This window comes from Haliotis cracherodii, unplaced genomic scaffold (genome assembly GCF_022045235.1).
Source record: "Haliotis cracherodii isolate W230 unplaced genomic scaffold, xgHalCrac1.p SCAF_12, whole genome shotgun sequence".
Taxonomy (NCBI): Eukaryota; Metazoa; Mollusca; class Gastropoda; order Lepetellida; family Haliotidae; genus Haliotis; species Haliotis cracherodii.
Window position 1 is genome coordinate 42,767,723 of NW_027266267.1, and position 60,948 is coordinate 42,828,670.

Genomic DNA, 60,948 nt, shown 5'->3' on the forward strand with positions numbered 1-60,948 from the left:
ACATATAGCAGTACATATAGAGGTACGTAAAGTGGTACATATAGAGGAACGTAAAGTGGTTCATATAGAGGTACGTATAGTGGTTCATATAGAGGTACGTAAAGTGGTTCATATAGTAGTACATATAGAGGTACGTATAGTGCTACATATAGAGGTACGTAAAGTGGTACACATAGATGTACGTAAAAAGGTTCATATAGAGGTACGTATAGTGGTTCATATAGAGGTATGTAAAGTGGTTCATATAGAGGTACATATAGAGGTACGTATAGTGGTTCATAAAGTGGTACATATAGTAGAACATATAGAGGTACATATAGTGGTACATATAGAGGTACGTATAGTGGTTCATAAAGTGGTACATATAGTAGAACATATAGAGGTACATATAGTGGTACATATAGAGGTACATATAGTGGTACATTTAGTGGTACATATAGTAGAACATATAGAGGTACATATACTGGTACATATAGAGGTACGTATAGTGGTACATATAGAGATACATATACTGGTACATATAGAGGTACATATAGTGGTACATATAGAGGTACGTATAGTGGTTCATTTAGTGGTACATATAGTAGTACATATAGAGGTACATATACTGGTACATATAGAGGTACGTATAGTGGTACATATAGAGATAAGTATAGTGGTACATATAGAGGTACGTATAGTGGTACATAGAGAGGTACATGTACGTATAGTGGTACATTTAGAGGTACGTAAAGGGGTTCATATAGTGGTACATACAGTAGTACATATAGAGGTACGTATAGTGGTACATATAGAGGTACGTAAAGTGGTTCATATAGTGGTACATATGGAGGTACGTATAGTGGTTCATATAGAGGTACGTATAGTGGTTCACATAGTGGTACATATAGAGGTACCTATAGTGGTACATAAAGAGGTATGTATAGTTGTACATACAGAGGTATGTATAGTGGTACATACAGAGGTACGTAAAGTGGTTCATATAGAGGTACATACAGAGGTACGTAGAGTGTTTCATATAGAGGTACATATAGAGGTACGTAGAGTGGTTCATATAGTGGTACATATAGTAGTACATATAGAGGTACATATAGTGGTACATATAGAGGTACGTATAGTGGTATATATAGAGGTACGTATAGTGGTAATTATAGAGGTACGTAAAGTGGTTCATATAGTGGTACACATAGCAGTAAATATAGAGGTACGTATAGTGGTTCATATAGTGGTACACATAGCAGTACATATAGAGGTACGTATAGTGGTACATATAGAGATACGTATAGTGGTACATATAGATGTACGTATAGTGGTAATTATAGAGGTACGTATAGTCGTACATATAGAGGTACGTATAGTGGTACATATAGAGGTACGTAAAGTTGTTCATATAGTGGCACATATAGAGGTACGTAAAGTGGTTCATATAGTGGTACATAAAGTCGTTCATATAGAGGTACGTATAGTGGCACATATAGAGGTACGTAAAGTGGTTCATATACTGGTACATAAAGTTGTTCATATAGAGGTACGTATAGTGGTACATATAGAGGGTACGTATAGTGGTTCATAGAGAGGTATGTATAGCGGTACATATAGAGGTACGTATAGTGGTATATATAGAGGTACGTATAATGGTATATATAGAGGTACGTAAAGTCGTACATATAGAGGAACGTAAAGTGGTTCATATACAGGTAGGTATAGTGGTTCATATAGAGGTACGTAAAGTGGTTCATATAGTGGTACATATAGAGGTACGTATAGTGGTTCATATAGAGGTACGTAAAGTGGTTCATATAGTGGTACATATAGAGGTACGTATAGTGGTTCATAGAGAGGTATGTATAGCGGTACATATAGAGGTACGTATAGTGGTTCATAAAGAGGTATGTAAAGTTGTTCATATAGAGGTACGTATAGTGGTTCATAGAGAGGTATGTATAGCGGTACATATAGAGGTACGTATAGTGGTATACATAGGGGTTCGTATAATGGTATATATAGAGGTACGTAAAGTGGTGAATATAGAGGAACGTAAAGTGGTTCATATAGAGGTACGTATAGTGGTTCATATAGAGGTACGTAAAGTGGTTCATATAGTAGTACATATAGAGGTACGTATAGTGGTACATATAGAGGTACGTAAAGTGGTTCATAAAGTGGTACATATTGAGGTACGTATAGTGGTACATATAGATGTACGTAAAAAGGTTCATATTGAGGTACGTATAGTGGCTCATATAGAGGTATGTAAAGTGGTACATATAGAGGTACGTAAAGTGGTTCATATAGTGGTACATATAGAGGTACGTATAGTGGTTCATATAGAGGTACGTAAAGTTGTTCATATAGAGGTATGTAAAGTTGTTCATATAGTGGTTCATATAGTGGTACATATAGCAGTATATATAGAGGTACGTATAGTGGTACATATAGAGATACGTATAGTGGTACATATAGAGGAACGTAAAGTGGTTCATATAGAGGTACGTATAGTGGTTCATATAGAGGTACGTAAAGTGGTTCATATAGTACTACATATAGAGGTACGTATAGTGCTACATATAGAGGTACGTAAAGTTGTCCATATAGAGGTAGGTAAAGTTGTTCATATAGTGGTTCATATAGTGGTACATATAGCAGTACATATAGAGGTACGTATAGTGGTACATATAGAGGTACGTACAGTGGTACATATAGAGATAAGTATAGTGGTACATATAGAGGTACGTATAGTAGTACATATAGAGGTACGTATAGTAGTACATATAGAGATACGTATAGTGGTACATATAGAGGTACGTATAGTGGTACATAAAGAGGTACGTATAGTGGTTCATATAGTGGTACATATAGTAGTACATATAGAGGTACGTATAGTAGTACACATAGAGATACGTATAGTGGTACATATAGAGGTACGTATAGTGGTACATATAGAGGTACGTATAGTGGTTCATATAGTGGTACATATAGTAGTACATATAGAGGTACGTATAGTGGTACATATAGAGGTACGTATAGTGGTACATACAGAGGTACGTAAAGTGGTTCATATAGAGGTACATATAGAGGTACGTATAGTGGTTCATATAGTGGTACATATAGTAGAACATAAAGAGGTACATATAGTGGTACATATGGAGGTACGTATAGTGGTTCATATAGAGGTACGTATAGTGGTGCACATAGTGGTACATATAGAGGTACCTATAGTGGTTCATATAGTGGTACATATAGTAGTACATATAGAGTTACGTATAGTGGTACATAAAGAGGTATGTATAGTTGTACATACAGAGGTATGTATAGTGGTACATACAGAGGTACGTAAAGTGGTTCATATAGAGGTACATATAGAGGTACGTAGAGTGTGTTTTATATAGAGGTACATATAGAGGTACGTAGAGTGGTTCATATAGTGGTACATATAGTAGTACATATAGAGGTACATATAGTGGTACATAAAGTAGTACATATAGAGGTACGTATTGTGGTACATATAGAAGTACGTAAAGTGGTTCATATAGTGGTACATATGGAGGTACGTATAGTGGTTCATATAGAGGTACATATAGTGGTTCACATAGTGGTACATATAGAGGTTCCTATAGTGGTACATATAGTGGTACATATAGTAGTACATATAGAGTTACGTATGGTGGTACATAAAGAGGTATGTATAGTTGTACATACAGAGGTATGTATAGTGGTACATACAGAGGTACGTAAAGTGGTTCATATAGAGGTACATATAGAGGTACGTAGAATGTGTTTTATATAGAGGTACATATAGAGGTACGTAGAGTGGTTCATATAGTGGTACATATAGTAGTACATATAGAGGTACGTATAGTGGTACATATAGAGGTACGTATAGTGGTTCATATAGTGGTACATATAGTAGTACATATAGAGGTACGTATAGTGGTTCATATAGAGGTACGTATAGTGGTACATACAGAGGTACGTAAAGTGGTTCATATAGAGGTACATATAGAGGTACGTATAGTGGTTCATAAAGTGGTACATATCGTAGAACATATAGAGGGACATATAGTGGTACATATAGAGGTACGTATAGTGGTACATATAGAGATAAGTATAGTGGTACATATAGAGGTACGTATAGTGGTACATATAGAGATAAGTATAGTAGAACATATAGAGGTACATATAGTGGTACATATAGAGGTACGTATAGTGGTTCATAAAGTGGTACATATAGTAGTAAATATAGAGGTACGTATACTGGTACATATTGAGGTACGTATAGTGGTACATATAGAGATAAGTATAGTGGTACATATAGAGGTACGTATAGTGGTACATATAGAGGTACATGTACGTATAGTGGTACATATAGAGGTACGTAAAGTGGTTCATATAGTTGTACATATGGAGGTACGTATAGTGGTTCATATAGAGGTACGTATAGTGGTTCACATAGTGGTACATATAGAGGTACATATAGTGGTTCATATAGTGGTACATATAGTAGTACATATAGAGGTACGTATTGTGGTACATAAAGAGGTATGTATAGTGGTACATACAGAGGTATGTATAGTGGTACATACAGAGGTACGTAAAGTGGTTCATATAGAGGTACATATAGAGGTACGTAGAGTGGTTCATATAGTGGTACATATAGTAGTACATATAGAGGTACATATAGTGGTAATTATAGAGGTACGTATAGTGCTATATATAGAGGTACGTATAGTGGTTCATATAGTGGTACACATAGCAGTAAATATAGAGGTACGTATAGTGGTTCATATAGTGGTACACATAGCAGTACATATAGAGGTACGTATAGTGGTACATATAGAGATACGTATAGTCGTACATATAGAGGTACGTATAGTGGTACATATAGAGGTACGTAAAGTGGTTCATATAGTGGCACATATAGAGGTACGTAAAGTGGTTCATATAGTGGTACATAAAGTCGTTCATATAGAGGTACGTATAGTGGTACATATAGAGGTACGTAAAGTGGTTCATATAGTGGTTCATGTAGTGGTACATATAGTGGTTCACATAGTGGTACATTTAGAGGTACATATAGTGTACATATACTAGTACATATCATGCTACATACAGTGGTACATATCGTGGTACATATCGTGCTACAATTAGAGGTACATACAGTGGTAAATTATTATATGACCGTATTATTTACCGAAATAGATTACACGGTGAGTAAAATCGACATAAAGACGAAAATTATATGAATGAATCACTGAAAATCAGTGAGATACCGGGTGTCTGCCGAAAGGGTAGCGAGTTCTCGGCCCACTTGCACAAAGCGATCTTAGCGCTAAGATGATCGTAATTCCCATACTTTAACATAGGCTTACAATAGTCTTAGCACTAAGATCGCTTTGTGCAAGTGGGACCTGCTCTACCGGAAGCCACTCACGCACACAACGTCATTAAAACGATAGATTTCAGTGAATATGGACGTGTAGAAACGGCATGAAAAGGTCATAGTATGGTATAGCATCACACATCATGTCGACAAGCGACGTGTCATATTTCGTAAATTTCTCTGAAAGTCCACCATGCATATTTTACAATTTTTATATTTCTGCAAGTGCAGTCTTTCGGGGATCTGATGAGACAACCGTTTCAAATCATCGTATTGGTTTGGTACAAAACGCAGGTTGGGTAGGATATGGCTGTTCTCTTTCAACGAGTAGACACTTATCAAAATAATAATATATGTAGTAACAAAATGTGTCAATTTCTTATAAAAACATATATCACTATATTGCCTATATCAGTTATCAAAGTAGATAAGACGTCGACTCTATTATTTATAGAATCTTTTTCAAAAAACTATTTTTATTCAAGGTGTCAGGGGCGGCCATGTCGAGAGTGCTGGATTTGCACTGCAGAGTTGCCTCCCTTTGTCGTGTCCTTCTGGTCCCAGATTTGTACTGATCCTTGATTTGCCATGTGTCATGTATGGTATGTCGTGGCTTCCAACTTCTAGTGACCAGTAGTTTAATTAGTAACTGTTAAACTAGTAACCAGTAGTTTAGTAACTGTTAAACTTGTAACCAGTAGTTTAGTAACTGTTAAACAAGTAAACAGTAGTTTAGTAACTGTCAAACTAGTAAACCAGTAGTTTAGTAACTGCTAAACTAGTAAACAGTAGTTTAGTAACTATCAAACTAGTAACCAGTGGTTTATTTACTGTTAAACTAGTAACCAGTAGTTTAGTAACTATCAAACTAGTAACCAGTAGCTTATTTACTGTTAAACAAGTAAACAGTAGTTTAGTAACTATCAAACTAGTAACCAGCAGTTTATTTACTGTTAAACTAGTAAACAGTAGTTTAGTAACTATCAAACTAGTAACCAGCAGTTTATTTACTGTTAAACTAGTAAACAGTAGTTTAGTAACTGTTAGGCGAGTAGCCAGTACCTTAGTAACTGGTGAACTTGTAATCAGTAGTTAAGTAACTCTCAAACTAGTGATTAGTGATTAGCACTAAATAATGTGAAAAAAATATATGATATTAAATATGTACATAAGACAATAACACACTTACTACTATAGCCAAGGTTAAAGACATGTAGAAAATTGGACAATATCACAGTGACGACAAGAATTGGTATTGAACAGAAATAAGCAAAGGCTTTTGCGATCTAGATATAGAGTGTTTATTTCCGCAATAATTAGAGTATGATCAAGCATCAAATTTCATGAAGAAACAACTTGACCCAGAAAACACATTTTCATTTTAATCTATATTTTAATAACACATACCGTTTTGTAAGCCAAATTTACCTACAACGACTCTCTTGTTGAGAGTTTATACATTGCTCTTTGACACAAGAATGTCAAACACGGCCTTATGTTTTTCGTTTGCTGCTATCATAGCTGCTGTATACCCAAATTTGTTCTTGCCGTTTAGGTCCACATACTCATGTGATATGAGATACGTCACCATCTGTACACGTCCGGCAAGAGAGGCCAGATGAAGGATGTTGTAGCCATTATCATCAACTAGGGACACATCAGCTCCTTGCTTTACAAGTAAATCAAACGTTTTCCTGTGTCCTTTTTCTGCTGCTACCATCACTGGAGTTCTTCCGTAGTTTCCTTTACAGTTTATGTCCACAGTGATCTTTGAGAGAAGGTATTGTACCATCTCTACATGTCCTCCAAAACAGGCCACGTGAAGGATGGTGTCATTGCTATCATCAACAAGGAATACGTCAGCTCCTTTGCGTACAAGCAGATCAAACGCTTCCCTGTGTCCGTACTCTGCTGCTATCATCACTGGCGTCCGACCGAAGTGCCCTCTTGTGTTTATGGCTGCAGTATTCTGTGAGAGAAGGTATTCAACCATCTCTACATGTCCTCCAAAACAGGCAACGTGAAGGTTCTTGTCACTGTTGTTATCAACTAGAGACATATCAGCTCCTATGCTAACAAGTAGATCAAACGCTTCCCGGTGTCCGTACTCTGCTGCTATCATCACTGGCGTACGTCCGTAGTGACCTCTAGTGTTTATGGCTGCAGTGTTCTGTGAGATGACATAATTCATCATTCTTACATGTCCTGTAATACAAGCAATATGGACGGTTTTGTCATAATAATTATCAAATAGCGACGCATTAGCACCTTTACTCAACAGGAGGTCATAAACATCTCTATGTCCATAAAATATTGCCATCATCAGTGGTGTCCTCCCATACCGATCTCTGCTGTTGATGTCAACGATGCTCAGTGGAAGAACATACTTGATGATATCCAAACTACCTCCATGACAGGCCGCTTGAAGGATGTTTTCCCCATTATTGTCAACTAATGACAGATCACCTCCATTACTCACAAGAAGGTCAAACACATGCTTATACCCTAAGAAGGCTGCCAACATTGACGGTGTCATTCCGTCCTTTGCATCTCTATTGTTAACGTCGACTCGACCGTCAGACAAGATGCGTTTTATTCGGTTCAGGCATCCCTGTCTGCAGGCATCATAAAGAATTCTCTCCCGTGACTTGTGAAGTCTGTGCGTCTGTGTTCCTCCTGCAGGTAGGTTTATTATTAACAGTGAATTACAATAATTGACTTTTAATTTAGCATATCTATATCGCAATTTCTTTAAAAGCTCGATTAATAGTGATTTGTAGCAATGCATCGGTTTGCATGTGTAATTGCATTTGACTATTGAGACCGAAATACCCTCTAAACCCGAAATTGCAAAATATCCAAATATGGACAATTATTTTTTGTATCCGTGAAACAATGAGAGAATTTATGTATTTCAAATAGGTATTAATACGTTTTCTGATTGATGTTCTAAAAAAGATCAGTAAGAATTATCACAAAGAAAAATGCCATATTGCACTGAAGGAAAACTAAATTGTTTGATGACAGCTTTATGGCTTTCACCAAATGTGAACATGGTAAAGTCACAATTCAGTTGAGGAAAAGCTTCCCGAATACCTGTGTTTCAGTGTACATCAGCAAAAGAAGTAGTATATATGATGGGAGTACGGGGCCCCTGGCAATGTTTCCATGGGGTCTTAAGTTTTATTAATTATGGGATGGCGGTCAATCGATCTTTGGTATGGAGGGATTTTTAGTTAATGTAAGTATACATGCTAATCATTCTTTTGGTTTTATGAAATATTTGGCTAAATATACACCCATACCAAATATATAATTCTTTACACTATTTGACTTAGAATTGTGGACAATATATAATACTGGAGATATACTGTAAAATATGGAGACTGGATATTGTACATTAAAGTTGAACGTTTATCAGCCTATAAACGATTCTTAGGACTCTCAGTAATATTCCAGCTATCGAATATTTCAGATAGAAACGAGGTACTTACTCTTTACACAGACAACCTTTCCAACTCGAGTCTCAAGACATCGGGACATGAGATTGCAAGACTTGGCTACACAGGAGCCAGACCAGACCTTCAGACAGGGAATGTATAGAAAGAATTAGAGAGTGATGTATGATGCTTTTAGGGAGCATCTATTTGATTTGCATGATGGAATATTTTATTGAGAACAAACTTTTTAACCTAGCTGTATCCAACAAACTATTTATTTACTAAGCACCATCAAACAATCTCTTAATTTCCACTACTAACACAAACCTTTGACGTTTGGGTATTTTCTATATAACCAACTGTTAACTTTGTTCACCACTGCCATCAAACTATTCATTCTTGGCATATTTCTGAACAAACTACGTGTAATCATTTAACCCCCACTCCCATCTCTCCAGAAATCTTGAAAATGGATGCTCCTTTAGTGCTTTGGTGTTTTTCGATGATCGTTTAAATGATATTATAACTTTCGGGCATAGTCTTTTCTGATTTGTTAAAGAATCGGAAATTTCATAACCCAGAATCAGAGATTTTTCACCCAAGATAAGTGGTGTTATCACTCAGAATCAGATGTGTTATCACTCAGAATCAGAGGTGTTATCACTCAGAATCAGAAGTGTTATCACTCAGAATCAGAGGTGTTATCATTCAGAATCAGAGGTGTTATCACTCAGAATCAGAAGTGTTATCGCTCAGAATCAGAAGTGTTATCACTCAGAATCAGAGGTGTTATCACTCAGAATCAGAGGTGTAATCACTCAGGTGAGGTGAGGTGAGGTGAGGTGTTATCATTCAGAATCAGAGGTGTTATCACTCAGAATCAGAGGTGTAATCACTCAGGTGAGGTGAGGTGAGGTGAGGTGTTATCATTCAGAATCAGAGGTGTTATCATTCAGAATCAGAGGTGTTATCACTCAGAATCAGAGGTGTTATCATTCAGAATCAGAGGTGTTATCACTCAGAATCAGAAGTGTTATCGCTCAGAATCAGAAGTGTTATCACTCAGAATCAGAGGTGTTATGACTCAGAATCAGAGGTGTAATCACTCAGGTGAGGTGAGGTGAGGTGTTATCATTCAGAATCAGAGGTGTTATCACTCAGAATCAGAGGTGTAATCACTCAGGTGAGGTGAGGTGAGGTGTTATCACTCAGAATCAGAGGTGTTATCACTCAGAATCAGAGGTGTTATCACTCAGAATCAGAAGTGTTATCGCTCAGAATCAGAAGTGTTATCACTCAGAATCAGAGGTGTTATCACTCAGAATCAGAAGTGTTATCACTCAGGTGAGGTGAGGTGTTTTCATTCAGAATCAGAGGTGTTATCACTCAGAATCAGAAGTGTTATCACTCAGGATCAGATGTGTTAATACACAGAATCAGAGGTGTTATGACTCAGAATCATAAGAGTTATCACTCAGAATCAGATGTGTTATCACTCAGAATCAGAGATTTTAGTCACTTCAACCTGACTCTGATCAAAAGGGCCAAAATGCCACACCCTACAGAGTTTAAAAATAGTCAGTAATAGTTTGTGGGCGTTTTCAAATATGAGTTCTTGACTTAATGTATATTTGTTGAAATATACAATATACTGATTGTGCATCAATACATCGCAAACACACACACAAAAAAAGAGAGAGTTTCAAGATGTATATACAGATAGGAGACAATGGATAGTTACGTGAATTTATTCTGTTCGAATTTTGACGATAATTCATGTATTTACTTATATCATTCATAGATTAGAATAATGCTGTTACACCACTTGTAAAATTAACATATCAGCCAGATCGCAAGGGGACACGAGGCACCAGAATTACACATTGTACCCTCGTGGTAAATTGTCCCGGGAGGGCCAATGCATTAACAACTACGGTGTCCCATCTTTCTACCAGATTTAGATGATCTCAACATAAGATATACATACATGCTTACATGGGAATGATTCTTTGGAAGAACAATGTATCCCTCTCTCTCCTTTATCTTCTTAGATCCAGATAGACGACAGATTAGTTGTTCGTTGCTGTATTCGATATTGAAACATATGCCGTTCTCAATACATTTTACTTGACACAACGTGATGCCAATGTTCCTGATGATGACAAAGTATTTGTTTTGAAGTGCACATGGCTTTTGCGTGTATGCACACTCATCAAATACGCACATGAAATAAACTGTTAATGCTGGGAGGAGAAGCCACGAGTCATATGAACACAGGGGCAACATCTTACAGTGTCCCCAAAGATCACAGGATACAAAACCTCACAGTCCTGAGACTAACACTCTGTAAGCTTTGCCTACAAGACAGGGTGTTTAGGGAGCACATGATACAAGATTACACAGTCCATGGGTTTCACATCCCTTGTCTTGATTACTGATAAGAAATATGTGAACTAAAGTACATTCTTAAAACATGGTTGACAGTGAAATATAGACACTGAAAAGCTTGGTGCGATAAATATTTCATGCTGTGAAAGCAGAATAAACTCTTATCCGTAAGAGTGTCACTGTGCAATCACTTTGTCAAAGACAGCAAAGGTGAAGGAGGCAATTACATGTATATCCTGTGGATACACAGATGATTAATGAAGTAGTTGATAGTATCTGAGTATCAAGCTCTCAGACAGCGCAGATATAGCACTGGGTGAGTGAGTGAGTATGGTTTTACGACGCGTTTAGCAATATTCCAGCAATATCAGGGCGGGGACACCAGAAATGGGTTTCACACATTGTACCCATGTCGGGAATCGAACCCGGGTCTTCGGCGTGACGAGCGAACGCTTTAACCACTAGGCTACCCGACCGCCCTAGACATAGCACTGACTATACAAACGGCTGTAATGCAGTAATGCAATCTGGGTAGTCCAATGATCATCCTGCTATGACATTCAAGGATAGCAATGACCAGACTTTTTTCAGCGTGCATGGATCTTTCATTCTGAGTATTGTAAGTGCCCTTTGCATTACACATCAAGTCGGCAGACTCAGATATACATAACGATAATCTTCAAAGAATCCCACGTCCTTCACATCCTTACCAAAGGCTCAGAATGTTAGGAATGTAATTCATTTTCTGAGATTATAACAAACCATTATCATAAAAGCTAAGATGGATTCATACGTTGGACAAATCGCTCTTATCGTTACATTGATAAATCACATGAGCAGTTGTATAAGGTAAGAAGCATTACCTATTCCCAAGTACCGCAAGTTTTTAATACAAAAGATAAATTAATACCATAAGAGCGATTGAAAAATGACATCTTTAGTGAAATTTGATTGGCTTACATGAATGTATGAATTATGCTTTTGTGCATTTACAATTATCCTTTCTATTAATCACCCTCTATCCTGCAGGAAACGTTCTCGATAATCACATGCACACATCAAGGCATAATACATACATACATGGATACATACATACATATAGGCAGATAGACAGACAGACACTACTTACAATACATGAATGAAAGTTAAGGAAATATACCGTCAAATGGCCTTAAAATCAGTCGATGTTATGAGATGTCCATAGAAACCAATTGGATTCAGCTGTGTACAGCAGTGCCATGTGGATGTAATGACAAAATGACGTATGCAGCCTTTCCTTTCCAACTCACGCAATGTATTGAGTCTATTTCGGGCATCCCAAAGGAGGCATCACAGACGTTCGCAGCTGATGAGATATATATACCGTATTCGCCGCAATAAGCGTCCAGGGCGCTCTCAAAATTAGAAATAAGGGGCTTCTATTAGAATATTATTTTGGTGAAAAATAAGTTCAAAGATCGTAAATTTCGTGATTTATATACAACAGATATATCTTTCCAAAAAATTAATTGCCCATAATTAAGGGTGCATTTAACACACGAGTGCGTATTATACACGAATAAGTAAGTCATGTGTGCATTGATCAATCGGAAGGGGTGCTAATTGGGATTGTTCACTAGCCAAAATATTAGCAAATATCGCTGTGGGCGCTTATTAGAGCGGGGCGCTTATTACGTTGAATACGGTTTATTTTATGAAAACTTACGTTTTGCTACAAGGTATAAAACTTCGGAAAACATTCATTTGTGCAACAATTTGGTCTCATGCGGACATTTGGTATTTTAGCTCACCTGACGAAAACAAAATAATGTACACTGGTCAGTGTTGAAGGAGTGGTTTCAAATCCCGGTTTGCTCCGATTATGTTTCAAGGTTTGTCAGCACCTTACCCGTCCTCATGGGTTTCACCGAAGTGGTAAACGTGTGAGGCCTGCATCACTTCAGGATTTCCTCCTACATTAACCGACACGCCGTGATGTAACTGAATCTGACCCTTGAAGGATCATATAATGCGAATTAAAACTGCACTTCGTGTCCTTTGTGTAGCTGACCATAAGAAAACATTTGTAAGACTATCAGATGTCATCATAACCAGTGAAGATTTATTGGGAAAACGCAAGCAAAGAAAACATCTTTTGGGACATGACGATCATTAGTCTGACTACTTGGCCAATCATGAATTAGGGGATCGACTACCATTCATAAAGGAGGGCCAGATCTAACTACTGAAGATGTCTGGGAACACGTTTCGTTAGGGCATATCTGTTCTGTTGGGAAGAGGTCAGCGAACGTCCCATATCAAAGTCTGCAGTCACAGTCTTTATAGGTGAGCCTTAGTCAGCAACCAATGATTGTCTTAAGAAGCGACTGTGCTTATCTAAACAGGCAATTAACGGGATCGAGTGGTCAGGATCGCTGACTTCGTTGATGCATGTCATTGTATCCCAATTGCCTAGATCGATGCTCATGATGTCAATCACTGGATTGTCTGGTCCAGATTCGATTATTTACAGGCCGCTTTCATATAGCTAGAATTTGCTGAGTGAGGCGTTAAACAACAAACAAACAAACATTATGGGTGGTCTGGGACGATGCGCCAACTGACGTTGTCATCCTGGGACACGTTGCCATGGCACTGAGCAACTACAAGGGGGTGATGATGTTATTCGCGGTAGTAGGCATCAGTACCTCATCGGAGATGTGGAGATCAGTTTTGCCGGTTATGGTGATTCCTCCCTGATTAATGGCCACGACGATTATAAGACATCATATGGAGGCTGAAACTCCAGACTCTCGTTCGACCATCATTGAAGTCCAACAGGAGGAAAAGCAGGAAATACCTATATATTCTATAAAGAATGGTTTGTGAAATTCATGTCATTCGAAACCTTTAAAACCGTTTTCAATTTGAAAACCATTTTTTAGCCTACACAGGTGTTCTTCTCGCTGTAAAAACAACACTATCGAACCAAAAGATTATCAAAATTTGCCATTACCTTACAGTCTCCCTTCTTACCATGTCATATATATCATCTGAACAAGCAAAAAACAAAGTTTACAATATTTCTCAGTATCATCAATATTATATAATTTTGTCTCGTCAAGATATGGCTGAAATATTGCCGACGTGATGTTAAATATTAACTCACTCAGATCATCACTATTCATCGCAGGGTATTACTTCTGGCGACCTGCATTGCGATTCCCGAGGATTCTCTGGTGTCCACTACAGGGTGTATTCTGGGTACTGCTTGTCCCCTTGTATCACTATCATAGTGGCTGATTTAGACAGATGCTCTTGCCATGACGTGTAGTTCTGAGCTCTTGAATGTTTTTTACATTCACCGCATTATTGAATCTGTGCTGACTTAGCTTAACATCCCTACTTTCATATCCAATTAGGCACATGTGGCACGTGCATCAGGTGTGACGCACATGCGTTTTTAGTTGTGAAAAATTAAAGTTTTAGTGCAACAAGCACCGTTTCTTGGGAGAATCGGTTTTTCGACAATGCATACATTCGAGTTTTAATAGTTTGTTTACGTGGTATGCCTGTCACTTTTGACTGATGTTGGTAAGCATAAAACGATCATTTAAACTTTCAGATTCCAGTTTGTTATAAGCAGCATAGTTTACATACAGTGTTACACACCAGTGTAAGAAAAAGGTCAAATGTCTTGTATGGCCACCATTGGCTGCGCACATTCGTGAAGTTCACACAGGCGGGTGTCTATTCCTCTTGCATTGCCAGGTTAAACGTCGCGACGTCATGATGTCGTGGTTGACGTTGACGCACACGTCACCCTGCCTTGACCCAAATGAGCTCGATTGTGTTAAGATCGGACGATGCCGCGGATCAGTCCATTACATTTAAAAAAATTACATGGTTATTTTTCTGGAGCATTTACACGGTTTTGCATGACAATTAACAGAAATAAAGCAGGACCAAAGCTTATTAAAGTAATCTCGGAAGTATACTTTGTTTACTTTAGGAATTAAGCTTCTGTATAAATTAGAATGTTGGTGGATATTTATTATTTCCAAAGCTGAAATTAATTCGTTTAGACAAAATAATGATAAGGTTGAAAGGATTGTTATTTTTCCATAAATAACCAAAATGATATAAAAAAGAATATTAAAGAAATACTGTGAACTTTGTTTTTTGCTTGTTCAGATGATATATATGAAATGGTAAGAAGGGAGACTGTAAGGTAATGGCAAATTTTGATAATCGTTGGGTTCGACATGCAGTGTTGTTTAACAGCGAGAAGAACACCTGTGTAGGCTAAAAAATGGTTTTCAAATTGAAAACGGTTTTAAAGGTTTCGAATGACATGAATTGTCCGTTATTACCTAGAAGATCATTAATGAAACGTATCCCTTTCACAAACACTTCTTTATAGAATATACAGGTATTTCCTGTTTTTCCTGTTCTCGTTATTGTGCTAGGATAACTGTGTCATTTATACGCTCGATGTGGGTGTTATCTATGGATTTCCTCCAGGCCTTAATAATGTCATTATAGTATATATTATTTATCATGGTAACCCTTTGTAATCTTAATGTCTTGCAGGTAATTTCGAATGCATTAAAGGGTCCAGAAAGAGGTATATTTAAGAGTATTATCCACACCACTTTGATTTCGATTTTGATGCTCTACATACCAATGATATTTCTTGCGCATGTATCAATTGTAGTACTTGGGGACATTTTATACCTCCATCTGATGTTTCACATATAATTTGACTTCTCATTCCTTTGTCGGGTTTACCTCAATGAATAAGAAACACCTTTAAGAAAACGTGTATCTTAGTATCTGGTGGATCTGGTAGAGATTAAAATAAATGGTTACATTTTGGTAGAATTAGTGATTTTAGCACGGTATTCCTCCCTAAGGGAGTAAGGTTTCTTGAATGCATTATCATAATTCAAGCAACAAGGCTGCTGGGGTCATTGGGTATGCAAAAGCTCCTTTCTGTGATCTATCACTGTCCAAACGCAATGTCGTTGAATAAACCATGAGATGCTGAGAGCTTTCAATGGTCGTAAGTGGAACTTGTTCCCGCAGTACATAAGCACGCGCTTTGGTATTACACAATGTGTAATGCAGCTGTATGTTAATTAAACAGGGGATGTTTTCACGGGCAAGTATTAAACACATTTGGTATACTGCCTATAACATGAGGCACGCTGGCGAATCTGATTACACATGCACTGGGTATATAGCGGGCCTATTTTCAATACAATGTTTGTCATCTTTCTTCTCCAGCTGCTTCTAGCCGTTTTTCAGCTTGTATTTGACAAGTGGCTAGTCGTTCCTTATGCAAGTACATTCATCTGTAACATATTTTTTTTTGCGACAAATAATACATTCCTTTGACTAAACATGTACTGACTTCCTTGAACTAGTATCTAGTAGGTGCACTAATTTGGGATCCTTACTGGGGTCATTGGGTATGCAAAAGCTCCTTTCTGTGATCTATCACCGTCCAAACGCAATGTCGTTGAATAAACCATGAGATGCTGAGAGCTTTCAATGGTCGTAAGTGGAACTTGTTCCCGCAGTACATAAGCACGCGCTTTGGTATTACACAATGTGTAATGCAGCTGTATGTTAATTAAACAGGGGATGTTTTCACGGGCAAGTATTAAACACATTTGGTATACTGCCTATAACATGAGGCACGCTGGCGAATCTGATTACACATGCACTGGGTATATAGCGGGCCTATTTTCAATACAATGTTTGTCATCTTTCTTCTCCAGCTGCTTCTAGCCGTTTTTCAGCTTGTATTTGACAAGTGGCTAGTCGTTCCTTATGCAAGTACATTCATCTGTAACATATTTTTTTTTGCGACAAATAATACATTCCTTTGACTAAACATGTACTGACTTCCTTGAACTAGTATCTAGTAGGTGCACTAATTTGGGATCCTTACATTCCTGGCCTCGGCCCATTGCCTACCTGTGTCCCCTCACCCCGAGTTACAGAAAGACTTCTAAATCGTACTTGACTATCGATTACGATTACACACACACACAGGACGGACTCAGTTCGCATGACTGTCGTAGGTTGTTTTGTCAATGGGACTATTAAAAGTATGTTCACAACGCATGCGTGGCTCTGGGGGGCCGTTTCGGTGTAGGTTCTAACACCGTTATCAAGCAGGTGATACACTTGCTTTATAACGGTTGCTCACCTATATATCTTATCCTTACTTCGTACTTCATCTTCTAAATGCCTCTCAAAGAGTGAGTGAGTGAGTTGGGTTTAACGACGCTTTTAACAGTATTCAAGTTATATTGCGGCGTGTCAGCTTAATGTGGGAGGAAAGTCGATCCGAAGTGATGAAGGCCGTCTCGGACGTTTACCACTTCGGTGAAACCCACGAGCACGGGTATGGTACATAATCGGGGAGAACCGGGATTCGAACCCACAATCATAGGTTTCTGGCGTGCCCAAGGGACGCAACTCTGCACAGCGAATCGCGGCGAGGTAGATGAGTGGACCACCAGTACAAACTGGAAAAAAGGGAACATTCTGGAATGGCTAATAGATGGTCTAGATTGTATGAATACAGACATAAAGCCCATAACTGTCGTTTGGAATACCCTGTGTGTTTCTTTTCCGACGTTGCACGATAAAAAATCACATTCCAACTGTCACTTTCATGATCTGCTTAGCGATGCTCTGATTGGTCAGATGAAAGGTCGTTCTGACATGACCCGCAATGGGATGTCCTCAGATCTTTGTTTAGAGGTAGCAAAAACTAAGATATGATTTTAATGAAATTTATACAAGGGAAGATTGAGGATTGATCCATATAACACCATCGGAGCTGCTTAATATATGCGCTTCTAACCATATATGGACCATGAATAGGGAGAATTTATAGATGCGTATCTCTGGTGATTGGCACTGACACTATTGAATCTTACATATGATTTGATTTTTTTTATCATAACATAAACAAATTATTTGTTGATTACAATTATGTGACACATATTAATTTACGAATAGATCTACTTTATTTTTAATTTTGAAAAGAAATAGATCTAGATCTACCACATTCAGAAGAAACACATCATACAGTTGATTCAGAAAATTACAATATATTGGCAAAAGTTGGAAATATCGCGATCGGTTTCGTTACGTTGGTCCAACGTTGTCACAACATGCTTCAAGGGAAGCTACTCTTGTGGTAGAGGGCGCTGTTATTAACGCAGGTCGTTCGAAGCAGACGACGCGAAAGAATAATACTGGAAGGTTGAGGGAAAACCTATTTTGCAGTAAGTGTTCACTTCATTAATGTGTTAATTCATTTTTAAACCTTTAAATTGAAAATAGAAACAATGTTCATTCAAAAGTATCTACGTGAGTAGAAAAATCTGTGTCATGCAAAACATGACAAGATAGATTTTATTGTCAATATTTTGTAAGATGTGCGCCCCACGAGTCGGACTCTCGGCGTGAGAGCAGCAGACAAGTGAAGAGCCACACAATTTCTTACATTGGTATTTTTGCATGAACAGTGTTTCATTTGACATTTTCGCAGTCGTATTTGATGTGGGGACGGGTAATGTTGGGAAATTAATGACATACTCGATTTAACAAGTCAATTTTGTGATTGCTGTCAACAGTGAACATGAAATTCATAATGAGGCTTTCGGAAACGTTCGGCATTGCGTGTGCATGTCATACGGTCTAGCTAATATTCCTACTGATCGATGAACGGAGGAAGTTGTTTTACGAGTTCGGTTTTCGATCACCACACAGTGGAAATGAAACAAATGTTTTTGGATTGGGGCTTGATGTTATTTAAATGTCGTATTTACTTGCGAACTTTGAACATTTTCTTGATAAAGGGCGAAACAAAAGGACTCTATTTTGTAAACGATCACTGTATTATATCAAAATCTACCTGGATACATAAGGGTTATAGCTAAATGGGCACCACAGCAAAACGTCACCTGGCGAAAACGGCACCTCGCCTCAAGCGAAAACGGCTATTATTGCCTGGCGAAAACGGCACCTTATTTTTTTATCCCCCGCCCAACGAAGTTGGCGGGGGATATAGAAACGGGCTCCGTCCGTCACGTTTCGTTTCCGGAGCATAACTCATAAACAGTTCAATGTGTTTTCATCAAACTTTGCAGGTCTGTCAGGTACATGCTGAACTGGTGCCTTTTGCTATTCAGAAATTTTAGTAATATTTATTTTTTACGTTTCCATGAACACAAGATGGAGTTAGGTTCTGTGAGGGTAGGGTTCGTTTCCAGAGCATAACTCATAAACCGTTCAATATTTTTCATCAAACTTTGCAGGTCTGTCAGGTACATGCTGAACTGGTGCCTTTTGCTATTCAGAAATTTTAGAATTTTTTATTTTTTACGTTTCCATGGCAACAAGATGGAGTTAGGTTCTGTGAGGGTAGGGTTCGTTTCCAGAGCATAACTCATAAACCGTTCAATATTTTTTCATCAAACTTTGCAGGTCTGTTAGGTACATGCTGAACTGGTGCCTTTTGCTACTAGAAATTTTAGAAATATTTATTTTTTACATTTCCATGGCAACAAGATGGACTTAGGTTCCAAACTCAACTTTATTTTACAATTTCCATGACAAGTTCCACCTCGGTTAAAAAAGGTTAGGGTTTGTTTAGATTTAATTATGTCATAAATTCTGCAACAGGGGCAGGGGATATAGCCACGTTAGTGGCAAACTCTTGTTTTTTTTCCTTTGGTAAAATAAATGAAATTAAACTTAGATCTACCTTGTCACTTGCAAACACCAATAATTGTGAAATGTTAAAACAAGTTTACATTAGAAATTAGCCTCTACTCCAACTAGATCTACATGTATATTCTGACTTAGCCTATACGCAACTCAACTTATTGTGAAAACATAACATGCTTCGAAGTAAAATAATGAAATGACGTATGTCAGCGATACAAGGATGGAGACATCTCCCTGAGTCAGCTACTTCCACAATGCTCAGTGGTACATGTTAGGACTGGGACGAGTCCAAATTTATTACCCGGGTACCCTTTCCCCTATTACCCGACCCTACCCGGGTACCCACTGTAGGTCTCAGGAGATGTCTCAAAATGTCCGATTGGGAACATTTTTACAATAGCCCTAGCAAAACGTATTTAGATACATGCATTAAATAACCGGGTCATTCATACACTGAAGTTGAATTGAGTTATATCTTTATTCACCCATATGAAAGAAGGAATGGGTGCATAGTCAGAAAGAAATGCGAACATTAGTGACTTGTAGTGTAACCATAGAGTTCTAGATAATTTTTGTCAATAAACATTATATCACGTGACTAACCACGGGTCCGGGTTGTCCTGTGGGTACCCGGGTCCTACTCTGTACCCACCTGACCCAGGTACCCGAGTTACCCGTCCCAGCCCTAGTACATGGGCTGATATTGTGATGAAGATGACAACTATGAAGAACTGTGAAGAACTTTATGATTGTGAATATCTGTAGTTATCTGTGAAGAACTGGTAGAACACAGGAAATGACAATGTAAATAATCAAATACATCAAATAACATGTAAAATAAATCATAAATACTACTTCATAAATAGTTCTTATCGTTATAAAAAACAGCTGCCGTTTTCACCAAATGCGATGCTGTTTTGCTGAGGTGCCGTTTTCACCAAATGCTATGCCGTTTTGCTGAGGTGCCGTTTTAACCTGCACCCCATAATAGGGCCCATAGACTGATATCGATCAGAGATCTTATACCGATGTATTGTATCTGTATTGATTGATTAAGGTGTGATCATGCATTTTTATTTCGATATATGCAGCGTTAGAAATTGGCACTAGTCCCGTAGACCTTGCCAAACTGGCCAATATAGTTAACGTATCCTAAGGACAAGCAGAAATTTGCCCTTCTTTAAGGACTAGTGGACTAAATGTTACTTTCTACCCCTGGATATGGCTATTTCACGATCAACTATTAGTTAATATTTGGAAGTTATTAACTACCAGAGAATTAAAGTAAAACAAAAACATAATTTATAATATGGTTTTTACGGGAAAGGCATTTACCATACAGTTTTTTCCTGAATCATGGGAGACGTACGGTAGTATGAGGTTAAGAGATGTATGTACATTTGTGATGAAATACTGGTTAAAATATTAAACATATATATCCAGAGTACTATTTCAAAGGTGAGATGTTAAATTAATGTTACAAGACCCAGTGAAGACGTATGGTAGTCTTATCAGGTTAAGAAATGTATGTACATTTGTGATGTAATACTGGATAACATGTTAAAAAATATATTTCAAAGGTGAGATGCTCAAGTAAATAAATATTACAAGACCCAGTGAAGACGTTAAGAAATGTATGTACATTTGTGATGAAATACTGGATAAGATATTAAAAAATATATTTCCAGAGCATTATTTCAAAGGTGATTGATGCCAGTTATATATTACAACACAACATGCCATGTATTAAATCAAAATTCAAAATAATGGTAAAAATTTGATGAGGAAATATGGATGCTGCAGTACAGATTTTTCAGGTCATTATCCATTTGTAGAAAAACACTTTCCAGAGCCCCGTTTCAAAGTTGATTTATTCTAACTAAAGATATATCATTTCAGCTTTAGAAATTGGCACTAGTCCTATAGTCCTTACCAAACTGCCCAATAGTAAAGGTATCCTTAGGATTAGTAGAAATTGGCCCATTTTAAGTGTTTTGCTATATGTTATCATTATAAGGACTAGTGGACAAAAACTGTTAGTTTCTAACCCTGCATTTCAGTTTATTATGGGCCCTTTTCCTGTGTATACCAGCAATGTAATTCTGTGCACTGAAAACCTATGCACTGTAGTACATTTATTCTGCACCACAGAATTCACATACCACAATGTAATGAAATGTATATAGGAGAAGGCCTCGTAAGTGTGTCACTCGTGCCTAATACATTTGGTTTTCCGCAATAAAATATGTTTATATCAATGTAATTCTGTATGAAATTCCTTGTGCCTGCTACTTTGCTGCTGTTTTTTGCATACACGTGTTTGTAATATGTACATACATTTGTGGCAGATCTTCTAATGATAAACATTTATTTGTACTTTAGGTTTACAGTGATATAGTCTACATACATAGTGAATTTATCATATAGTAAATGAAATGAGTTTTGTGGTAACCAGGCTTCACTGTCATTTGCCCAATATAATGTCAATATGGGAATAGTCTCACTGCTTTTCAATGGATGGCTATGGCTATTTTTTGAAAGTATAACGTATTCGACGTTATAAGCGCCCCGCTCTAATAAGCGCCAACGACGATATTTCCTAATACATTGGCTAGTGAACAATCCCAATTAGCACCCCTTCGATTGATCAATGTACACAAGACCCATTTATTTGTGTATAATACACACTCGTGTGTAATATGCACCATAAATTATGGGCAATTAAACTCTGAAAAAATATATTTGTCGTATAAACATTTCAGGCTGTCAGCATAAACCATGAAATTTATCTTTCAACTCTATTTTTTTCAGTAAAATAATATTCTAATAAGAGCCCCCTATTTCTAATTTTGAGAGCGCCCTGGGTGCTTATTAGGTCGAATATGGTAACATCTTTTCCCTAGAAAATTATTTCTGCTACAAGGCTCCATATAAGGGTCGTTTGTACAAATGCAAATACATGAGACAAGATGTATGAATAAAGGAAAGTCTCTAATTTAAAAGTTACATTATTATTTTGAGCAATATTCCCCTCAACCTCATTAACATCATCATGATCATAGCTGAGTGCTAGCTGTTGCTACACAAACTTCATAGCCTCTTTTAAAAAGTAACCAATAATATTCTTATATTTCTATTTAAGAAAACCCTGACATTCAGCCATTGTCTTTTGGCAAAAATGGATGTGCTGAATGAACTCCTAGCAGCTTTTCCAAAATGGAGCAACTGAGAGAGCACTGGTGAGTGGATTAAATTTCTATGGATGTATTAAGTATGGACAATTTACTCAAAGTCTGATACATGTTTCTGATTGAAATATTTATAAACAAATGTTTAATATCAGGTTTGCCCTATAAAGGGCCCCTGGCACTAATTGAGGTCATCTTATGAAGAAAATTTCATGTTAACTTATTTTTTATGTACATGTACCGGTATACAAGATTGATTGCACACCTAAAAACTGTTCTCCAGCAAGATTAGGGGAGGGGGTTGGGATTATCATGTGGTTATAGGGGATGTTTATTGGGATGAATATATTTATTGGAGACTAATAAGGGACCTACCATTCTATATTTTATTTGGGGGTGGTGTTTTTTTTAATATTTAATTTGCATATCGTTATACATAATTCAAGTTACTTATTTACATATACTGAGTACATATAAACTTATCAATTTACTCATTAACAGGTGTCACAAAATAATATATACACACATATATGTATAGAGGTGCATGTGAACAGGGTATAAGTTATTCTTTTATTTCATTATGCTGTCAATAACTTGTTTTGACACACTTGTGAAGTTCATTACTTGTAATTGTCAGAGTACATGGAACAGTTTGAGAAAGAGTTTGCCAAAGAAATTTCTATAATATGCACACTGACATGTTTTGGCTATCATTTGTAAACAGAAGCTGAGGAGGATGTCTGCAGCTGGGGTCTCAAAAGCCACAGACAAGGACCTGAATAAAAGAATGGCTTCAAGTTCCAGGAGCAAGGCTTAGAAATGGCGTAAGGAAAACACAAAATGAAAAACAGAGATGCAGTTAGGGAACATGCAAACAAAAATCCTGAATTGCAAAGGAACAAGAAAATCCAAAGTCGATTCAGCACTTTATGTGACAAAAAGTAGGTGTTGACAACTTATTTTTCACAGTGTTATGACCCTTCCTTCATGTTTGTGAACTTGGTACATACTGCCAGGTTTTCTTGGACACTACTGAAGTTAAATGAAACTTTCCATGCTTATCTGGACATTTGTCAGACAAAATTCAAAAGTTGGTTTTGAGAATCTATTTTGTATGGGATTATGGACTTTGCTTCATGCTTTTTTAACTTGATGTATATTCAGCCTGTGATGGGAAAAAATGTTTTTTCTCGCAAACTATTGAAGCCACACAAATTAAATTTTCAGGCTAATATGAGGGATACAGTGTTAGAAATTGGCACTAGTCCTCAAGCCCGTACTTAACTTTTCTTGGCAGGGGGGCAAATATTTGTACAAGTATCACTTGTCTTCAACTTGATTCAAATAAAACTGTTTTCTATACAAAATCTAGGGGGGCAACTGCCCCCCCTGCCCCCCGACTAGCTACAGCACCGGTCCTGTAGTCCTTGCCAAACTGTCCAATGGTTAAGGTATCATAAGGACCAGTGAAAATTTGTCATTTTTAAGAGTTTTGCTATATGTTTTTCATTATAAGGACTAGTGGACAAAAAGTGTTAGTTTCTACTGCTGGGGATATATGTTTAGACTATGTAATAAAAAAAACTGGTTTTGAATGTATGTTTCTTGCGCGCCTTGTGGCAGGTCGTAACACTGTTTTCTTGTAAATAATAATAATAAAGTTTATTATTCTATTCTGCTTTCTGTGTTTAATTATGAGTATTAGCTTCACATGTATTAGGGTACATAAAAATAGTACTGTGAATAGTTTAAGCATTTCGGCTGTTTTGTACAGCTAGAAGTATTCATATTACTTACGGTTGTTTTTCAAACTCTTGTGTAAGTATGAACCATGATAAAAAATGATTATCTTTTAAAAATGCAGTATTATTTAATTGTTCCTTTACTCTTCATAAAAACTTCGACCCCTGAAGATTCCGGGGTAGAATAAGTCTTCAGCAACCCATACTTGTTATGAAAGGCGACTGACTGTATCGGGTGGTCTCGCTGACTTGGTTGATACATGTCATCGATCCCAATTGCATGGATCGATGCTCATGTTGTCAATCAGTGGATTGTCTGGTCCAGACTTGATTATTTTCTAGACCGCCATCATATAGCTGGAACATTGCTGAGTGGGGCGTTAAATAACAAACAAACAAACATAACTGTAATTTCAGAGCTGTAGCTTTGGAAATGTTTAGTTTTATGTGCCCTAGTTCTACTCTTGGAAAAGTTCTCTTGTGGCATCATTTCCATGAAATATTAAGATGAGATGTTGTCAGTAATGACTACTGCAGGCAGCTACTCTACAGAACATCAGCCTAGTTAAGACAATGACAGTTGTGGTAAATATACAGTAGGCTCTAGTGAGGGGATTCCTCCAGCATGTGAGACCCGTGAAGATCAGGGGTAGAATAGGTCTTCAGCAAACCATGCTTGCAGTAAAATGCGACTATGCTTGTCGTAAAAGGCGACTAACGGGATCTGTTGGTCAGGCTCGCTGACTTGGTTGATGCATGGCATCGATCCCAATTGCGTGGATCAATGCTCATGATGTCAATCGCTGGATTGTCTGGTCCAGACTCGATTATTTACAGACCGCCGTCATATATCTGGAATATTGTTGAGTGTGGCGTAAAACAACAAACCAACCAACCAAAAACCAACCCACATATCTCAAACAGGACTATGCATTCCATACTCGTTCAGCCATCAGTGTCCAGAGTTCTCACCATGCCTCCATGATACAGTACTGGTGTGTGTGCCGTGTGGCTGGTTGAGGCTGACTCTCCAGGTCTTTTTCCTCCACCTCCACATAAGACAGTCCTCCCCCAATAATATGTTCTGTATTCCAGGACGTGGATCTGTTGTTGAACAACACGTGGCCCGAGTTCTCACCATGCTTCCATCACACAGTGCTGGTGTGGGTGCCGTGTGGCTGGGTGTGGCTGACTCTCCCGGCCTTCCTCAGGCACATCCTGTCACTATAACAACACCTGCAGCTTACAAAACTTACAGTAGCAAAACTAGTGAGTAGACTTTAAAAGATTAGGCTCTGGTCATTTATTATAGAGGGGGGTAGGGTGGACATTTAGAGATTTGGGTTGGGTGTAATGACAAAATGTTACATGTATTTGTGGGGCATGAAGAAAAGAGGGTGGGTGGGCCAGGGTGGGGTGGCACTATATTACAATAAAAACCAAAGTCCAATCTCCACACACCACACACACACTAAACTAAGTGACCATTCCCTTCGAGAACGAGAAAAGACACTTACCAGTAATCAGTAATTCCCTTCGAGAACGAGAAAAGACACTTACCATTAATCATATGCAACCATCGATGTCGGATTAACGGGACCTGACTGTATTATCAAAGTCGTGTATACTATGTTTCTTGCATAAACCTTGCTGGATAACTTTTGTTTCTTTGTTTGTTGTTAACGCCGCACTCGGCAAAATATTCCAGCTATATGAAGGCGATCTGTAAATAATCGAGTCCAGTCCAGACAAGCCAGTGATTGACATCATGAGCATCGACCTACACAATTAGGATACGATGACAAGCATCAACCAAGCCGACCCTGAAGATTCCGGGGTCGAATAGGTCTTCAGCAACCCATTTTTGCCGTAAAAGGTGACTATGCTGGTCATAAAAGGTGACTAACGGGATCAGGTGGTCAGGCTCGCAGACTCGGTTGATGAATGTCATCGATCCCAATTGCGTGGATCGATGCTCCTGATATTAATCACTGGATTGTCGCTTATTTACAGACCGCCGTCAGACCGAATGCAGCGTTAAACAACAAACCAACCAACCATCAACCAAGTCAGCGGCAAGGCCACCCTATCCCGTTAGTTGCCTCTTACGACAAGCATAGTCGCCTCTAAGAGAAGCATGGGTTGCTGAAGATCTATCGGAAACCGGGACTTTACGGGTCCACAGTCAATGACATGTCGCTTCATGTTTGTAGTGCTATTTCAAACAACAATGAGATATTGTGGTTTGGAGAAAATATACCAAACACACGAACCAATATGCAATCGCTTTTAACCCATGCATCAACGATGGGGCTCATCCTGATTATCCTCGTCACTCTTGTCAGTCACAGGTTGGCGTTCACTTGTACTTCTTCCGAAATCACCAATACATCTTCCGAGAAACATTGACATTCCATGATAACACAAACTACCGTATTGTCACCATCAGAGTCGGACATATCGGGAAGTTGTGATTGGGAAACTGCAAAAGGGAACAAAGTAAGTACAGCAGACACTTCATCATCTTATACACAGATCAGTGAATACAGGAAATTCTCACAAAAATAAAAATGAGAGCACCAAAACACGAACAAAAAATGCAATTGAAGAAATAGTATGTTTCGGACATTTTCTATCTTAATAGTGAACTCAATTTGTGATGCAATCTCATTAAAATCAGATCTTAGTTCCCGCTATCGCTGAACAAAGCTTTGTTTACCGGCAGCGAGAACTTAGATCTGATTTTAATGAGATTGTTTGTGATGTAAATGGTCTTTGTCACATTTCCGTTGTTGAAAGGAAGAGGAGTATATTTCAATCCTTTAATCCCACTCCTACGAAGGAAAGTACAGTGTACAAATGGTCATTGTTTACATATGGACAGGAGAATGCCTGAGAGTTATAAAGGGTGAAGAAATTATTTGCTTTAATTTGCCAAGAAAGTGAGCAGCGGACCATAACCGTGAAGGGAGGCTTGAGTGCGAAAATAGGACGGGCTAGTGTGATCAAGCATGTAGTTTTTTAGGTAATTTCCTCCAACAAGACCATATATGGAGCCTCTGTGTATAAAGGCTCCGCCTTATGGGCGGATACAGCTTTTTGAAAAGGGGGTGTTGCACAATTAAGATCTATTTATTGTCTTTGGTGGTAATTTATACAGAAATAAAAAAAAAAAATCGAAATAAAAAGGGTGGGAGGGTGGGGGTGCGTACCCCCGCTCTGTATCCGCCCATGCGCCTCCTCTGTATATTGGTTTTAGCCTTTGAGATTGATACACAGGACAAAAGTGCAAAGGAACCTTATATATGCGCCGTGTTCGATGTTTTGAATACGATATTTGCATTAACAACGATGTCACCATCCATCCAAAACTGCTAAGTTGCAGCGCTTAGACTCCACCAAGTCACTTCTTGGAAATCAACATGACATCTTCCACTATAGGGGTGACAGACTATAGAAATCATGACAAAATATGCAAACTAATTATTTTTCTCCTGTACCTTATTAAAAATCACAGTGTTTTAATTATTACTTAGTACTTATGTACTTAGTAGTTGGTTTGACATAACTCCAGAAACAGTTACACATTCTAACGGCCATTTCTCCACCCAGGACTTGGACATGGCTGAACTTGACACCCTGTCCATGTTTGCCAAAGTAGTTGAACAGAGTGACAGTGCTATTTACAAAATATTTGAATCCAGAGGACAACCTCGAACTGTATTTAGGTTCACCATTAACCTGATGATTTACCATTGACCAGTCGTCTTAGGTGCCGCGATTTGCAGAGCAGAGTTGCGTCCCTTGCGCACGCCAGAAACCTATGATTGTGGGTTCGCCCCGATTGTTTCTAGGTTTGTCAGCACCATACCTGTGCTCGTGGGTTTCACCGAAGTGGCTTTCCTCCCACATTAAGCTGACACGCTGTGATATAACTGGAATACTGTTAAAAACGGCGTTTTACCCAACTCACTCACTCACGCCATTGACTTGCTCGCACAGCCTCATTGCCAAAAGCACCACCTTGAAGAATGGCTGAAATCTTTTTAGCTGAAGATAAGTTCTCATTGTAAGTTTGAGAGACTGCTCATTCTTGTCACCGATGATTGTGTGGCCCTGACACAGAAGTTAGCAGCAGCCAGTGTATTATGCAGCCGTGTGACGGCTATCGGTAGACATGTTTTTGTATGAAAAGGCATGTTAATTGTGAGGTTTCCAATGGGATTTGATATCTGTTGTTAATCTAATTTTGACCAATCAGAATCAAGAATTCTTCAATCTCCTGGTGGAGTAATTGAGAGTAATCAAAATGTTTCAGAGTTGTCCACAACAATTTTTTGGAATAATCTGTCCGTAAATAAACAAACATTTCATAGACAAACACTTTTATTAATGAATATGTTCACAGCCTAGGACATTGTTAATCTTGGTCTTCATCCAATGAGTTTGTCCATCATGCCTTGAATACACATGGTACATGAACACCTAGCACTGCCGGTGTATCATTCCTGTGGACCTTTGCGGCATCCAAGACAAGTACATCCACACTACACACACTCACACACAGGATCATCATACAGGCACAGTTCACGTCATGATTTGTCATGTTTTGAGTCAGACTGTGTGGAGCTCTCCACAGTTATCTCCCCTTTGCTGAACTTGTCTACAATGTCGTTGGCGTAGCAAGAATGGAAGAGGTCCTTGGCCGTGAACCTGGTCTGTGTGATGTTGGACACCTTGTAGGACACATAGGGCTTCAACTGGAAGGACAAACATGCCTAATATTATATAATATTGAATATGTATCTTTTGGTTAACACACACTCAGCAATATTTCAGCCATATGATGGCAATCTGTAAATAAGTCTGGAGCAGACAATCCAGTGATTGACATCATGACCATCGATTCACGCAATTAGGATATGATGACATGTATGTATCAACCAAGTCAACGAGCCTGACCACCCCATCCCGTTAGTCGCCTCTTACGACAAGCAGAGTCGACTTTTACGGCAAACATGGGTTGCTGAAAACCCATACTCTAACTTCACTGGTCTGATTTGTATCTGACAACATGACTAAATGTGAGTCCGCTTTATGCTCCAGTAACAGTCTATCATCATGTGGTTGTATCTCACTTGTGACACAGAACAATGGGCACTGGTTGCCAAGTGGTTTAAGGCGCCACATTTTGCAATGCAGAATAGAAACCTGATCGATGGTTCCAATCCTGGTTCGCCTCGATTATGTTTCTGGGCTTATCATACCCGTGCTGGTGGGTATTGCCAAAGCACTAAAACCTCTGAGACCTGCATCACTTCGGGCTTTCCTCTCACACTAAGCTGACACACCGTGATATAACTGGAATAGTGTTAAAAGCAGCTTTAAACCCAACTCACTCACTGTTACACTGGGGGGGAAGGACATCCTATGACAACACTTACTTGCCCAAAAGGAACATTCATGATAGAAAAGCTTGGGTCCTGTATACACATGATACACAAGCACACTGATGTTTATATTTCTATCTTAACAAGAACAATCCAGAAACAATCTCACTAAAATCATGTCTTTTGCAGTCGTCTTGTTAATCCGACAATTGGCTTTTTAGGATATCTTTTGCATCACAATAAGTGATATGACGTCATAATAGTAACGTGCAGTATAAAACGAAATCTTTGCAAGGCTTGCCTGTTTTTCTTAAGGGATGGCCACATCATGTTAGCTAACGAAGTTGCCATGCTTTCAGTGTCTGTCGTAAATTCAAGTGAAGTATTACAGTGTTAACAAACTGCTTGAGCATATAGAGCTCCACATTTTGTTTAAAGGCTGTGGTCAGTGATTCCATAAATTTTTATCGACATCCCACTAAAAACACTGGACTTAACTTAACCCATGCCACTTCATCCCATGTATTTGCTGACACCAAATATTTCACGTTTTATTCTGTCATGGTAGAAATAATGAAGATAAACATACTGTTTCAATGTCATCTTCCTGAGGCAAGAGAGTTAACTGTCTATCAAAGTCCAGTTTCCACCCTTGCCAAACTAGGCTGGTATTATGGGGTTACATTTTGGCTGGACTAACGAGTTTAATGCATAATCCAATCAAAATTGTGCAACGAAATGGAAATCCGATTCGTAAAATGTCATGCAGATTTCGGTCAGTTGCAGGATTTGGAAAGCATGTGTACCGCCAACTTGACGTCAACAGATATTATTCCATATCTTTTCATGTTTTTAATCAATGTGCTGACGTGATTAGATGCACTTAGCGATGTAAGACCCGTTTTATCACAATATAGATCTTGATTATCGATCAGATCTTCTTGACTGGGCGCCGCAGTTTTGTTTGAAGCAAATGCAAGTGATACGAGAGGTGGAATCTGATTGGTCCATAGAAGAGACATAGAAGGGACATAATAGCCACTGGTCGATCTAGCCCAGGAATTCCAGCCTAGTTTTGCAAGGGTGGAAACCTGACTTTTAAAGTCAGTTAACTCCCTTGCCTCAGGAAGATGTTTCAATGTAGACCTAGCTTACCTGTAGATTTAACCTTGTTATATTTCACATTTGAAACCTCATGCTTCACGTTCAGTTCCAATCTAAATTCAGTTATATCACAATGTGTCTGTTTGATGTGGGAGATAAGCCCAAAATTATTCAGGTCTTTGATGTTTATAGCTTTGTTGAAACCCATAAGCACAGGTATAGTGGTGACAAACCAAGAAACACTTTCAGCGCAAACTGGGAATGGAATCATACATTTCTGGGACACAAGGGACACAACTCTGAGCAGCATATTACAACACTTTAGATACAATCTCATTAAAATCAGACCTTAGTTCTCACTACAGCTAAAAAAGATCTGAGGACATCCCATTACGGGTCACGTCAGACAGACCTTGCGCGAACTTTGGCCGACCAACAGAATGACCAATCAGAAGGCAGCTTTCTCTTGCTTTACGTCACTTATTTCAAATTGGCGACAACGCTTCGAAAAATATTTTGACAAATTCTCGATTACAAATTAGAAACCTAAACAAAAGTACATTCTGGAATGGCTAATGTCATGGGGGTCTAGATTATATGGATTCAGTCGTTAAACCTGTAACTATCATTTGGAATACCCTGATTTAAAGTTTTTGAGGTTGTATGATTAGAAATCACATTCCGACTGTCACTTTCATGATCTGGTAAGCGATGCTCTCATTGGTCGGATGAAAGGTCATCTGACGTGACCCCATATGGGATGTCTTCAGATCTTTGTTTAGCGGTAGCGAGAACTAAGGTCTGATTTTAATGAGATTGCTTTAGATGCCACTTTAGAGCCCCTGATCAATCTGTAAACGAACAAAGTCTGGTGTAAATGTATGTCACCTTGAAGTCTGTCAGGTCTGGTACCACAAACTCCGGGATCATCTCGGGCACATTCCTGTATCTCCCTATCTGAGGGTCCTGAAATCCTGTGGGTGGCACAACTGCAAACAGAAAGGAGATATTATTTTTATCTGAAGGTTGAAAATGTTTCAAACGAAAATGACATGTGAGTGGATAAAGCTTTGGTTTGGTTTGGTTTGTTGTTTTACGCCACACTCAGCAATATTCCAGCTATATGACCACGGTCTGTAAATAATCGAGTCTGGACCAGACAATCCAGTGATTTACATCATGAACATCGATCCACACAATTGGGATCGATGACATGCATCAACCAAGTCAGCGAGTCTGACCACCCTGTCGCCTTTTACGACAAGCATAGTCGCCTTTTACGGCAAGCATGGGTTGCTGAAGACCTATTCTACCCCGGATCTTCACGGGTCGAGTGGATAAAGCAGGGTTTGACAAATGTCATATTTTTACACACTAGTCCACTGGTCCAGTAAGAAATAAAAACTACTGGCCCAGATAATAAGTTACAAGTCCAACAGAAATTTAAGAGAGCAAACACTTGTCAATATAGTTAAAGTCATTTTATTCATGACTATACTGACTTTATTTCATGCACTTCTAACCATGGAAATTTGAGTTTCCACGACTGTTGCAATGTCCTTCCCCTCTTTCTTGCACTTTGTGTTGGTTCACATGGCTTTTCAATTTGCCGTAGTGAATTCCATGAAACGGTTCCGGCCATGACGGCCAATACAGAATACTGGTATGCGAAGCGTAGAAAGTAGCATTAATTTGATAAGTCACATTAATCACTTCCTTGTTTGTCACGATGGATTTTATTGGTTATTAAAAACTTCTCTCTCACTTTCCTCTGTAGAGTTGTTATCATAGCATGTGCCTGCCACACGGACATAAATGGCCAGTTCACAGATCTTTTATACATCGTGTTACGGTCTCTGTAAGGGAGGTAACTAAGATTGGAAGTTGGGAGAGACAAGTTGATGTACGGCTTTTGTTGACTGAATAAAAGATCAAGTGAGTTTTAACCTAACTTAAAGCAACTGGTTCACCATATGATTTCAATAGCCAGCTGGTCCAGTTTCAATATAAAATTACTTGCCCAGATCAAGTTCACTAGCATTTGTCTAGTTGGCCGGTGTATTTGTCAAACCCTGGGATAAAGCTGCTAACCAACAGTGATACAGTAAATATTGTTTCACACCGCAGCCAAAAACATCAGAAATAAAAAAATGGATGGAGTGAATGGATGAATTAATGATCACGATGACAGCGGTCATGAATGAAAGGTATAATTAATATTATCATGATTATTGTGCGTCCTCTCGGGACACAGTTTATTTTTTCTCAGTATTCATTCTTTACACTTGTGCATCGTGTAAACCCTGTCAACCTGGGACTGCCATTTGTCCATTTTTGTACATATATGTTACCTACAGAGCTCACATGATTTTATGGCCTGGAACACTGTTACTACTTTTAGACAAAGCAGCCAAGGCATTAAACATATCTGCTTTCATGTCTGCTGACCAATAAGTCTCACAGCGTAACCACACTTCCAAAGGTATGGCTCTATTCAAAGATACATATAATGACTTTGTGGATGATACTTTCAGGTCACTGGTCTGCCTGATCAAGACTAAATTAATTCTCAGGTCTTTGGCTGCGGTGCGAAACAATATTTACTGCAAAAGGTCCACATTTTCAAATACAATGGACAATTCCTAGAGTGAACCCTGCCTATATGTATATGCGGCCAGTAGATGTCAAATAGTAGATGCGTGATTGCAGGATCACTCAATTTGTATACCGTGTTTTGCGACGACCTCCTCCATCTCCACACTCCCGCCCTTCACATGGCGGTTCACGTGCTTAGCAGTGACTGGGAAACGTCTGTCAAACGGAACTCGTGTCTTCTTCCCTTGGCGACAAGATGAGGAGCCAAAGTAGCGCCGCGAGTGGGCAAAAACGACTGATCGAACACTGGATCTACAGACATTCATCTTGAGGAGGAACACGACCGGAAGTCAGCGAAACAGGAGCCACCTAGTGGGTAACATCTAAATGTAGGAATATCAGAATCTGAATATCGCCGGTATACTAAACTAAAACGAATAGAAACTATTTGATATTTTTAGCGACCGAGTGAACGAGTTGGGTTTGACGTCACTCTGAAGTCTGGTGAGTGTTTCAGATATATAAATGATATAAGGTACAAATCGAGAAAACAGATAGCAACTTCAAAAGATGGAAAACATTTGTCATTTATGTCGTCTTTTGTTACTGATATATCGAATACTAAACGAGCTCCCATGTGATACCACGTTTTATGAAACGAGTGAATAGTTCTGGTATCTGACGAGCGAAAGTAAAATTGGTTTTACACGGGAGCGAGTTTAGTATTTTATTTATTACTTGCCATTTATAATGTTTTTAGAATTGTACTGTTGAGTGTGAATAGGCTGACACCTACACGATCCACGATCCAATTGAGTGCAACAGAATAATACTTCAAACACGTCAAAAGTTGAAACGTATGAATTTAATACCATACAACTGTCCATCTTTAGAATTCAGGCGTACTTTCCACATAATTATCGCAGCTCACATACTTGAACATAGACTTACGACTGTCGTTGCTCTACAGTACCATCGCCTTTACTTGTGACCCGTGAAGATTCCAGGGTAGAATAGGTCTTCAGCAACCCGGCCATGCTTGCCGTAAAAGGTGACTATATATGCTTGTCGTAAAAGGCGACTAACGGGATTGGGTGATCAGGCTCGCTGACTTGGTTGATTCATGTCATCGATCCCAATTGCGTGGATCGATACTCATGATATGAATCACTGGATTGTCTGGTCCAGACTAGATTATTTACAGACCGCCGTCATATAGCTGGAATATTGCTGAGTGCGGCGTTAAACTACAAACCAACCAACCAACAACCATCGCCTTGTGGAACGTGGCCCTACACCACAAGGTTTACAATCACGTCACAATACCCGATGACGTAATTTGTGGAATTTTGTTGCAAGATCCATCACCGAAACAATGCCATGTGACGTCAGCCAAGCAACAAAGTTGCTTGAGGTCATCGAGTGTGCATAAGCTCCTCTCAGTGCTTTCAATATTTGTTCGTGAAACTTATTCCGAGAGTACATATAGCACGCGTTTTGGTATTACCCAATGTGTAATACAGCTGTATGTTTATTAAACGGGTGATCTCTTCACGGGCAAGTAGTAAACATCGTTATCCTGTTCTGTGGATAACATTATTCCACAGGTGGTTTTGCAGAAAAAATGTTTAGGTAGTCAGATTTATTTATCGTTATTAATTGTAAACATAACGTTGCTATCAAACCTAGGAGGGCGACAAGGGTGGAGCTGGCATTCGAGCCTACGTCTACAGTAAGCTGTTGTCTAGCAAGCCACCAAAACTCAGTACTTTACTTCTAAGATTAACTTCCCAGTCAACTCACAAATTGATAATGCTAACAAAAATCCCAGTAAGGCACTTCAGTTGGAGCAGATTAAAGTTTACAAACAAAACTTTGTGCTTTACTCTGATACCCAATTATTATGTACACTGTTAAAAAAATGAAACGCACTGGTAGATTTTTAGTAAGTTTATTGTACCTAATTATAATAAAGTCGATATATTTAATTTAATATCATAGATACAAATATGAAATTTTGGAGCTCGGTAGTCACATGTTGTCGTTGTACAAAGACATTGAAAACTGTTCATTGTCACGTCACATAAGGCCACAAGGTTGCGCTGAACTCAGTATCTCGTGTGACCGCCCGACCGCCCCGGGCAGCAATCTCGGCTCTGCATCTCCTCGGCAAAACATTTTGATTTACTATATTATACCCAATTATTATGTATTTACATCAATTATTAACTTCCCAGTTATTTGTTTGTTTGTTGTTTAACGCTGCACTCAGCAATATTCCAGCTATATGACGGCGATCTGTAAATAATCGACAATCCAGTGATTGACAACATGAGCATCGATCCACGCAATTGGGATCGATGACATGTATCAACCAAGTCAGCGAGCCTGACCACCCGATTCCGCTAGTCGCCTCTTACTACAAGCATAGTTGCTTTTTAGGACAAGCATGGGTTGCTGAAGACCTTTCCTACCCCGGACCTTCACGGGCCAACTTCTCAGTTAACTCACAAAGACAGTGTAAACTTTCAAAATATATCGAAAACAATAATACAATTTTAGCTCTTTGCTCACATACAGTAAACTACGGTAATAACAAATTAACTAAAAGGAACCACTAATTTTAGTTCGTTATAACCGTAGTTCGATATATGCATATATACAGCATATACACAGCAAATGAACAAGACCCCAAAACAGTTAGTTGTAAGTGTGTTCGTTATAAACGTAGTTTACTGTATTTTAGCCAACAACAGGTACTCGTGTCCACTATTCCTAGAGTCTCCTGTCAAAATGTCTTACTAGCTTCAGTGATTCTAACCATTCGATGTCCCGGTCCCTAACCGTTATTCAATGTCGCGGTTCTACTGCATGGTTTGTTTGCGATTGGATGTCAGGGTCCGACACTAACTCAGACGACCTCTAATGTTTGTTTGTTTGTTTGTTTAACGGGATATTGCTGTGATCATTCTACTGTTCATTACGGTTGGTTGGTTGGTTGTTTAACGCCGCACTCAGCAATATTCCAGCTATATGACGGCGGTCTGTAAATAATCGAGTCTGGACCAGATAATCCAGTTATTAATATCATGAGCATCGATCCACGCAATTGGGATCGATGACATGAATCTTCACGGGTTGACTTGGTTGATGCTTGTTATCGTATCGTAATTGTGTAGATCGATGCTCATGATGTCAATCGCTGGACCGGCGATGAATTTGTACGAAAATATATTATCTTTAAATTGTTGAAATACACAGAATAACCATACTTTAACTCGCTTTAACCATACTTTAACTCGCATATACGTATCTATGCGTATCCTACACAGTATCATAAACGTAATATTTTACATTTACTATGATGACTACATACAATATACAATATAAGAATATATAGAAAACATAGTAAGCCCACCGGGGAATTGAGTTGATTGATGCTCGTTATGTCAATCACTGTATTGTTTGGTCCAGACATGATTATTTACAGACCGCCGTCAAATAGCTGGAATATTGCCGAGTATATATACATATACAAGACAGCATCTAGATGTCGTTACCCCGGTTTGACGTGACTGTGCTTGTCGTAAGAGGCGACTAACGGGATCGGGTGGTCAGGCTCGCTGACTTGGTTGATGCATGTCATCGATCCCAATTGCGTGGATCGATGCTCATGATATTAATTACTGGATTGTCTGGTCCAGACTCGATTATTTACAGACCGCCGTCATATAGCTGGAATATTGCTGTGTGCGGCGTTAAACAATAAACAAACAAACGGTCTGACGCTCGGCATGAAGGGATAAATTATAATATTGGCATCAGTACGGGCTAGTAAAAGCAGCTAATACACACACAGAGAGAGAGAGAGAGAGAGAGAGAGAGAGAGAGAGAGAGAGAGAGAGAGAGAGAGAGAGAGAGAGAGAGAGAGAGAGCCCATGTTCACCTCTGTATGACGCTGTTATTATTTTACCTTCAATACTAATTTCTAAATGCCGCTCAATAATCCTATCAAATGTTCATTTAAATATTTCCTAACATCTCACATGAAGATCATCGTGTTATAACGAGACCCGACAGAGTAGTTACAACACGTGACCTCGACCAGCTGCACGTGCGCTCTGTACAGATTCTCCCATCCACAGCGTCTCACAACGGATTTGGAAGCGGCATAACTTCCATACAAGCTTTTTATCAAGTGACACGGTGAGTTTATTACTTAAAGACACTACACACACCTATACATGACCACGTGCAGACTGACACCTTTTTTCGCCGGCATTTCAACTCAAAACACGAGACATCGTTCTATTTACGGACATTAACAAGTTGGAGTTGCCTCCCTTGGAAGGCAGCGCGTTCTCTCGGACAAGGCTGCAAGGTGCGGGCATGACATGCATGTGGAAACAGATGACGTTTGTGAATAACAACGAAGTATCAAGCAGTTTCAATCAGGTATTTAAGTTGATTTTACGCTCTGAAATATAGATATTAAAATGTATTCATCAGTCAGAAGAGCGATCGTTAGTTGGACGCTACTTTCTGCTAGTCGGGTGCTGCACGAACATAACAACAAATGATTTGTGTTGCCCCGGAAAGTAGGTCCAACTTCACACGGCGACAGATTGTTACAAACAACCCATGCAAATTATTGACAGGCAGATGTGCAAATTTGTAATGTTTCTGAATTAGGAAATGTCATGCTTTTAGGTTCAACCTTAAGTTTGGAGTATGTTAAAGCTCCCCTGACCTATTTATTGCCAAGTCGCTGCGCCACGTGATCACGTGCCATGACCTGAGCACTGTGATTGTCGCAGTCAGACGAGATGTCAGTGTGACATTTCTGGGTTTGGCTTTGTTGGTTTCATTGAGTTTTAAAGACAAAAGTGACATTATTTAGACTAGTGATTTTGAATTTATTTTCATTTTGTTTTGAAACATCATTGTAGTTTCAGGGTTAACTCTAAAGACAAATTACTCTCATCGACTTTTCAGAAAATATATGTTTTAGGTAAGATTTATCTGCTCTATATTAAGGTTAAGTTTGACAATTCTTTTTATATTATTTTTGTTGAACATGCATTGAAAGAATTGTATTTATTTGTCAAGTGTGCCACGGTGCAGTCATAAAGATTATGTAGGTATGACCTTTGGAATTATGGGACCCATGAAAATTCAGGGGAAGAATAGGTCTTCAGCAACCCATGCTTGCTGTAAAAGGCGGGATTGGGTGGTCAGACTTGCAGACTTGGTTGATGCATGTCATCGATCCTAATCGCATTTATCGATGCTCATGATATTAATCACTGGATTGTCTGGTCCAGACTCAATTATTTACAGACCCTCGTCATATAGCTGGAATATTGCTGAATGCGACTTTAAACAACAAACCAACCAACCAATTATGGTGTGCCAACTAAGAAAATAATTTTGATCTTTGTTGATCATTAACATTTGTTGAATGTCAATTCATACAGCTAGATAGTATTTCCATTTCTGAATACCCAAATTTATTTGGCCAACCATTCTGTGCAGTAAAAGGCCAGACATCGACTGTTCTGAAGCATTGTTGGCAAACAATAACTGATAACCCTCAAGCCTGCTCAACTTTGCCCGCCTTGTTCCGTGTGAGAAGCTTCTGCTCCAGTGACCACACAGCATGTGTAGGCTTATCACGTGACCAGACTTTCCTCTTGTTTGTAAACAAATGCACATATTCTGAAATAAGAACAATGCACACCTTTCAGTGCACTTTACATATTGTTGTCCATGATTATCAGTGATCGAAATGACCCGTGAAGTTCTGGGGTAGAATAGGTCTTCAGCAACCCATGCTTGCCATAAAAGGCGACTATGCTTGTCATAAGAAGCGACTAACAGGATCAGGTGGTCAGGCTCGCTGACTTGGTATGTCATCGTATCTCAATTGCGTGGATCGATGCTCGTGATGTCAATCACTGGATTGTCTGGTCCAGACTTGATTATTTACAGACAGCTGTCGTATAGCTAGAATATTGCTGATTGCAGTGTTAAACAACAAACAAACAAACAGTGTTCGATATAGACACTGGCCCACTAGCTGGGGCCGACAGATTTGATCCCGGGTTGATAGTTATAAATTTCAGCAGGCCCTCATGGACTGCAGTTTATTTTAAGCTGTAAGAATGGAAAATGAATCATAACACTGAGACTGCTTGGTGAAAAAATGTGATAACCATAATGATATGATGGCAGTAAAGCTTCTGACTTGTGTGTTGTAATTTATATTGCAAGAGCATGTCTCCCAGCTTCAGCTAATCTCATTAAGATCAGATCTTAGATTTCGCTACCTCTAAACAGAGATCTGAGGACATCCCATTGCCGGTCATGTCAGAACGACCTTTCATCTGACCAATCAGAGCATCGCTTAGCAGATCATGAAAGTGACAGTTGGAATGTGATTTTTTATCCTGCAACCTCAAAAAAAAACACACTCAGGGTATTCCTAACGACAGTTATGGGCTTTATGTCTGTATTCCTACAATCTAGACCAGCTATTAGCCATTCCAGAATGTACTTTTGTTCAGTATTTAATTTTTTAATCAATGCCAAAATATTTTTTTCAAAGCGTAGTCGCCAGTTTGAAACTCATGCTGTAAAGCTCGATTAAGCTGCCTTCTGATTGGCTATTGCCGACTTCTTGTTAGTTATTCCATTGGTCGGTCAAAGTTCACTAAAGGTTGATCTGTTTAGCGGTAGCGAGAACTAAGATCTGATTTTAAAGAGATTGAGCTTCAGCTAAAATGTTTGGGCCAACAGTTTTTACACTGGGCTGACAGGTTTTACACTGGGCCAACAGTTTTTCCACTAGACCTACAGTTTTTACTTTGGGCCTAATTTTTACACTGGGCCTACAGGTTTTACACTGGGCCTACAGGTTTTGCACTGGGCCTACAGTTTTTACACTGGGCCTACAGTTTTCACACTGCCTACAGTTTTCACATTGGGCCTATAGGTTTTACACTGGGCCTACAGTTTTCACACTGGGCCTACAGTTTTCACACTGGGCCTACAGGTTTTACACTGGGCCTACAGTTTTCACACTGGGCCTACAGGTTTTACACTGGGCCTACAGTTTTCACACTGGGCCTACATGTTTTTTAATGTGCTGGCCATTCTGCCATCAGTTTACTCTGCTGAGTTTCAGGCACTGAACTCTGGGTAGTTGAGTGATTCCATGTCTTTATATGGCCAAGGCATTTATGTTGTAATCTTGGCCTTGAAAAACACTGGCTTCTTATCCAATAGAGCTGGCAATTAGTATTTTGCCACTCTTCCATATAATAAAAATGACGACTTTCTCTTCAGTTTGCGTCTAATAAAAACATGACCAATGCGAGATATTCTGTGCAGTGCTTGGGTTGTTGGCTTCGATGTGAATCAGGCATGAACTAAAGGTGAGACGTCACACTGGGAAATTATTTAATACATGATTTAAAATCACACAGAACCGTCAATGTCCTGTCTCCTTTAGGACCTTCCCTCTATATTAGTCCTGTCATCAGTGAAACACAAGTTTCCTGAAAATGCCATAGCATTAGCTATAAATAGAACAGTATGACTGGAGACGGTCCTGTGTTTTTAAATCATGCATGAAAAAATTTCCGAGTGTGACTTCACATGCCTGATTCAATTCTCAATCCAAAACAATAGAGCTCTGCACAGTGAAGCAGACAACACAAGAGCTGCGCAGAGTCTGGCTTCAGTCTTGTTATTTATTAGAGGCAATTGAAGAGAAATCTTGTGTATTTATCTTATGGCTAAATTAAAAAATACTAACTGCCACTGGATTGTCTGGTCCAGACTCAATTATTTACAGACCGCCGTCATATAGCTGGAATACTGCTGAGTGCGGCGTTGAACAACAAACCAACCAACCAACATGCCAGTAAATACTCAGGGGCTCCCAAAGTTTTCTGGGGGCCTGTTATTCTTTCCCATCAACAAGTATTAGCCAAAACATCCACACACAGCAAGTAGAAAAAGTTTGGCACTAGAATACAACCATGTAAGAATGATTGACTAGAGCATTTTTCTCTGCAGGGTCCTCTCCACAAGCTGTCACATCTTTACCCTGCACACCGGCAACAGGTACTTGGATGGTGCGTCAACATTCACGGCCAGGGTTGAGACTAACAGTTGATATCCAAGTTAGTAGCTATTGGTATTTTATCATCCCAAACTGGCATCCACAGGAAATATGAACCACATATCGCTTGGGTGAAAATGCATCACGATGTTTTGGAGACCATTGTGAGGTCATCAGTTGCCATGACAACACAATCAAATGACGTCACTAATCTCTCTGTCACAGATTTAGAATTGTGAGGATGAGGGGCAGGCAGGGTTCCGGTAGAAAGACGCGCAGAGAAGGGCATGTCAGTCCGTCCAGGCGTGAAGGGAAGGTGGTACTTCCTGCTCGTCGAGAAAGTGTCAGAATCAAGAAAAAAATGTCCAGTAATTCATCTGAACCGAAAAAGGTTGAGAAATTTATGGCTAAAAGTGTCAACCCAAAGTCAGCAAAGAAAATGGTGACTGCTTCAACTTCTGGCATCAGGGGAGGTTCAGATGATGGACAAGGAGATGATCATACTATACATGCGAAACAAGATTCTGCCTCCAAGAAGGGAAGTAGGGTTGTATGCCCTGAAAAAGAAAAGACCAAGACAGAAAGTATTGATAAAACCCCTGATAAAGAGACCACGATAAAGACAGAAAGTATGAATGAATCTCCTGATATTAACGAGACCAACGCAGGAATTATGGATAAATCGTCTGACAAAGAGATCACGATAAAGACAGAGAGTATGGATGAATCTCCTGATATTAACGAGACCAACACAGGAATTATGGATAAATCGTCTGACCAAGAGATCACGATAAAGGCAGAAAGTATGGATGAAACTCTTGATATTAACGAGACCAACACAGGAATTATGGATAAATCGTCTGACAAAGAGATCACGATAAAGACAGAGAGTATGGATGAATCGCCTGATATTAACGAGACCAACACGGGAATTATGGATAAATCGTGTGATAATGAAGATACCAAGACCAGAACGGAAAGTTTGGACGAATCCCCTAAAAATGAAGTGACCAAGAAGGGCAGTAGAGTTGAATCCTCTGATAAACAGGAGGTGACAACGATGGCAGATGTGATGAAAGAGTCAGCTTCTCCACGGATGAACCCCTTGGACAAATGTGTGCATGGGAACCTGGTCTATCGGTGCGGCATTTGCTTCCGACTCATTGATGGACTGGATATGAAGGTTTCGAGTCTGAGACGGGGCTGGCACATGTGTACCATGTGTCACATGGGCTTCCGCGATCCAGTCATGCATCGGAGCCACTTTGTAAACTTCCACAAGATAGTTGCCCCGCCCTCGTACCAATGTCCGACCTGCGGTGCTCGTGTTGAGGATAACAGGATCAAGGAACACATGAAACTGCATGAGGACAGAAGTGTTTCTCCCTGTCATCCGCATGTCCCTGGAATACGTCACAAATACTCTAGTAAAAATTCAGCAATGTCGTCTACTTCTGTTGAGTCGTCAAAACTCAGGAACCAGATGCACACAGGGACTGCAACAATATCAGCAAAAGAAAAGCCGACTGGAGTGACTTCGGATTGCATCAAGGAACATTTGGCACAGGGAGAGGAGTATGGTTCAAGTTCACAGGATCCCTGCCAGGGTGCTTCCTCGGAATGTAAGGAAGTGATGCCTGGAGCCATACTGTGCCACATATGTGGAGATGACATTGAAAATATAGGTTTTGAAGAGCACATTAGAATGCACAATAAAGAGAAGACACAAGTTCAAATTACACAACTTTGCCACTTATGCGGAACTGATGTTGCTCGTGATGCTCTGGAGAAGCATATGAACCTTCACGAGAATCCACCACCAACGAAAAGCGATGATATTTCTCGTAAACCCACACATAAAAGAAAATGTGATGATGACGAGGTACCTGTTGCAATTCCAAAAGTCATTCCACGCAATGTGCTTGAGATGGAGCACCATGAGTTGCCAAAATATGTCCCGAAGCCTGTGCCGGACAACGTGGCTGGTGAGGGATGCTGCTACACAAAGAAAGACCCGGCTGAGAATGCAGACCACCGGCTCTTCAATAAAATGTGTGCTTGGCACATGTGCGATGTGTGCAACATGGGTTTTCGTGGACACTGGTGGTACAAGGAGCACCTGCTGAAAGTCCACGACATTTCGAAGCCGACCACAAGCTTCTGTCCAACGTGTGGGAGGAATGTTGGAAGCGAGGACATGGAGATGCACGTGAAAGCTCATGAACGGGATGAGACCTATGTTGAGAATGATTCAGGTTTAGTGGATGATATGAGGTTCCCTTGTTCGAACTGCTCGGAATCCTTCTCAACGTTTTCTGTGTTCAGGAATCACATCAAAGAACATAACCAGGTTGTGTTGGTGAAAGAGGTGGCCCTGGACTTCCACCTGTGTAACGTGTGTGGCTCCCATGTGTTGGGGGAGGACAGTCTCACTGCTCATGCTAGTTTCCACCAAGCTGTTGAATCGCCCAATGATTGCTGTATATCCTTGTTCCGCTGTAAGATCTGTAGCATCACGTTTGACAGCAATGGACGGTTCATAAAACACATGGAAACATGGCATCTGAAGCAGTTTAATTTCAACATAACTAACAAACTGCATTTTGACAAATATGCTGTCACAGTTTACAAGTGTGTATGCTCTTCTATATTCCTTGACTTTCTGGATTACAAGAGGCATGTTAAGAAGAAACACCCTGATGTTCTGGAAGAACAGACCCCAATGGAGCACACAGACATCAAGGAAGAAGGTATGATACTTGGTGAGGCTTCTGGTCAGAAAAGCAAGCTAATGCATACCACCACACAGACCAACCACCCTGATATTGATTTGAGAACACCTGCAAATAAGGTATTTATCCTGAATAAGCAAACAACAGAAATGACTCGGAGCAAGAAACAAACATGTAGAAACAGACGTTCAGTACCTGGACAGGTCAGCTCAGATGGTGTGGTCAGTTCAAGAGAGAGCCACCCTGAACATCAAGATAAGGGGGCCAGTGAAGGTCCATGCCACTCACAACATGAACTGGAGGGGGGCTGTTCTAGTGAGAGACGCTCAAACTATGAACAAGGGAGGGTTGGTTCAATTGAGAGCCAAACTGAAGATGGAGACAGGGCCAGCTATCTGGTGCTGGTGCAGCTGCCTGAGGCTGGTGGCAGCTTTGGAGGAAAGATTCAGGAAGAAAGTAAGAGCGATTGCAAGTCTGTGGGGGATGATGATGATGGAATGAATGACAAGGAGTCCACCTCATCTTCTCCTGTAGAGATGAACTGTACAATAAATGGCATGACGCAAATGTGTTTAAAGTCAGAAACCAATGCTGCTGGAAAAGATAATGCCATGAATCTCGTCCTCAGCATCCCCAATAGGTCTGAGTTCTGCTCTGCTACGGAGGCAAGCAACATACAATACGTAGTGGGGCGTGATTCTTCCTTCAGAGTTGTTAGGAAACAATCGGGAAGATCAGAGACTAATCACGGTATTTATAAACAAATTATGAACCATGGCACCAAAGGACATGACCTTGAAGTCAAGATTGGCAAGGAGCAGGTTGGGAATAGACATTCCACTCCTGACAGTAGCATTGTTGGAGTCGAGCCTAAAGAGCGTGGCGGTATGCAGAATGTTGTGATCTCAACAAGTGGAGTGAATGTGTCCGGGGCAACAAGTAGCATCGATCCTTCCAGCATGAAGGTCACACGATGTGACAAGGAGGGAGCCATGATAAAGATATCTGTCAAGGGACTTGAAGGTTACTGCTTTTGCACACAGTGTGGAAGAATATTTGGAAATGAAAAGGATTTTGTCAGTCACTGTAAGGCTACAATGACCCATCAAATAAAAACAGTGTATCGCAAGAATGTTAGCAAGCAGAATCAGTTTCACCATCACCGTGATGTCTCCTTGAATCTCTGCTCCTGTGGAAAGCTATTGGTTGGGCAGGTGGATCTGAACAGACATCTGCAGACATACAACGGACCGGTAGTAGTAGCGAGTTCTTACAGTTCAAGGCACTTGATGTGTGACTGTGGCACTCAGACCGGAGATGATGCCAGGTCATGTCAAGTTCACATACCCTCAGACAGGCATATGCCCTGGAGGAATATCAGACAGTTTGACAAGGGTGTCATGGTTGACCAACGGGACATAAAGGTCACTTTAGCTCTCAATTTTGATCCAAAGACTATGGAGAAGGACCAGGCACTATGCACACATTTTGATGTAAATATGGCCAACAATGTACAATATGTGGTAGAGCAAGATTCTTCCTTCAGAGTTGCTCAAAAACAATCTAGAAAATCGGAGGGTAAACATGGTCAAAATGAACAATTATTCAACCATGGCATGAAAGGAAACGTATGTGACCTTGACATGGAGGATGCTTACTTTAGAGCAATGATTGACAAGGAGCTGGTTGAAGACAGACATTCCACTCCAGACAGTGTTGGTGTCGAGCCTGTAGTGCGTGGCGGTGGGCAGGATGTTGTGATGTCCACGAGTGGAGTGAATATGTCCGGGGCAACAAGTAACATCGATCCTTCCAGTATGAAGATCACGCGATGTGACAAGGAGGGAGCCATGATTAAGATATCTGTGCAGGGACTTGAAGGCCACTGCTCCTGCACACTATGTGGAAGAATATTTGGAAATGAAAGCGATTTTGTCAGCCACTGTAAGGTTACAATGACTCATAAGATATTAAAAACAGTGCATCGCAAAAATCTTTCCAAAGAAAATCTGTTTCACCGTTATTTATCAGAAGTGGACAAAGTTAACATGGGGAAAAAACAGAGCACCTGTAGCAGTAACACTGATGTATTGAAGAGTATAGGTGGCGCTGATGTCTCCCTGAATCTCTGCTCATGTGGGAAGTTATTGGTTGGACAGGAGGACCTGGACAGACATCTGAGGACATACAAGGGACCGGATGTCGTAGCGAGTTCACACAGTTCAAGGCACTTGATGTGTGACTGTGGAACACAGTCTGGAGATGATGCTAGGTCGTGTCAAGGTCACATACCTTCAGACAGGCTTCGGGACTGGAGGAATATCAGACAGACTGACAAGTGTGTTATGGCCGACGAACAGGACATCGATGTTTCTTTAGCTCTCAATTTTGATCAATTGACCGTGATGAAGGAATGGGCACTATGTAAGACTTTTGATGAAAATATGGCCGACAATGTACAATATGTTGTGGAACTTGATTCTTCCTTCAGAATTGTTCGAAAACAATCGGGAAAATTAGAGGCTAAGTATGGTAGTTATGAACAACTCATAACCTGTGGCACAAAAGAAGGCAGATGTGACCTTAACATGCAAGATGCTATTTGTAGAGCAAAGCTTAGCAAGGAGCAGATTGGTGATAGACATTCCACTCCAGACAGTGTTGGAGTCGATCCTGTAGAGCGTGGCGGTGGGCAGGATGTTGTGATGTCCACGAGTGGAGTGAATATGTCCGGGGCAACAAGTAGCATCGATCCTTCCAGCATGAAGGTCACACGATGTGACAAGGAGGAAGCCATGATCAAGATAGCTGTGCAGGGACTTGAAGGCTACTTTTCCTGCGCACAGTGTGGAAGAATATTTAGAAATGAAACTGAATTTGTCAGTCACTGTAAGGTTACGATGGTCCACAAAATATTAAAATCAGTGCATCGCAAGAATCTTTCCAAGGAAAGTCTGTTTCACCAATACTTATCCGAAGAGGAGGACATCGGACAGAGAATTGTTAACATGGAGAACATAGAGTCAGGTGAAATCAAGGAGGGTACCTGCAGCAGTGATTCTGAAATGGTGGATAGCACAGGTGGAACTGATGTCTCCCTGAATCTCTGCTCCTGTGGGAAGTTGTTGGTTGGGCAGGAGGACCTGGACAGACATCTGAGGACATATCGCGGGCCGGATGTAGTTGGGAGTTCACACAAGTTGAGGCGCATGATGTGTGACTGTGGCACTCAGACCGGTGATGATGCCAGGGCTTGTCAAAATCACATGTCATCAAGCAGGTGTCAGGATTGGAGGAATATCAGACAGTTTGATAAGGGTGTTATGGTTGGCGAACAGGACATTAATGTCACTTCGCCTCCTGTCGTTAATGCAAATATAGACATTTTTGTTTCTGTGGTTGGAAATGGTGAAAGTGACCCTACAAAAATCATGATTTATAAGACAAACAGCACTGGAGAAAATGGACCAACTGTTTCAAATTGCACTAAAGAAAAAGGTCTCAATGTTTCAAACAGCAGTGGGGAAAAAAGAAGTGTTTCAAACAGCAGTGGGAAAAAAAGAAGGGTTTCAAACAGCTGTGGGGAAAATGGCCTAACTGTTTCAAACAGCAGTGGGGAAAATGGTCCTGGTGTTTTAAACAGCAGTGGGGAAAATGGACCTGGTGTTATAAACAGCAGTGGGGAAAATGGACCTGGTATTTCTAACAGCAGTTTGGAAAATGGACCTGGTATTTCAAACAGCAGTGGGGAAAATGGACCTGGTGTTATAAACAGCAGTGGGGAAATAGGGCCTGGTGTTTCAAACAGCAGTGGGGAAAATGGACCTGGTGTTATAAACAGCAGTGGGGAAAATGGACCTGGTGTTTCAAACAGCAGTGGGGAAAATGGACCTGGTGTTTCAAACAGCAGTGGGGAAAATGGACCCGGTGTTTCAAACAGCAGTGGGGAAAATGGACCTGGTGTTTCAAACAGCAGTGGGGAAAATGGACCTGGTGTTTCAAACAGCAGTGGAGAAAATGGAAGCCTGTTTGACAGTAGTAGAGGTGAAGAAGTGAAGCAGGAAGGCCCAGCCAGTGTTATAAGTGGTGTAAGTTTAAGTCAATCTCTCCTGACCACGGGTGACAAGACACAGCAGAAGTGTTGGAGTGCTGGAGCCAGCACAACGTCCTCCTCCACCTCCTCCAGCACGCCTGGCATGGTGGAGGTCCACGTGTGTTCCCTGTGCCGCAGTGTCTTCCTGCGGAAGGAGGATATGCTTCAACACCTCAGCCATCACAAGTCCTACATCTGTCAGTGCTCGGTCCTCTTCCTGGACTTCGCGTCCTACATGTGCCACGCCCAGGCCAAACACAAGATGGCTGTTTCGGACAAAAGCCCTGTGTTGGTCAACCTTCTCGGACACATGCCTCAGATCTCTCCCACAACAAAAGAGGAGGATAAAATGATTGTTGATAATTTTATAAGCAAGAATTTCATGTCAACTCAGTCCCACTCCGAGGAAACGCTTGTTCAGGGTGTGGAAGCCAAGGGTTATTTCACATGTGAATGTTATGAGATATTTGCATCAGAATCTGAGTACCATCAGCACTTGAAGCAAGTTGTTTCGAAAGGGAAACATGGCAGGCAGAAGGTGGAAAAGTGGCACCATTGTTCCATTTGTCCGATGGCTTTTGCCACCAAGTTTGATTTGGTCCTACATCAGAAAACAGAACATAGGAAAAAAATGCCGATGCGGTTAAGTTCTCAGTCCAATGATGCGAAGATGAAGGTTGAGAAAACGTCAGCCAAGGCCAGGTGTGGGGACTGTGGGATCAACTTCGACAGCGTGGCGGGACTGCAGGTGCACAAGCTGCTGTATCAGGGGACCTTCAAATGTACACATCGGCAAGACCAAGTCCGCGCGGAAATGTTGAGGGTAAGACGAGTGTTGTCGGCCATGTATTGGATGTTAGCATGGAAGTTTGCTGTCAACCGCTAGACTCAGTTTCATGAATAAGGTGGGTGGGTGGTATTGGTGGTTTTGCTAATTCTTTTGACATCTATTTGAAGGGGATTTTGTAACTGGGAGTTCTCTGTCAACCGCTAGACTTAGTTTCATGAATCAGGTTAGTGGTTTTGCTTATTGTTTTGGCATCTACTGTATTTGCCGTAATAAGCGCCCTGCTCTAATAAGTCTATGAAGTGTATAATATACATATACTTTTTTTTTGTATTTTTTCAGACTGTCAGCATAAACCACAAAATTTACGATCTTTCAACTCTGTTTTTTTTCCCACCAAAATGTTATTCTAATAAGAGCCCCCTATTTGTAATTTTGAGAGTGCCCTGGGTGTTTATTACATCGAATACGGTGTTTGAAAAAGATTTTGCAACTGGGAGTTTTCTGTCAACCGCTAGACTTAGTTTCATGAATAAGGTTGGTGGTTTTGATAATTGTTTGGGCATCTATTTGAAAAGGATTTTGTAACTGGGAGTTTTTCAATTTGTCTTGGGTGCTTATTATGGCTTTATGTTTTCACTGTGTTAATTTAGGTAAGCTTGTAAAATCTGGATTATTTTAATTTTGACTGAACCTTTGATGGAGTCCAATCTGAAAATTTAATAGTTTTGCCGTTTTTGAGTCTTCGACAGACGTGTTTCAATAAAAATAAGTGTACAGGAATGTATTTTAGAAACGGTTGGCAGATTGATGGCATTATCTCCCTTGTCTGCCTGCATGGGTGGCCCAGAGGTCTAAGGCGCCTCATTTGGCTGTGCAGAGTTGGGTCCAGATATATGGAAAGCTCTTGGAAATTTGCCTTCATCAGTACCCCCTAAAATAAATCAAAACCACCAAAATATTGACTTTATGCGTTAGAAAAAATCGTAATTTTTGTTGATTTTTAACTACCACTATCCCCTTATGCTTCAAGACCAATGTCGAAAACACTTTCAATATGGTATCTGTTGAAAGGACAGACCCTGGGCAGTAATCTTAATGCAGACAAGGAAAGGCCAGGGGATGAAAATGGGACAAAGTGTGAGCAAATAGAAGAAAACTCACGAAAGTCCATTTAAACTAGACAAAGTGTGCGCGGAACATTTCCCCAAGTTATTAGTACATTTTGTAGATCCATAGGGTATATCCTCTGTTATTGTGTACTAGAAATTGGTATTTTGACCTATTTCGAGGCATTCATCTGGTACCTTCGAAGTGACCCCAATGGAAGGTAGATTTCGTCTCAGGCCCGTAGTTTCAAATTTGTATGGGTCCTTAAATGACCTGAATTGGCAGGTAGATTTCGCCTCAGACCCGTAGTTTCAAATTGTATGGGTCCTTAAATGACCCGAATTGGCAAGTAGAGTTCGCCTGGGGCCCGTAGTTTTCAAATTTGTATGGGTCCTTAAATGGCCCGAATTGGTAGGTAGATTTCTTCTAGGGCCCGAGTGGGTGTTCATATGAGAAACATGGACATGTTTTTCGTGGCTACTTTCTGGAGCACATGCAAATTCATTATTGATGTTATTTGTTGATGTTTTAATAGACATATATGTTGTGATATTTGTTTCATTTGCAAACTGAAATATTGTAGACATAAGTCAACAGTTATTTGCTTTTGACTTCTCTCGTTTTCTGAAAGTTTCTTTGTTGTATCATCCCTGGTTATTTAGACTTTGTTACCATGGTTACCTTAGCTACCTTGACAACATAGGGACGACATTCTGAATAAACTCTTGTTATGTCATGTCATGTGGATTTTGTCATCATTTTAAATCGGGACACAATACAAATTTTCATACTATTCTAGTGATTAGTTGATGTAGCCATGCTCTTGTGTCAAGTGCTATACTGGAGTGATTGTGTCAAGAAAGATGCAGTTATTTTGACCAAGATTAAATACATTTTTGAAGATGGTAAACTTTTTTGAAAATGGTAAACTTAAGGATCTTTTCAGAGTTATGATTTATGTGAACAGTCTCGGTGACTCGTCTACAGTATTTCAGTTTGAATAAACTACGTGACAACGATGGTACATCTTCCTGTTAATGACGATAGTCATCTTTGTATTCAGGGAAAGCTTTTGGACCGAGGAATCACCTTCAGCGCCAAAGTGGACAAGGCTGGGGCATGGGTAGGTACACAGGCATTTACCTTGCGCTGTCTGTGTTCAAGTCTCGCAGCCTCAGTTATCAGTTTGGGGCTTGAACATGGATGCTCAAGGCTGTAATAGGTGTCAACTTCCAGAGCCCAAGGGCGGTCGGGGAGCCTAGTGGTTAAAGCGTTTGCTCGTCACGCAGAAGAACCGGGTTCGATTCCCGACATGGGTACAATGTGTGAAGCCCATTTCTGGTGTCCCCCGCCATGATATTGCTGGAATATTGCTAAAAGCGGTGTAAAACCATACTCACTCACTCACTCACTCACTCACTCACTCCAGAGCTCCAGAGCTCCAGATAACATTTTGAACCATTGAGATTTTACTGCAGGGTTTCTATTTTAATTGGGTCATTACATTTTTCATTGGGTAACCAATATTTTTTCACTCATCTTTTCATCAACATGATCAATCTATTGGGTATTTCCCAAAATTAGTGAACGTTTTAAGATTTAAAAAAAATATGAAATAATGGTTTAGATGTATATATTAGATGTTCTAAATAGATAGGCTTGACCCGGAAAGTAAATTAGCCCGTAAATGTGTTTTGGAAAACAGCTCCTTTGTACGCATGCTGAAAAAGCTTCATTGGGAATTTATGAGTGCTGTTTTTATACATTTGAGTTTTTCATTTAATGCATGCGTTTCTGTATGCAAGTTAATTGAAAGTAATTGGATTTTGACTATTTTTGGGGGGTATTTTACGCAAATACGCTCTGTAGTTCTGAACTTTACTTGTTTTGAGAGGGTGGTGGAATAACCTAGTGGTTAATGCATTGGATCATGACACTGAAGGCTGGGTTCCCATGTGGGTACAATGTGTGAAGCCAATTTCTCGTGTTCACCGCCGTGATATTGCTGGAATATTGCTAAAAGCGGCGTAAAACCAAACTCACTCACTCACTCACTGTTGCAGGTCCTGCTTGAATAACACAAAAATGTTTGCTTTGTTTACATTTTCTGTCAGTTTTATTCTGTTCCATAAACGGTCAATGGACATATTGCAAAAATGAAACATGGAGAACTGGTTCAGAATTACAGCCCTCGTTAGTTGTGAATACCATTAATTGTCTCGACCTTGCAGACGTGTGGGAATTTTGAAGATTGTGTTTATGGTATAAACAGTCTGTAGAATTTAATAGTTGTAACCAAATTGGCTTTGAGTACTTTTGTTTTGGCAAGTCAATGTTCTCAGCATTAAGTCATGTATTGTCTCCAATAAGAGTCCTCACATGGACATTTTTTGTCATGGAATTTTCAAGTGCAACATGCGAGTAGTTCTATTTTGGATTCATCAACCACTATATTGTAATTATTATAAAAACTTTGTTAGAGTGGTGAAAGACTAAGTATTTGAAAGGAAGTAACCTGGCAGTTGTGCAGGTCATATCCTCTCAGTTATTCAGGTCATATTGTCTCAGTTATTCCGGTCATATCCTCTCAGTTAATTTGGTCATATCTCTCAGTTATTCAGGTCATATCTCTCAGTTAATTTGGTCATATCTCTCAGTTATTCAGGTCATATCTCTCAGTTATTCAGGTCATATATTTCAGTTATCAGGTCATAGCCTCTCAGTTATTCAGGTCATAGCCTCTCAGTTATTCAGGTCACAGCCTCTCAGTTATTCAGGTAATTTCCTCTCAGTTATTTTGGCCATGTCTCAGTTATTCAGGTCATAGCCTCTCAGTTATTCAGGTCATAGCCTCTCAGTTATTCAGGTCATAGCCTCTCAGTTATTCAGGTCATAGCCTCTCAGTTATTCAGGTCATAGCCTCTCAGTTATTCCGGTCATAGCCTCTCAGTTATTCAGGTCATAGCCTCTCAGTTATTCAGGTCATAACCTCTCAGTTATTCAGGTCATAGCCTCTCAGTTATTCAGGTCATAGCCTCTCAGTTATTCCGGTCATAGCCTCTCAGTTATTCAGGTCATAACCTCTCAGTTATTCCGGTCATATCCTCTCAGTTATTCCGGTCATAGCCTCTCAGTTATTCAGGTCATATTGTCTCAGTTATTCAGGTCATAGCCTCTCAGTTATTCCGGTCATAGCCTCTCAGTTATTCCAGTCATAGCCTCTCAGTTATTCAGGTCATTGCCTCTCAGTTATTCCGGTCATAGCCTCTCAGTTATTCCGGTCATAGCATCTCAGTTATTCAGGTCATAGCCTCTCAGTTATTCAGGTCATAGCCTCTCAGTTATTCAGGTCATATCTCTCAGTTACTCAGGTCATATCTCTCAGTTATTTAGGTCATATATTTCAGTTATCAGGTCATAGCCTCTCAGTTATTCAGGTCATAGCCTCTCAGTTATTCAGGTCACAGCCTCTCAGTTATTCAGGTAATTTCCTCTCAGTTATTCAGGTCATATCTCAGTTACTCCGGTCATAGCCTCTCAGTTATTCAGGTCATAGCCTCTCAGTTATTCCGATCATAGCCTCTCTGTTATTCAGGTCATAGCCTCTCAGTTATTCAGGTCATAGCCTCTCAGTTATTCAGGTCATATCTCTCAGTTACTCAGGTCATATCTCTCAGTTATTTAGGTCATATATTTCAGTTATCAGGTCATAGCCTCTCAGTTATTCCGGTCATAGCCTCTCAGTTATTCAGGTCACAGCCTCTCAGTTATTCAGGTAATTTCCTCTCAGTTATTTAGGTCATATCTCAGTTATTCCAGTCATAGCCTCTCAGTTATTCAGGTCATAGCCTCTCAGTTATTCCGATCATAGCCTCTCTGTTATTCAGGTCATAGCCTCTCAGTTATTCAGGTCATAACCTCTCAGTTATTCAGGTCATAGCCTCTCAGTTATTCCGGTCATATATCTCAGTTATTCCGGTCATATATCTCAGTTATTCAGGTCATAGCCTCTCAGTTATTCCGGTCATAGCCTCTCTGTTATTCAGGTCATAGCCTCTCAGTTATTCAGGTCATAACCTCTCAGTTATTCAGGTCATATCTCTCAGTTATTCCGGTCATATATCTCAGTTATTCCGGTCATATATCTCAGTTATTCCGGTCAAATATCTCAGTTATTCCGGTCATAGCCTCTCAGTTATTCCAGTCATAGCCTCTCAGTTATTCAGGTCATTGCCTCTCAGTTATTCAGGTCATAGCCTGTCAGTTATTCCGGTCATAGCCTCTCTGTTATTCAGGTCATAGCCTCTCAGTTATTCAGGTCATAGCCTCTCAGTTATTCAGGTCATAGCCTCTCAGTTATTCCGGTCATAGCCTCTCTGTTATTCAGGTCATAGCCTCTCTGTTATTCAGGTTTTAGCCTCTCAGTTATTCAGGTCATAGCCTCTCAGTTATTCCGGTCATAACCTCTCAGTTATTCCGGTCATAGCCTCTCAGTTATTCCGGTCATATATCTCAGTTATTCCGGTCATAGCCTCTCAGTTATTCAGGTCATTGCCTCTCAGTTATTCCGGTCATATATCTCAGTTATTCCGGTCATAGCCTCTCAGTTATTCCGGTCATAGCCTCTCAGTTATTCAGGTCATTGCCTCTCAGTTGTTCAGGTCACAGCCTCTCAGTTATTCAGGTCATAGCCTTTCAGTTATTCCGGTCATAGCCTCTCAGTTATTCCAGTCATAGCCTCTCAGTTATTCAGGTCATATCTCTCAGTTATTCCGGTCATAGCCTCTCAGTTATTCCGGTCATAGCCTCTCATTTATTCAGGTCATAGCCTCTCAGTTATTCCGGTCATAGCCTCTCAGTTATTCCGGTCATAGCCTCTCAGTTATTCAGGTCATATCTCTGAGTTATTCAGGTCATATCTCTCAGTTATTCCGGTCATAGACTCTCAGTTATTCCGGTCATATCTCTCAGTTATTCCGGTCATAGTCTCTCAGTTATTCAGGTCATATCTCTCAGTTATTCCGGTCATATCCTCTCAGTTATTCCGTTCATTTCAACTCAGTTATTCAGGTCATATCTCTCAGTTATTCCGGTCATATCCTCTCAGTTATTCCGTTCATTTCAACTCAGTTATTCATGACATATTGCCTGAGAACTGACAGTTTTTCCTCTAATGGTTTTGGATTGTGTGTTTCAGGTAAGCAAGGACTACACTATGTTGGCGTCTAAGAGCGACAGTCAAGCTGTTGGAATGGTAAGAACGGGGTTGGGGGGTCAGTGGAAGGAGTGTTTGCTTTAAGTCTTGGTTTAGTCTAGGCTTGAATCTCAGCTGGATTCTGTCAACATGCTGTGCTTCAGTTGGATGAACATTTCAAACAGAAGAGACCTGCCATTGCCCGCATGAAGCCCTGCCTTGCTATCTCAAGCCCTGCCTTGCTATCTCAAGCCCTGCCTTGCTATCTCAATCTCATCCAAATCAGATCAGTTCTCGCTGCTGCTAAACAAGGATCTGAGGACATCCCATTACGCTTTCTTGAGCTTCACGGCACTCGTTTCAGTGTGGTGACTTTCATTTCAGACTATGCTTGAAAAATATGTTGACACAGTTCTCGATTAAAATTTTGAAATTTTTATGTCGAATATATGGTTGCGATTCTCTAGTGTCAGGATGATTCTCCCTTGTGAAGTTGAACCCCTACCAGTGTGTTTAATCCTATCCTATACTATACTGTAGAGTAAAACTCTCCTTGGGATAATATTTAGGTAGGATATAATCCTTGATTACACCGGTTTCAAGGGGGGTAATAATCCAGGTCTTATGATTTCTGATTTAATGTGATGGACAATTTTTTCAGCATGAAACGCTTTTGTTTTTTCCCAGAATGGACATTTCAAATTTGTATCCTTTTGTATTGCAGGATATTCCCAATACGGAGGTTGAGGTGAGGACCGATTCAAGTGGACACGAAGCTGTGTCTGCTCCAGTCGAACGTGATCGGAGTCCTGGTTCAGCATCTGAAGTCAATATCGCGACAAAAGTTGACACATGTGGGAAAACACAAGAGATCTATGTGATAGGCAGTGACGGTAACACCGTCATCAAGACAGAACCTGGGGCAGGAAACAGTGTCGTAGACAGTGATTCCTTCATCATTACAAGGAATGATGATGACATTGATGACGATATTGATGACGATGATGATGATGTCGGTGACGATGATGATTATGATGATGATGGAGGTGAGGATGATGGTGACGATGATGGTGAAGGGGACCAGGAGGATGTCGGTTACAACGGACATGAAACCACGACGTCTTATCCAGGTAGTAATTGTGCTGTGAACCCATCTGAGATCATCGCGCCTGGTTTTGGCTTCGTGGGAAGTGACTCAACCGAATGGACAATGATGGTTCCCATGGTTACCATTAAGAAAGAACCAGAGGAAGGTATGGAGAGCCTGCAGGGCAGTCATCCCTCGTTAGGTGGTGTGGACACCGAGGACGATCTCGTCATGACGGACGTGAAAGTTGAGCCTGGGGAGGAAGCAGAGACAGGAAACGACCAGACTGGGAGTTGTGCTGATGTGGGTGGAGAAGCTACCGAGATGCTGGCAAACAGTGGTGGGGACGGTGAAGATGAGGAGTTGGACAATGTACAGGTGAAGGAAGAGCCTGTCAGTGATGAGGACTTGTCTCAGGCAGATGTTGGCAATATGGTGTACATTCACAAATCATCTCGGGATATATTTGATGAACATGACAAACAGCAACCGGAAGAAGGACATCCTGAGACCACGGAGCAGCATGTGATAAGTCCTGATACTGTAAAAGAAAAGAGACCTCGTGGTGAAATACAACCACCAGGACAACAGCAAACTGTGACAAAGCAGAAATCAGTCAAACAGCAACTTGTTGAAAAACTGCAAATAATAAAACAGCAGAAAGAATTGGCAAAACTGCAACCAGTAAAACCACCGCCTGTCACAAAACTGCGAACAGTTAAACAACAACTGTTAGCAAAACGGCAATTAGCAAAACAACAGCGACTAGCGGGTAAGCACAAGCCAGTAAAGGAAGAGCCACCAATTGAACAGCAACAACCTGAGGTAAAACAGCAACCAACAAAACAGCGAACCAAAAAGGAACAACTGTTCGCCCCAAAGCGACCTTGGATTAAGATACAACCAAAACTCCAGCCTATGACAACACGGCTATCAGTGACCAACACACAACCCTTGATAGCAAAACACAAGCAGCCACTGATACAAATACAGACCCAGCCTCTGATAAAACTGCAACATGTGGAACAACAGCAACCAGTGGTGAAACTGCAACATGTGGCACAACAGCAACCGGTGGTGAAACTGCAACAAGTGGCACAACAGCAACCAGTGGTGAAACTGCAACATGTGGCACAACAGCAACCGATGGTGAAACTGCAACAAGTGGCACAACAGCAACCATTTGTGAAATTGAAAGCAGTTGCACAACAGCAACCAGTTGTGAAATTGAAAGCAGTTGCACAACAGCAACCAGTTGTGAACTTGAAAGCAGTTGCACAACAGCCAGCAGTGGTGAAACTAAAAGCCGTTGCACAACAAGAACCGATAGTAAAAGTGGAAACAGGAACACAACAGCAACCAGTGGTGAAACTACAATCAGTGGCACAACAGCAAACAGGGACACAAAAGCAACTTGTGTTTAAGCTTCATCCGGTGACACAAAAACAAGGGATGAAAGTTCAAACATCACCCCAACAGAAAGCGGTCACTCAGCTACAAGGGACACCTTCCCTGTATCGGTGTGGGATATGTGACAAAGCATTTGGTTCCCCCGGAGCGCTCATCGTTCATGTGAAAACCCACTCCAAGAAGATCGATGAGTTAAACTGCTTCAGGTGTGGGAAGGTCTCTCCCACCTTGAAACAGGCTTTTGAACATATGAACACTCACGATGCCTGCTCTCTCGACAGACCGTACGGTTGTCCCGTTTGCAAGAAGACCTTTCAGCGTTCCTGGCATTTGTCAGGACATCTCCAGACACACAAGGGACTGCTGACTCACGGGAACGTCACCATGTGTGCTATCTGTGGTTCCCAGTTCAAGCAGGCCTCAAGCCTGCGGAAACACATGCACTGTCATATGCGGGAGTCGGATAAGGGTTTGGTGGAGCTGGTGGAAAAAGTGGACCCTGCGTTGATGCCAGTCGCAGAGAGCTACCCCTGTGAGAAGTGTGGCCTGGTTTTTCGTTCCAAGAATAGGAAGGCCGTCCATGTTCGTTATGTTCATAAACGAATGGCACTGAACAAGTGCAAGCAGTGTGAGAAGACGTTCTACTCGCCGTCAGAGTTGGAGCGACACACGAGGACCCACACAGGGGAGAAACCGTTTGGATGTGATCAATGCGGGAAGGCGTTCGCCCTTTCTACCACACTGAAGGATCACCTGAGATCCCACACAGGCGAACGACCTTTTAAATGTTCTATATGTTTGAAATCGTATTCTTCATCTTCGATACTTGGACGACACAAGCTCACCCATGTCGGTGAGCGCAAGTTCAAGTGTGACATCTGTGATAAGACCTTTCTGTACTCCAACTCACTCACGGTGCACATGCGGACCCACACAGGTGACCGTCCCTTCACCTGTAACATCTGCGGAAAGACGTTCACAGCATCGTGTCACTACCGCGTTCACATGCGAATCCACACGGGGGAGAAGCCCTACAAGTGTATGTTCTGTGAGAGGCAGTTCAACAACTACGGCAGCCATTACCGCCACATCCGCACACACCCAGAGTGGAAGCCTAGCGGGGAGCAGGAGTCGGAGGACATTCCTGAGGTCTTGGAGGTCAAACAGGAGGTCACGTCTATCGACTCTGGTGATGAAAGTGACCTCGAGGGGAAGCTCCTTCCATTTATGCTTTCATCTGCTCTGAAAACCAAATTGTTGCAGACGAAGTCAGTACCTGATGAAAGAAAAGTTGAAGAAGCCAAACAGTATCCTGAAGCTGTATCACCATCTGCTCCAAGTGCAGCAGTATCTGATGATGTGAAGACCTCAGATTCAAAATCTAATATTGCCAGGAGTTCCGTCAAGGGCAATCTCTGTAGCGTTATCCTAAAGTCAAGTGAACCTCTAATGTCCGGTAAGGATGTCCGACCCTCACGCCAGCAGCACATCCACACCGCAGCAGTTTATGCCAAGGTGATCAGGACCCAGGCGACCCCTGTGTCACCACCAGAGGTGGCACTAGCTAGTATCAGAGAGAACTTGAAGCGACCCTTCGCAGGACCCACCACTTCTCCGGCTAAGAAGGTGAAGGTGACTGGCAAGAGGAGGAAGGAGGAGAAGGAGACTGGACCCATTCTGAACAGATCTCCGTCCACATCCAGCATCATAGCCCAGATGCTGCAGTCTCAGACAGACAGTTGATATGGGGAATATGTGCTGTGGATGTAGGTAATACAGACTACTACTGCCAATATATTCAGTGAAACTTTGTGAAACAGTATTCCCAGACAGTTGATACGGGGAATATGTGCTGTGCTGCCAATATATTCTGTGAAACTTTGTGAAACAGTATTCCCAGACAGTTGATACGGGGAATATGTGTCGTGGATGTGGGTGATGTAGACTACTCCTGAGAATGTTCTATGGTACTTTGTAATACAGGTAATCCCAAACAGTTGATACAGGGAATATGTGCCGTGCATGTAGGTGATGTAGACTACTCCTGAGAATGTTCTATGGTACTTTGTAATACAGTTACCCACAGACAGTTGATACAGGGAATATGAACCGTGCATGTAGGTGATGTAGACTACTCCTGAGAATGTTCTATGGTACTTTGTAATACAGATATTCCCAGTCAGTTGATACAGCAAATATGTGCCGTGCATGTAGGTGATGTAGACTACTCCTGAGAATGTTCTATGGTACTTTGTAATACAGTTACCCACAGACAGTTGATACAGGGAATATGTGCCGTGCAGGTAGGTGATGTAGACTACTCCTGAGAATGTTCTATGGTACTTTGTAATACAGTTATCCACAGACAGTTGTTACTGAGAATATGTGCCATGGATGTAGGTGATGTAGACTACTCCTGAGAATGTTCTATGGTACTTTGTACT

At 40.4% G+C, this 60,948-nt stretch overlaps 3 protein-coding genes across 3 annotated transcripts; 1 reads left to right on the top strand and 2 right to left on the bottom strand.

Moving 5' to 3' along the window:
* Window positions 1-6,833: 6,833 nt before the first annotated feature.
* LOC139457960 (ankyrin repeat domain-containing protein 50-like) lies at window positions 6,834-8,923 on the bottom strand. Its single transcript, XM_071239299.1, has 2 exons — window positions 8,875-8,923; window positions 6,834-8,056 (listed from the first exon to the last, which is right to left on the bottom strand). Exons 1-2 carry the CDS (start codon window positions 8,921-8,923, stop codon window positions 6,834-6,836), a joined length of 1,272 nt encoding a protein of 423 aa, XP_071095400.1.
* Window positions 8,924-29,263: 20,340 nt separating this feature from the next.
* LOC139457914 (large ribosomal subunit protein mL41-like) lies at window positions 29,264-34,289 on the bottom strand. The gene is made up of 3 exons (XM_071239255.1): window positions 34,097-34,289; window positions 32,257-32,357; window positions 29,264-29,634 (listed from the first exon to the last, which is right to left on the bottom strand). Exons 1-3 carry the CDS (start codon window positions 34,287-34,289, stop codon window positions 29,467-29,469), a joined length of 462 nt encoding a protein of 153 aa, XP_071095356.1. The 3' UTR covers window positions 29,264-29,466.
* Window positions 34,290-38,335: 4,046 nt separating this feature from the next.
* On the top strand, window positions 38,336-60,340 carry LOC139458429 (uncharacterized). Its single transcript, XM_071239871.1, has 5 exons — window positions 38,336-38,418; window positions 42,046-49,739; window positions 51,877-51,936; window positions 56,011-56,067; window positions 56,732-60,340. The coding sequence occupies exons 2-5, from the start codon at window positions 42,333-42,335 to the stop codon at window positions 60,245-60,247; spliced, it is 11,040 nt and encodes a 3,679-aa protein (XP_071095972.1). The 5' UTR covers window positions 38,336-38,418; window positions 42,046-42,332; the 3' UTR covers window positions 60,248-60,340.
* Window positions 60,341-60,948: the final 608 nt, after the last annotated feature.

What these genes read in the sequence shown, in the direction of transcription:
- LOC139458429 (XM_071239871.1), top strand. Translation starts at nt 42,333, where the DNA reads ATGAGGGGCAGGCAGGGTTCCGGTAGAAAGACGCGCAGAGAAGGGCAT. An exon ending in TCCGCGCGGAAATGTTGAGG is followed by an intron (nt 49,740 to 51,876) that starts GTAAGACGAGTG and finishes CTTTGTATTCAG; the next exon opens with GGAAAGCTTTTGGACCGAGG. An exon ending in ACAGTCAAGCTGTTGGAATG is followed by an intron (nt 56,068 to 56,731) that starts GTAAGAACGGGG and finishes TTTGTATTGCAG; the next exon opens with GATATTCCCAATACGGAGGT.
- LOC139457960 (XM_071239299.1), bottom strand. Translation starts at nt 8,923, where the DNA reads ATGTCCCGATGTCTTGAGACTCGAGTTGGAAAGGTTGTCTGTGTAAAG. An exon ending in AAAGGTTGTCTGTGTAAAGA is followed by an intron (nt 8,057 to 8,874) that starts GTAAGTACCTCG and finishes ACCTACCTGCAG; the next exon opens with GAGGAACACAGACGCACAGA.
- LOC139457914 (XM_071239255.1), bottom strand. Translation starts at nt 34,289, where the DNA reads ATGAATGTCTGTAGATCCAGTGTTCGATCAGTCGTTTTTGCCCACTCG. An exon ending in GGAGGTCGTCGCAAAACACG is followed by an intron (nt 32,358 to 34,096) that starts GTATACAAATTG and finishes TTCTGTTTGCAG; the next exon opens with TTGTGCCACCCACAGGATTT. An exon ending in CAGACCTGACAGACTTCAAG is followed by an intron (nt 29,635 to 32,256) that starts GTGACATACATT and finishes TTGTCCTTCCAG; the next exon opens with TTGAAGCCCTATGTGTCCTA.